General features: G+C 40.1%; 3 protein-coding genes across 3 annotated transcripts; all 3 read right to left on the minus strand.

The window, feature by feature from the left end:
* Positions 1-3449: 3449 nt before the first annotated feature.
* Positions 3450-36618, minus strand: chsy1 (chondroitin sulfate synthase 1). The gene is made up of 2 exons (XM_007907379.2): positions 35755-36618; positions 3450-7772 (listed from the first exon to the last, which is right to left on the minus strand). The coding sequence occupies exons 1-2, from the start codon at positions 36592-36594 to the stop codon at positions 6183-6185; spliced, it is 2430 nt and encodes an 809-aa protein (XP_007905570.1). The 5' UTR covers positions 36595-36618; the 3' UTR covers positions 3450-6182.
* Positions 36619-42253: 5635 nt separating this feature from the next.
* Positions 42254-46431, minus strand: selenos (selenoprotein S). The gene is made up of 6 exons (XM_042344074.1): positions 46260-46431; positions 44794-44919; positions 44212-44318; positions 43956-44045; positions 43781-43850; positions 42254-42811 (listed from the first exon to the last, which is right to left on the minus strand). The coding sequence occupies exons 1-6, from the start codon at positions 46414-46416 to the stop codon at positions 42732-42734; spliced, it is 630 nt and encodes a 209-aa protein (XP_042200008.1). The 5' UTR covers positions 46417-46431; the 3' UTR covers positions 42254-42731.
* A 1828-nt stretch (positions 46432-48259) lies between these two features.
* snrpa1 (small nuclear ribonucleoprotein polypeptide A') lies at positions 48260-55781 on the minus strand. The gene is given in 9 exon segments (NM_001292286.1): positions 48260-48392; positions 48718-48811; positions 49193-49268; positions 49620-49699; positions 51775-51877; positions 53165-53211; positions 53701-53779; positions 54726-54873; positions 55605-55781. Coding segments are annotated over 9 exon segments (771 nt in total). The 5' UTR covers positions 55687-55781; the 3' UTR covers positions 48260-48330.
* Between the last annotated feature and the right edge of the window lie 277 nt (positions 55782-56058).

The raw sequence follows: 56058 nt of genomic DNA on the forward strand, positions 1-56058 counted from the left end.
AGAGACGATAAGAATGCTTTTTGGATGCATTACCCTTCCACTAAAAATCTTATTTGGAGTTGAGGTACATGATCTAATAGAATGGTGGAACAGACTCAAGGGGTAGAATGGCCTATTTCTGTGCCTATGTTCCTATTAAGATTTCTGAAAATGTAGTATCAAACATTAGTTACTCCTTCCATGCCCCTTACAATACGTGTACACAGATTTATCAAAGAACACACTATTATGCCCATCCATATGAAAGAGTTTTTCTCACCGCAGACTGATGAGTGAATACAGCTGGATAGACCAAAGCCAGCAGAACGTAGCTGGAGACTTTTTCCTGTATCCTCGCGAGAATTTGGATTTCTTTAGAAAGCAACCACAGGGATCATGGAGTGAACGCTGCCAATTCATACTGCAGTAAAACAGCTGTAAAATTCTGAAATCTACACAGAAGATTATTAAAAATGTATTTCCAACTAAGAACCACGGACAAATATTATTTTGCTTCCTTGTAAACTTTTATTGTTTTTTTGCAAGTAAAAATTTTTTTCTCTGGCATTCAATATCCCTTTATTGGCAGGAGGTCACAATATTGTACCACTTTTATCAAAATTGTTTATAGTCTATTTCTCAGAAATGAAACTGCTGATATTAAATCGCCATGAACAAAGAAACATTTGTTAAAAACTGTACAATGACGTTTTGCAATAGGTTCCCAATAGATTCAGATTTTGAAGTTGTATTGAATCTCATCATCAGTTGAGCCTGGTTAACAACTGGAAATTTATGGCTCTTGTCATTGCCTTTTCTCCTAGATTTTTTTTCATTCCACTTATATCTTCAGGTCGTAAAAATACTTGCAATGCAGAGCTTGAATTTAATGCTGCGGCTATCCTGCACATTTACAGCTGCAAAGTTTTGAAAGGTCATCTTTTTGTACGTTAGCAACAATCTGATTGCACATATGGTTTTAACATTAACTAAACAAAATTAACAAACATCAGATCTTGAATTCTGTTCAACACCAAAAGTACATCTGCGTAGAATGCCTAAATAGAGCGTTTGGTTATATCCACTCCAATTTCAAAGCAACGTAGAACAGAAACATATAGCGGATTTCCTACTCCACATTGCTGTATTGCCAAAGCAACTTTAGAAATTCAGTATAAGGCATGAGCATTTTTATCTCAATTTATCACACCTCTTTTGCAAAAGCCACCAACAAGAAGCTGAATTTTCTCAGTCAAATACTTTTAATTTTCCTTCAATTCTCTGTATATCACCAACTCAACTTCATTGAACACTTGAATGCTACCCTCATATTTGGGGAGCGTCCCCTTGAATCTCTCTTGCTCGTTTGGATAAGATTCAATGGTGTTTCGGCGCTGACAAATTGTGGCTTTATTAATGTACTGTATTCCTCGTCACCTGGTTTAGTTTCCAAAAACCACACAGCGATCTGTTCTCAATCTACTCTACTAAAAAACAGATGCGATTGCTTAATATTGAAAACGAATCTTTCCAAAGACACAATTAAAAATGTATTTCTTGGTATTTCAGATTCAGGTCCCCCGCCTCTCCCTTTCCATTTTACTTTTCTCTATTTTTCTTTTCTCTTTCTGTCTTTGATTTTTTTTGTTCTTCATCAATTGCAATCTCACTCCCCATTCTTGATTTCCAGATTAGCATCTTGTTTTCTGTTTTACTATTTTAGGTGACCTTCATCTTCAGATTACATTGGAGGTAGCTGAAAGCATGCGACTCCGCCAGTTGCATAAATTAAAATTAAAACATGACACTTGGAAAGAGAGATGGGGAATAGGAGAGAAAATACTGTGATATGCTTTCTGCCGTGATGCTCACCAATTCATTTTTGATTCCTACTTTACTATTCTGAAATAAGCACTCCACTATCTTGGCAATGCCATAACTCTACACGACTGTTACAAACCACCAAACACCTGCAGGAGAAAGGTGGTGCTCCCAAAGTAGAATCTTACACTATTGCAAAACTGCAAAGAGTGTATGGACAAAACTGTTTGTACATTGTCCTTTTGATAAATGCAGTCATTTCATTCCAGAAGTTATATGGGAGAATGTTTCTCAAAGATGGGCCTTTCAGTTTAAATTCTGCACTTCCAAGATCACCAAAAAGGCTGCATTATTGGAGAGGCATCAAAGCTTACTTAAGAAAAGAAATCACATATAAGATACCACCACTTAGCATTCACTACTAAAAGGTACATAATGACATGTTGGAACAACCTCAAAATCAACTTGGCAGAAGAGCAACACTTTATACTGAATGCCCTCCAGATGGAATAGATCTCTGTCAACTGCTGCATCATTTTAAAGTCCATTTGCAAGACTTGGAAGAAAAAATTAAAGTCACTCCAGGACCTAATAAAATAACGATGATCCTTGTATTTGATATAGCGCCTTTCACCATGAGAGGATGCCCCAAGTCGCTTCACAGTGTAGTGACTATATTTAGGTGAATGTGGCAACCAATTTTCACCCAGTTATAAATTGAAACTACCAAATATATCTGAAGGATTGTTGGTCAGGACATCAATGATACTTACAAATAAAAAAAATGTATTTACAGCAACTTCAAATGATGTCTGCACACAAGAGGAGAGCAATGAAATTTGTGCACGGTTGTAATGCTCCTTTTATCAAAATGGTAAATAATCAATCACTTTGCTTCTTACTTGATTTAGTTACACTGAGAACCATTGATTAACAAATGTTAATCCTGTGAATAATCTAGAATGTGGCCTTTGTACCACTATCCACAGATTGTGGTGGGTCAGGCAACAACGTTCAAAGACATGAATATGGGACATTGAAACTGATCCGAGTCCTGTACCAATGCAATGTTTTTTGTAAAAAAAATCTGATCTTTTGGTATGATTGCATTGAAGCATCGTCATAAGCTTACAGTCATGTCGGCAAGACATTGACAAATCTCTCACATGAAGTTGCAGATTGGGAGAATGGGCTAATTAAAGCAAAATCAAATCGAGCTGCACATTGTGCTTTGAACAAGGAGAAACAAATACATAATGACTGCCACAGAGAGCCATATGGTGACTGATAATGAGAGTTCAGAGCCTCAAGTGCACAGGATAGGACAAACACACAAAATGACATGAACCATGATCTGGGTTAAAATACATATGCAGCAATTAGTTGTTTAGTCAGGAACAATATGGAATGTTACAGAGACTTACACAGAATCAATGAGCACATTTGGCATATCAGAACCCTCACCTTCCTCCCCTGTACAACAAACAAAGTTAATAATTTAAAAAATTAAAATCAGAAATGGTCACCATGTTAGTAGAGCAGAGACGCATCATCAGGTCACCAATAAAATGTTTAAAAAGACTCCTTTTTTAAAAAAAAACAAGAACTGTGTTCTTTGATGCAGAATTAACAAAATGCCACACAAAGGATTGTATTCAAATATTTATTAAAACATTATATACACTAATCAAGTACAGGGGGATTTTAAAAAATTTTACATGCTGATTTGCATTGAAAAAGGGACTTGAACTGAACTAGTTAAAAACACAAATTCACTAACAAAAAAAGATTAATAAATCACATCCCATTTTAGAATGTTTAACAATTGTCAAATCATTTGATTTCACCCCCAAAACAATGAGGCAAAATGAATGTGGAACATATTCTATACTATAAAAACATAGTTGATCAAAACTAGCCTGCAAGACAGCATCTGTACATGTTATGCTGGCGTCCATCAATTGCAGTTTGGGGGAGATTTTCACTCCTTCACCAAGGTAAGTGTATCAATTATTCCTTCTGAAAATAGTCAATACAACAAATTTAAAACTGTACAGTTTTAACACACAAAAAAGGAACAATGCCTACATGAGCAATTCATAAAAATCACAATCACGATCAGGTGTACGGCTTTTATTGGAATGATCTGTTCAGAGTAAGATTTTGTTTCGAAAAATGCTTGGTTCCCTTAAAATCCTTGCCAGTCTCAAATAAGGTGCATCAATCGATGAAACAGTGACTTCATTTAAAAATGTGAGAAGCTGCCATGCCTAAGGTTTGTGCTCGCCACCTAATCTGTAAACTTGAAATGACAAGAAAGTGACACGACTTCCATAGGGAATGATGTAAGAGGGTGATAAACAGGAGAAGCCTACAAAAACAAAAAAAGTACAGCAAATGACTCCTACTGCACAGTTAAAACCAGGGATTGTTCTGTTCTCTACATTAATTAGATTCTTCCAAAATAAAACAGAAAAGGTTCTGTCTCCAAAATGCAGCGTAATTTACAAAATCCTAAAGGTCAGCTTTTAGGAAGGAAAGATAGTATTGTTAGGGTTGGCTGGCATTGAAACCTAGAACAAATGGCTCTTTAGTTTGGCAATCCCTATTATTTTAGCTAAAAAACTAAGCAACAGCTTGAGATTTCCTAGGTAGAATAAAAGAGAACCTCCTACCATTATGTACCAAGGAAATCTAGGGAGCCATGCAAAGTACTTGCAGGAACTTAAAAAAGAGGGAGAAAGTGGGCAAGAGTAAATGCGTTGAGGACAATGGGTTAAGATGTGAAGAAGCATTTGATCTGTGTAGAAATGCAGATTAGTTTGTGTAAAACTTTCTCGTTTGTGATTGAAGCGTTTTATTCCTGGTGATGAACTACAGAGTTTTCTGGTCAGGCACATATCCCTGAAAGGCAGACACTGAAAGTCAATAACTGCTGCTTAAAGCTGCAGTAAGGAACCTTTCACTGCAAATGAAAATGATGAGCATATACGAAGGGAAGGAGCAGTGAAAACTTGTACTTTGTTTCCATTTCACAACTTATTTTACTTAAAGATCAATAGTATTATAAAGAGATATTAAAATTCTTAATAAATTATTCAGTAACTGCTTTTCTTTTGGTTGTAGCTCTATTTAAAAAAAAGCCTAAGAAAAGTGATTGCAAGCTAATTAGGTGCAGATTTTCAAATCCGATTTCATCTGAATGATATACATTTTCTTAAGCAAACTCAAAGGTTAAGAGGTGAGAGAAAGTGTACTAGAGAAGTTTAAGATGGATTTTATAGGGCTAAACTGTTGAAGTTAAATTACATTTGAATAACATATTCTGGTGATTTTTTGGTCCGCGCGTGAGAGAGAAAAAACAAAACTTAAAAGCAGAGAAGAGAAATTAAAAATAAAATGTGTCCTCAGTTTCATGTGCCTTCCTAAGGTCAGAATAACCACCTATTGGTTTAAAAAAAATGCAAAAAGCAAAATAGCACAAAATGCTGCACATATATAAGGAGAGAATGTCATACACCTAAAATTAACCAGCTTTAGTTGGAAGTTGGCACAAGAGAAGAGATTGCACATCATTAGAGGTGTAAACCTATGAGGGGAGGTGGGAAGGATTAATGCTGGGGAACAAGCACATTGTGTTTAAGAAAAAACACACGCACAAAGGCAATATAGTCCTCCTAAATATGCATAAAAGTGGTGAATAAGCAACTGGACATGGACAACACTTTGGAGCAAGGGTTAAAATAAATGTCAATAAATTATGAAACTGACCGAAGGAAAGAAAAATTAACAGACAAGACAATTTAAAGTACTGTACCAGAATATTGGTTCATTCTCTCAACAGATCACAAAACCTATCGAGTGCGAATGGAATGAAAATAGTATAAAAATTCAGTGTGGGGTGCTCCAGCTAGTTTAAAATAGGTACATTTCTTTTGCATGAAAAACTTATCAGTCCAACATTTATTCACATTATAAGTTAGATTTAACAACTCCAAGGGAGCTGCAGCGGCAGGTACACATTTATGGTTCCATTCGTCAAGTCTCCCACCACTGACCCATAGGGTCTGGTCCTCTAGCTCAAGCATCAGGAGTCAAATCAGACATGTTCTGCTTGGTGCATTGGCTTCTCCATCCAACCTTCTTCAAACACCAAAGTGCAGGAAATACACAGTCAGTGCAGCCAGCAAAATCATCGATGTAAATACTGGTCACATTATTTGTTCAAAGCAAAAATGTTCTCCCCCCACCCCCCACCCCATCTGTAAAACAATCATTTATTTACAAAATCTATCCTCCTGTAGTTTTAGTCAACTGCCGCATTATATAAAAAAAATAAAAAATAAATTAAAGTAGAAAGTGTTTGCCAGCCTAGCTGGACATTAGGCTGTCCTATCTGAACTCTTATTGCTGCTGTTACCAAGATTGGATTTATTTTTTTCAAGCCACAGGTCAGCCAGCTGCTGTGTGGAACCATAGGTTGAAGCTTTGGAGCCCAAGCACATTTTGTACTGTTTTGCTTCAAGGTTAGGATCACAGTAGACGGGATGATGGACGTGTATTACTCCGATTTCTTGACTCCTAAATGGTTTTAGACCAGCTTGAATCACTTTGTTGAAAAGATCCACATCCTCCATACCCCAACCTTGGATAGAGATATCAAACCCACCTGAACGCAACAGATCACTTTTGTAAACACAAGTGATCCCAAATCCATAGTTCCTCCAGAATCCTGTCTTTATAGTGAAGGCATAATTGTTGTCACTGGGAACATTCCCGGCATATACAATCTTTGGGTCATATTGGCTAAAGATAATTGGAAAGTACACTTGTTCTCCTTGGACAGTGTTGTCTCTGCAGCGTTGCAGAAATTCAGCTGTAAAAATCAAATCTACATCGCAAAAGAAAAGTAGAGAATCGTTGCTGAATTGGGAGGATCCAACTTCTAGAGCAAGTGCCCTTGAAAACTCTCCAGACACTGGCAGAATCTGTAGGTCTGCTTTGGGAAATTTGACGCGATAGTCTCGCATTAGTTCTACTTGCTTTGTTTTGTCTGGGTTTGAATCGGAATTGAAGAGCAAAATTACCAGCTTAACGTTTTGATTTGAAACGAGGCAGGTCCTTTCAAAGTTCCCCATGAACCGTGCAAACATTTCAAAGCGCCCAGAGAGCGGGACCAAAATGTTGATTTTCTTGTCTTTGGGGTCCTTGCGTTCCAGATTAGCATTTGAAAATTGGAAAGGAACAAATATCTTGAGGGGGTTGGAAAGGAAGGATAAAGACCCAGAGTTACTATTAATCTTGTTGGCCAAATCTTTGGCATCGATCTCTTCATGCTCAGCAAATTGGATCTTGCTGAAGGTTTGCTGTAAGTATGCATGCCTCCTCACGGGAACAGTCATTTTTTTGCCTTTATGTTTTTTGTAGAGAAGCAGAAGATCAAGAACATATTCAGCACCATACATAGGGTTGACTCTTCGGTAACCGTACTGAATTTCCTTGAAGTCAATGACACGTCCCCTGCTCTTGGCATTAGCATTAATCATCTCCATTACCTGCATGATAATGTCATCTAAAGCCTCTCTCTGGGAAGAGTCCATTCCTCTCCGTGGAGGCTGTCCATCAAATGCTGAATAGAGATATTTTCCAGTCAAAAACTCCCATTCGAGTACCTCTTCTCTCTGATGCGGCTGAAACCGCATGAACGAGGGAGGGATTCCCAATTGCATATCATCTTTGTGAACCTCGGAGTTGCTGTACCTGCTCATCAGTACAATCTCCCGGTGAAGCTGAACAGTACGATGACGGAGCTCTGCTATCTTGCGGCTCAACATGTAGCTGTGTAACCTATATTGATATGCTGGATTCTTATTGGGGTGCAGAGTGATTGCTCGGTGGATTTTGCTGTTGTGCAGATCTTTGATGTAGCCTTTTTTATTCTGTTCATAGTTCTCATAAAACAGCTGCTGCATCTGTAAGGGAAAAACAGAAAGGAAAATACATGATATCGTAATAAACTGCAAGCATTAACTCTTGCTAAAATAAGAAGTTGAAGCGTAATAATAATACTTGGATTTCATATAGGATCTTATCACGTCATCAGGACATCTCAAAGCGCTTCACAGATATCCTGTAACGTGAAGTGACTTGTGTATTTTATGGGCAAAACGCAGCAGCCAGTTGGGCACAGCACAGTTCCACAAACAGCCATGGGTGATTGGTCAATTTTGTTCAGGGAATTTGTTGGCCAGGACCCAGCGAAAACTCTCCTCTCTTTCAAATAGTGCCACGGGATCTTTAACAATCAACTGAACAGGCAGACAGGACCTCGGTTTAACATCTCATTTGAAGGACGGCACCTCTGATAATGCATCAGCCCCCTAGGGTGTCCACTGCATTGGAGCGTCAGCTTAGACTACACGTTTCCCGATGTGGGGCTTGAACCCACAACCCTCTGACTCAAGAGGCAAGAGTGCGTCAGACTGACACACGAGTACGAAGAGAAGCCCAAAAATAATACTGTGGTAATTTATATGCTGGTGACTTCAGTTTTAAGATTTTATAACTTTGAGCTTTGGATTTATTACCAAATTAGATACTCGTAACTAATAAAAGCAGAGACCTACTCCAAACCTGCTTTGGTAAACTTTGTTATAAACAAAGTTATTCAACTGAGGCAACTTGACTACATGAAATACTAAAATGCTATGTTGCAAGATGTGTCAATTCTTAAAGGCCACAGCTGGTATCTCAATAATACTTCACATTTAGTTCCTAATTAAGAGCTGCCAGCTTGACATAAACATCAATCTTTACTTCTTACGATGTAAGGGAAAACATGATAAAGGTTAAAAAAGAGAAGCTTTAGTCTGAAGCTAGCTGGGTACCATGGCAATAGCAAGATGCAATGATCTAAACATAATTTATCATCTCATTGGTACAGGTTTTTTTTAAAACCCTGAAGATTTGGCTTATGAAGAAAATGGACAAAGAGCCTTTTGACAGCGCCTAGATCGTTGGCTGAACATTTCTGATTATATTCTGTTCTAGGAACAGATTTGCAGTGTGAAGGGATCCGTAAGGCCAAAAGTGAGGAAGAGCAAGCCTTTGTTGAAAAATGTTTTCTTAAGAAGCTTTTAAACGTTAAAACCCAAATGTTGCCCTTGTCCTTGCAACCCCCCAGCAGCTGTACTACAGATGGACATTTAGTCTCGAAACATCGAGAGACTAAATGTTCAACTGTGGGACAGCTGCTTGGGGTTGCATTGGCTACAGTTCAAAATGGGGCTGAAAGGCAAAGCGCTGTGTTGTTCACTTTAATGAAATGAATATTTGTAAGTCAAGAATATATATGAAAAAAAATACTGGTTTCATCCAATTAAATAAAAAGTACAGCTAATTTAAACAGAAGCTGAGTTTTGGCTGCAATATCGTTGTCCCCACAGGACCACTGAACAATTCCAATACTTACCACACTGCAACTAGTGGGAATTTAATGAAATGCATTTTATATTCGGTTAATTTTTTTAAAATTCAGCAGTTTAAATGTTTAAAAATTGCATAGCTAACCCCCACCCTCCACACACACACACACACAAAAAAGCTCAGCTCAGTAAAATGAAATAACAGATGTGGTCAGTAATAAAAAAGGCATCAGAAAAATGAATGATAGCTGTAGCTTTCAATGCTGCAAGGTACAGAATGTTTCTCTAGCGCAGCCCTACCAGAAGTCAGAATGAATGGGAGTTTGTCTTCATTTAGGTCATGTTTTTCATACACATGCAGGTTAATTATGCCAAGAAACCAGCAAGAGGAGTGCCAAGTATAGGCTGAAATCTGTACAGGTCAACTGTCAGACCTTTCCCATCAGGAGGATACCTTCAACACACAACAATATCCCACAAACGGACATTAAATTAAACCTCCAATTCCAACCCCCACCCCCCCCCCCCCCCGGGATTGTTGGCCACAACACTAGGAGAAACTCCCTTCTCTTATCAAATTGTACCACAGGATTTTTTCACCTGAACAGGCAAAAAGAACCTTGGTATAAAATCTCATCCGAACGATGGCAACTCTCACAATGCAACGCACGTTTTTTGTGTTTCTCAAAAAACGTACGCCCCCAGCACTACAATAAAGCAGCAGCCTGGACTCCGAGTGTTCAGAGTTCCATCCTGGGGCTTGTACCCACAACCTTCTGACTGAGCCAGGCTGACACCATTTTCTTTGGATTAAGAGGCAAAAGTGCTGCCTCACCTGCACCTCACTTCAGCAGCAGGTAACGTGCAATCTCACGGCAAAATAAAACAAGAATTTTGCAGCACGCTTTCGACTCGGGCACGAGCACAGTTGCCAATGGTCAGGGTTGCTTTTTCAAAGGAGAAAAAGCAAAACATTGAATTCCTTGGTGGTTTATAAAACAAACTGCTGATTACAGCCACAAAAAGCTCCAGGCAACAATAAGGTTCCAGAATTTTGTGTTTTGCAAACCACTTTGACATTATGCTTGCCTACAGTGAAAAATACATAGTTCTTAAGTGTCAATTATGCGGGATCTTAGATCATTAAAACTGAGACCCCAGAATGTCCTACCTAGAGGCTTCATTATCAGGCTGGTAATGTAGCCAACAACCAACAGCGTTGCACATTTGCAAGGGGGCAGGAACGACAGGCTATGTTGGGGAGCCTTGACAAAAATCTATTTAAAAAAGGCGGCTTAGAGATTTTATATTGTGCATTGTTATTTGTAACCCAACATGCAGCAAAATGATCACACAATGCAGTCAGGCTGGTTTGTGTTTTGATGACCCTTTAGTTCTGGACCATTTTGCGAAAGCCATGATTTGAGTGACCAATTTTATTTTGGGGGCACTGTTGACCAGGACGCAGAGAGAACCTCCCTTTTCTTTTCAAATAGTGCCATGGGATCTTTCACATCCACCCGAACAGCAGCCTGGACCTCAATTTAACATCTCATCTGAAAGACCTCAAACAATGCAACATTGCTTTGGAGTGTAAACTCAAGACTACATGAATTCAAGTCCTGACGCGGGGCTAAAACAACAAGATTTCATTTATATATTCATTTATAAAAACCCATAACACTCAGACTCAAGAGGTGAGAGTGCTACCAACTGAGCCAGGCTGACACACCTAAAGGCGAGAACACATGATTTGCTTGATGGAACGTTAATCTGAAGTAATAAGGAGACACACATTACAAACTGAGCTGGACTCCAAAGAGCAGAAAGCCTGAGTGAAGAAATCAAAAATGATGGACTACAACCTGGGGCACATTTGTAATTGCGAGAAAGGATCTCTCACAAAACCCCAGTCTAATCAAATCATTTGCGCCTCAAAGGCTTTGACGGGTTTAATTATTTCAACGGTTTCCACTTGAAAGGGGACTGAAATCAGACAGGATGACCCATGTTACTTCACTATTGATTTATACTGACCAGTCATCTGCCAGTGTTTAGCCCCCAAAGCTATGTTTAATTGGCTTGATCTGAGGCAACAGCAATGCAGATTACAGGAAGCAACAGACAGAGAGAGAAGTGGGAAAGAATAGTCTTGGCTGAGAAGTCCAAGAGCTCTATGTGCCACACATTACATCTGTCCATCTGTGTTATTTGGATAAAACATCCCATACACATGCCAAGGCCAGAATAAGAAGAGAGGGAAAGTGAAAATGATGAAAAACCCCAATCAAGCAACAATTTCACATTAGCTTTTATTGTAACAGAAAGTCACCCTCCTCACAGAACAAATTGCATTTTATTAGCCAAATACACATGCCAAGGCCAGAATAAGAAGAGGGGGAAAGTGAAAATGATGAAAAACCCCAATCAAGCAACAATTTCAACATTAGCTTTTATTGTAACAGAAAGTCACCCTCCTCATAGAACAAATTGCATTTTATTAGCCAAGATAATGGAAAGTATTTTATATATAACAAAAACAATAAGGTTTCATGTGTATGCAACCCTGAAAAAAACTTGGAAGCATAAACTATTTTCTAAGGAAGGAAGTCATTGCAATTCATTTTGAGTCTGAATGGAGTCAATACTAAGTTTTTCCTGGATAGAATAATAATAATCCTTGAATTTGATATGGCACTTTCATGTCTTCTAGACGTCTCAACGTGCTTCATATACTGTGAAGTGAATTGACTGCATTTTTGTAGGCAAAAAACGGCAGCCAATTGCGCACAGCAGTGTCCCGCAAACAGTCATGACCAAATTATTATTGTTTTTTTTCTTGAGGGATTATTATCAGGCGTTTGGAGGAAGGAAACTTGCCCAACATTTCGCCCTGCCGGGAATCGAACCCAGGTATCTCGCTTATGAGGCGAGTGCTCTAACCACTGAGCTAACCTTTTATCTAAACTAGTATTGAGCCACTTTTTTTTCAAAAAATAGTTTAGTTTAAATTGAAGAGCTGCAGAAATACTTCGTTGAAAATACGCAGTTAAAAAAAGTTTCCAATGAGGTAGCGATTGCTTGAGGGATGTCATAAAAGCAGAGATTAACCGGAGTGGTCTGTCAGTGATCTGATTGCATGCCAGACACAGGTTGCTGGCCATCCAGGAAGACTTCAACAAAGCATCCAGTGGAAGCTGTATGTGAAAGGAAGCAACAATACAGAAGCTCAGCCAGTCTTTACAGAAATGGTTAGAGTAACAAAAAACCACACAAGCTCGAATGGCAGGTCTGCTTTAAACAAGGTTGCCAGTTGCCATTGAGCAAGTAATTAGTTAAATAAAAGCAAACAGAAAAGAATCAGCTACAAAATGATTGTAGGGAACTGAGTACATTATAAAAGCACTTCAATGATCTATATTTTCATCAGCAAAAATGGCAAATGGAGGTTAATGATGGCTATTCAGGTTTCAATTAGAAACTGCACCAAACAAACCAGTCCTGAAATTAGGCTTCAGCAACAGGTGACTATTCTGAAACATACAAAAAAACAGGAGAACTACATTCATAGAGAAATGGACTGAAGTGTGGTCAGATTTTAAATAGCTTGATGCCCCCTGGGTAAAGAGTAAAAGGATATTAGCAGCTTACTTGTTTCAGTATGTCCTTGTATAGATATTCCTCTTTTAAATCAAAAAAAAGTCTGAGAGAAGCCAAAAAAACATACAGCAGGATATTAAAGACGACGAGATGGTAAAGGTGAACAGGATATTAATAAAAAAAACAGCAACATCAAAAATGCTCAGTAAATGTTGTCTCATTTAAAATGGATTACGGACACACAGAAGGCCTACTTGCACATCCAAATTGATCAGAATGCATATTTTGCGGAAAGTACATTTCTACAAATACCTTGCTCATTAGATGAATTTCCCCAGCTCCTGATTGCAGCTTCATTTATTCATTCTGTCAAGACACTTGTATTTCCCCGCTATAGGGAAACAAGCTGATAAAATTCCCCAAAAGAGTAGAGAAACTGAGCAATTTGTGGATGTGGGCTGCAGATGAAAACATCTAGGTTGAAATGTCAATCTGCAGGAAAGCAATTTTCGCTCCAAAATAACCTGGGTATTGCTACACTGGTGTTTGAGGATTCTACCACCAACCGGTCCAGATTAAGGTTTTAATGATTTGAGAACAAAATAAACCACATAAACAAAACCCCAAATGATTAAAGCATTTCCTCCATGAGGACTTCCTTTACAAATTACAAAACTGCGTTCAACTCCCTCGGGATATGGTTCAATGTTTCATTATTCATTATGTTGCAAACAAATTCTACAAATGCAGATTATAATGGATCTTAACCACCAACAAATTCTAGTAATTTAAAATGCACGAGTGGCAGAGTGACAGAGTGACATAGCATAGAGGGCCACATGGTTTGTAAAATGTTCTACAATGTTTTTGTTCAGTCAGAATTCTGACATATAAGGAAGCGACTCCATCATTAGTTATCAAAAAGGTCAAGCGACTTTTTTTCTTGACACAGTTCCAACAATGTCCTTCAACCCTAAATGCCTGAAGATAGTTTACTCATGCAAATATTTCCATGCCATTCATGCTTATAATCTTGGAGACCGTCAAGTTAGATCCTTTCAGGAAGGTTTTCACAGTATGGACTCGCATATTCGCCAGAAACTGTGCTCAAACTGCTCCCAAAATATTTTGTCTGGACCTTTGAAGAGTTTGTTCAAATGCATTAGCTTGGGTTGGATTCAAAACTACAATACCACAGGCAACCTAAAGATCCATTGCATTTGTCTGTACCAATTAATTCAAATCTGTGACAAACGTTGCCTTCGATTATCAGAAATTGGTGGAGAAGAGTACAACGGGCATGCCTCCACAATGAAATTCTGCAAATATTTGTTGCCTGGAGACTTGCCTTCCAAGTTTGGTTTAGGAATCTAGAATTCCATGAATCTAAATAATAAGGAAAACGTGTTGCTACTAGTTAACATTCTAGCAAAATATCTGAATCTTCAGACCAAATCCACAGCTAGTGTGGATTTGTGTTATGTGGATTTCTGGCAAACAGGCAAACATATGCAGCTCCTTTTCATACATGGTTCCCTACTTCTGAGTAATCCTGTACCTTAGTGGTTAGAGCGCTCGCCTTGCAAGTGAGAGGACCGGGGTTTCATTCCCAGGCAGGGCAAAACAATGGGTAAGTTTCCTTTCTCCACATACCTCTGTTTACCTCACAGTATGTAGGAACCTGGTTGTTAGTTGATTGGTGGATCGCTTTTCTGGGATAATAATCACTTTTTTAAAAAAATTGGTCACTCAATCCACACTGTTTGTGAGATACTACTGTGCCGCTTTTTACCCACAAAATATGGAGTCAATTCACTTTACAGTGTATTCTGTGAAGAGCTTTAAGACGTCTCAAAGACGTGATAAGGCGCTATAACAAATACAAGATTATTATTATTAATAGTTCAAATCAAAGTAGGTCCATACAAAGTGACCATAAGTTAATTGGTGCAAGTCATTCACCAAATAATTTAAACTCGAATTCAACAAACAGTTATATTTATTCCAATTTAAGAACGCATGTTGGCACTCAACACAAGCAATCAAAATGGTTCAAAAATGTGCTACTGTAGCTTGCAACAACGCCCAATATGATGAAACACTGGTATGTTTGAGGTCAAGTCTGCAGTTATAGAGGACTCGGCTTGAAACACAGCGAGTCAACACAACTGGCAGCAGCAGCTTCGAAAGAGCCCTGGATCGGGTGATTCAGCCATGGTTATATTTCTAGTGGCTGAACGTTTGAAGGATAAATCAAAAAGGTTACGTGTAGAGATATATATTTTAGAAAAAAACTCTGGTCAAAGCTGTTGAAATTTAAAGCTATATATTTCTAACCTAACACTTGTATCATTTTCCTCTTTCAAGTTTATTCCATATTAGTTTTAGCCATCTGGCAACTTTCGCGAAGTTTCACCAACCATATGATTATTTCATTTGATGACTGCCATTATGCTCCCACCCTTGCTTTAAATAGGATGCTCCCAAACTGTACTGTCTATTCATTACTGACCCAGCCTGACCTTGCATTCAAGAAACTACACGATCAAAAGTGTCCAACTTTACTATTTTAGACTTTAAAATCACCAATCTGGGCTTTTACATTACCTAACCATTTACATTTTTGAAGCAGCCTCAAAATTCACTGTTGAAGTGAAACAAAAAAAGCATCCAGGCCTTTTATCTCAACATTTCCCAGCTGCTTTGTCATTAAAGTCAATTATTCTGCTCATTTTCCTCTCAGGTCTCATTGTTTATCTCTTACCTAGCTTTGAGCATCATTTTCCTTCAGGGCACTCACTCATCTGTTTCTCATCTACATAGCAATCATGCTTCCTTGAGAGTAAGGAGAAACTTTAAAATACTTCCAATGTAGTTTCTCTTGCTGATTCAATGCTTCCACCTAATCTGGGCATTTAACGGCAACCTCATCTTGTGCCCTTCTCTTTCAATACAAATCCAGTTGAGCAGCAATACAGATCCAGTAAATTAAGAACCATGGAATCACTGGTAAAGTGGCCCCACTGGTCTGTGGATGATGATGATAATAATCCTTGCATTTGATATAGTGCTTTATCACGTCTTCGAGACATCTCAAAGTGCTTCACAGAATATATTGTAAAATGAATTGACTGAATATTTTGTGAGTGAAACGCGGGAGCCAATTATGCACAGCAGTGTCCCACAAACAATCGTGGAATGAGTGACCAATTTATTGATTAAGATTCTGGCTAACCCAAACAGTATTGGTTCTGCTGACACAATAAAGGAAACACCTGTCAAAACAAAAAGTGCAAAATATGTCAATTGAGAAAATCCTCCACATCTTACTCAACTAACAGGTATACATTATTTGAACTAATAACATCCACATACCATTGGCTTCAGGTCTGCATGGGGAAAGGTACAAAGAAATTGGTGTATAAAAGGACACTTTCAATTTTATTGTAAATCACCCAATAATTTAGATAATGGGCCCCTGTTCTTTGTTTACAATCCCATCACGTACTGTTGAGTCAATGAAAGAGTCAATGGCCGTAACAAACTACTTCAAGAGATTCTTTCTTGTGATCATCTCGGTTCTATTTCGGTAGATGTAGAGATCATAGCCACAGGGCTTTCAACAGGACCAGTGTTGTGAAGAGTCTCACACTGGGGCTCACAAAAGCTAGCAATAGAATTGTGGGAAAGCAGCTTCCACAGTTCAGTCACAAAAGAAGTCAAAATGCCCTACAGATGCAGGAAGAGATGGGATCACACATCAAGGCAGTCAGACGTATGAATTTTGTAAATTGTATTGAACTGTACTAATCAGGAGTTTCTCTTGAAGGACAAAATAATCCAAAATGTCGCTTTGCAAACCGGATGAAAGAAAGACACTTTTCCAAATTCTTAATCATGTAGGTTCTTCAAAGTGATTGCATAAGATATAATACCGGGTGGGAGGGACCATAAATGTCCTGCCCAACTGACTAAGTTTGTATGCCTAACCTTTAAGTGAGTTTGATCTGCCAATTCAAATAATTTAAACCTTAAGTGCAATTTAGTTCTGCCTTATCACTTATTTAAAATCAGCTTTAATTTTGTGAACTTCTGCTCTGTGATTGCGAGATAAGTTATACGAGGTGACTTTTACAATAGGCGGCAGATGAATATCTCAACCCGCAATTGCTCTTTTAAAGCTGGCAATTAGGTTTGTGAAATAATCTAAGTGGCATTTTCAGGTTCCACCTAGTTTCTCATTAGTGTTGAACAGCTGAACTGCAAAATCAAAAGATGATTTTTTTTAAAAAATCAGAAATTCCACACCAAGGTGTGTGAATGATCTCAGTTGATGGCATTGTCAGATAATTGTGACACAAACTCTCATTTTAAAAGAGATCTTAGAATAAGATTTATATGGAATCAGGATGTTATTTTTCAGCATATTTGTATAGGTGCAAGCATCATAAAATACTATAACCTATAGTCTTTTGAGGATTTTACACTTTTAACCTATTTTTCTAAGCTCAACTCAGCTACACATCTATAATGACTAATATGCATCACAACACACATCAGTTTCTACAATGTCGCAATAAAACCACAACACACACTGCACACTTTCACATGAAAAATAGGTCAGCAACCAGGGATCCCTCTATCCTCATCAACCTCTGTTGCTTTCAACATGTGTTCACTATCCTCTCCACTCCCATTGTTCGAAGCCTACCAAGTCACTGCCTCAACCTATCTCCTCCCTGGTCTCTCCTCCTGCCCTCACATTGTGACCTTTAAAGTACCTCACGGCTACATGTTCGGTACCCTCCTTTCCCTTATATAAATATTTTCTCTTGGTGACATCATCTGCAAACATGGTGTTAACTGCCACATGAATAAGTGGACAAAGCTTAGATCTACCTTAGACTAACTCTCTCTCCAGTTTTGCTTGGTACCTAACAACAACAAATTATATTTGTATAGCACCTTTAACATCAGGAGGCACAAACACCATCCCTACAAAATCCTCCAAGACATTATCCTAGGTCCTATACAAATTGTTTTAAATATAGAACATGATATGGATAAACATCAATATGACCTTTAGAAGAATAAATATGGCTGGTTCAACACAGATTTTATAGCCAAAACAAGACTCAATATTTGAACCCATTATAAAAGTACATTACCTCTCCACAAAGCCATATTGAAAACAACCACACAAAATAAAACATTATACTGATCTAAAGCAGCAGTCTCAGCTCCAGCTGTGACTCATTCCAATGAAAACTGTGTACAATCAGGCTTGCTTGTCAGAATACAAACTCCCTCTTCCCCCTCTCCTTCCCCAACCCCCTTCACATTTGTCTTGGCTGCTTTATACAAATTAGGTTTAATCTTAAGAGTGTGATTACTTCCTAGGTGGAAGGCTCATCCCCAGCTCCTGGCAATTTGCTCACACACATTTACCAGCTATCTATCTAATGAGTGTCATATCTTGTGGCCATCTTTCCTAAGAGATACAAGAGTGCTTCTGCTGAAGAGGTGGTTTTATAGGGATATGTTTGGCTATGGGAAATGGGAGCAGAATGGAGGTCTTTAGTAGAATATCTGAGCCTAGCAGGTCAGTGGGTGATTGACTATGTTCATTAATAGGACTTGGGAGAGGTGGGTATAACACTGGGGAATGTGATCCTTCTCACCAAATCCCAATCACCCTACAAGTGAATCTGGCCTGAGATGGACAAACAAGCTGTGTGAAGGTTACCAGTTCCTTGTACACAAGTTGTAGAGTATTGCTTGGGTATAAATCCAACAATACTCAGTGCTGAATTCCTAAAGTCTCAGCTTTTGTACACCGATGTTCTCTGGGATTGTTTGTGCATACAAAACTTGGTAGTTAAATGGTTAAAACTATTGATGACATCTGGGGATGTAGTTTCCTCTTTCAGGTAGAAAAATACTTTTTTTAATGAAAACCCCAGAATGCCAGTTACTTCTTAATCCAAACCAATTCAATAATCTACATTGCTCTTTGTATCTTAAGATAACTCCAGGCTGTGATAAGAGGAAAGTATTGAACCTCCAAGAAAATACTTTACATAAAATCACTCAATATGGCAAGCATGGAAGAAGTGGCTTGCTATAAAATAAGAATGAATGGACAGCAGCCAATAGAAAGGGGCTATGTGAAATGTAAATTGTAGTTCAGTGGTTAGAACACTTGCCTCACAAGTGAGAGACCTGGGTTCTATTTCTGGCAGGGCAAAATATTGGGCAAATTTCCTTACTCCACACGCCTCTGATTACCTAGCAGTAAAAAGAAACCCTGTTGTTAGTCGATTGCGGATCGCTTTTCCGGGGATAATAATCCTTAAAAAAAAACAATAATTTGGTCAGGCATTCCACAACTGTTTGTGGGACACTGCTGTGCGCAATTGGCTGCCATGTTTGCCCACAAATATACAGTCAATTCACTTTACAGTATATTCTGTGAAGCGCTTTGAGACGTCTAGAAAACACGAAAAGCGCTATATCAAATGCAAGGATTATTATTTTTTATTGTTGAAAGAACAGATCAAATACTGTATGGCGGTGACTCTGACACACCTTGATGAAGAGGCTGAGCTACAAGTCTATTGTGGATCAGCTATCCAGCTTTGTACTTCCAACACTCTAGAAAGCGGGCACAACAAGATAGTTCCCATGTTCACATGCAAAACTCTCCCTGCTGGTTACAATACCACACCTATTAGATACTGAATACATCTAAAACTACACAGGTTTAAAAAAAAACTTTCTGTAGCCAAATGAGATGAGTTATATTTGTAAAAATATTCCCATAAGGTTAGATGGCAAAATTGAGGTAATGTATACTTGAGAACTTACAGGTCAGTAGTGCAAAAGGTCAAACAAGAGAGGAATCCAAATGCGGGGAGTTTTGAAAGACTCAGCTCACAGCTCATTGCCCTGAATGACACATAAGTAGACCACCCACTGCTGTGTCGAGAGATCTAAACTGAGCTCATCTTTATTAAGCCTATTACTATCCTCAGTAGGACACAAAAAGTGGCTGCTTCAGCCAGGAAGATCACCACAGAGTACAATAAATAATTGATAATTCAGATTTTCAGACCGCTCCATGGAAAAAGGGAAATATTTGGAGGGGAATAGAACCCAAAATCACAAGGCATTTAAAGGTATATGTTGTACACTGTGTGTGCTCTTAGACATTCATAAGGGTTCAAAACCAATTAAGAAATTCTAGGTCTTTTCAAAAATATATATTTTGTCTACTATTAAAATGTATTTGGTCTTAAAAAAAATTCCAATCAATACAGTTGAGACCTGGGAAGGTTTCTTATTGTGCAATTCCTTTTATAATTTTCATTTCACCTTCCTTTACATTTCTCACTTTTCATTCTTTCCTCTGCACTTCCCCCTCCCTCACTCTCACACCATCTCTCATAAAACATAGGCCAAAGGAAAGCAATGTTAGGCTACAGAAAACCAATAGAAGAGNAAAAAATATATATGGGGACTCCAAGAAGCTGTGTAATGAGCTACACAGCTCATTAGACAGAGTCAACAAGAAAAACTGTTGTCAGATTCCCAAAGAATGCTTCAAATTGTACACAGCTAACTGGCCAGCTGCTAAATGTCAGATACATGAAAGACACATCATATCTGACTGCCACTTACTGCGCTCCTAGATTTTTGACCACTATCTTCAATATGCATTACATGGAGCAACAAACAAAAATAACTTTAACACACACAAAATCATGATCTGAGAGAAGTACAACAAACATAAGTCAATATCCTTTGTGTGTAATCCAGGCCTTAAGACGTTTCCTGTTCTTTCAAGTAATATTGGTTTCATACTATCATGGTTTAACTGTTCAGTGTCTTAATAAACACAAGTGATTGTGAGTTCAAAGTTTAAAAAAATGACCAATTAAACTATTTTAGAACTAGCTTTTAGGAGTTCCCAGAAATGGAAAAGTGCCGACCACACTTCTTGTATGAATAACACAAGTTTTGGAACATGACGTAAACGATGAGAGACTAACACATGTGGAATAAAAAAAAGTACATCTAAAAATAATTTTCTCAAGAGGTGATACTTTAAAGTACTACTGGAGCATTTTTAGAGACATTCGATAACTGTTTAAAACTGAAATGTTATCATACGCAGAGTTGGGAGTTTAAATCCATTTACTGACAGTGTTGTAGATAGCATTCGCTTCCAAACAATTCTTTCTGCTTAGAAATTCCACTGGGTCGCTTGTACCCTGGAAATTATTCAGCTCCATTCTGGCTTTCTTGCAACAGGTTAAGCAATACCTTTCAAAGTTGTCTCAAATGTACATATGAACTCACATATTTTCTCTAGAGATCACGTTTCACACCTCAAAAAGTATTTAAATAGGGCCGTTGTACTGCACAGTTCGATGAGATTTTCATGTTAAATATGGTCATACATGCCGTATTACAACAAGATTTTATTTATAAAGCTCCTTTCACATTGAGAAACATCCCAAGCGCTGAAGCCCAATATGAATTTGGACAAGAGGCGTGACTACCGCTGAGATAACTACAGCTGATTTCTAAATCGTAGTGTACTGTGGACCAAAGGTTAACACTGAATGTTGGTTCTTTAATGGAAGTGTATGCAACAAGATTTTAAACATAGATATAAAGCAATTTAAGAGTCGCCCTTATCAAACGTAAATATCATTCAAGGGCCACTCTTACAAGCTTGCCATATAAAACCAGACATGATGTGAGAGACCAGAGAGAACTCAAAAAGTCCCTGCTTTGATGTATTGAAATAAGCAGCTAAAATAACAACCACGTGTAGGCCCAGATGAGTTGGCATGCCAAAATTAGCAGACACCCACTTAGATCACCATTCAGATGTTTCCTCACATCTTTCCTGTGTGTGTGTGTGCGTATAGATATATACACACACACACACACACAAACACACATATACATACATACACACACACATTCAAATTCATCAGCAATAATTATGTAAAAGCCACACACTGTGCATGTATGGATTAGAACATCACATCACTTACAAGCAGCGAATGACACCGGCAGGTAATGGGTTGCCAATACGGATTAGTGCGTGTGGCAACCATCTGGTTCAAGATGTATGATTAATAAGATTTACTACTTCCAAGAGCTGTGCGAGGTTATCAGAGTGAGAGCTCAAAGCAGTGATGAGTTTGACATGAAGTACATTTTAGTGAGAAAGATTGCTCCCAAGTTTTCAACTGGGGCCTGTGTTTGCTATGAGTGATTTGGAGTCATTCCTGTTGAAAGGTGGTTGAATTGAGTAGTTGAATTTGAAGTCAGTGCTCAATAAAGCAAAAAGCTTTTTTTGAAAAAAGTTATAAATTCAGCTGGTTAGGCGAGAAATGGTGCAGCGCCAATCATGGACTACATGTGCATGTGGTCTCCTGCCCTATCCTGTCACAGGATAGGTAGGAGGCCATGACACAACCCCACAAGAGGCCTCTGCAATGCATCTTACCAGGTGTGTTCAACCTCCACCAAGCGTCCACACCAATCACACAATAGAATGGGAGACATCTGCGATGCAAGAAGCCATCTTATAGCACAAACTATCCAATCAATTTTACGTTAGAGCGAGAGAGAGTGAGAGAAGAGAAAGAATGAGAGAGTTTTAAACCCTCATAGAAATTTACAGCAATGATTCACCTAGGAATCGTCCCACCTCACGGAAAGTTTCAATGCACATCTGTAAGAAACAGAGCTCAACCAGGCAAGAAACAGGATGCTCATCAGTGACAAATCATTCCATTAATTGAAATGAAGCTGGACTTGCTTGGTCAGATTACTACACAGACATGACGTCAAAATCTGCAGAGTTTCAAGTAAATCAGCTTTATTAGGATTTCATTACCAGATAATTGGCAAAGACATCAAACATCCTGTAGACAGCTGGTTAACTGCACTCTGAAGAAATTCTGCAGACAAGAAATTAAGCAATCTCAAACATTTTGCTATTAAAGAACACACTATAGTAAAATGGTAGAGGGTTAAATATTAAATAGATTATTTTTAAAAATACATGGTGGCATTCCTAAATGTCCGTTGAGCATCTTACCCAACACTGCAGTTACTGAATCAGTTTGTTCCAATTACTTTTAATTGAACGCATGCACGGACACAATTATGCCAACATAAGGATATTAAAATAAAAGATTTAATTTATAAAAACAAAATTCTAGATTGCTTTGGCAGAACCAAATACAGACTGAAATTATTCAGGGGTTTACTTTCATCCACTACTAAGTTTTGTTATTGACTAATTTTAGACACTTAAACATTTTTGAGAAGCATTAAGTGGATTTTATTTTCGCCAAATACCAAATTTAGAGAAGACAAAAATGTCATTGGAAAATGCACAGGGACCAAATTCCTGACTGTCCAGCATCTTGGGGCGTCCTCCCGACGTGAAAGGCGCTATACAAATGTAATTTGTTGTTGTTCTTCTGGATCCTAGGCCAGAATATTTTCCAAAGCAAGTATGAGTGAGTGTAGTAATTAGTAAAAATCCAACTGAAAAGTCTGACAGAGATCAGGGAAAGTATATAGATCTTCAGATTCAAGATCAACCACAATAATAACAAGTTAAGACTTACTCACAGTGAATAAGCCTTCCCTCAATAGCAAAATTAGTGAGAATCATCATATGGAAGTTGGGGGAAGGGAGCTGAGTAATGAAAAATGGAAGAGAAAGTTTGTTTGTTTATTTTAAGAGTTCTTGCCACTGTCCAAATAAAGTTGTGCATTGTGCTATCATTGAAAAAGAGAACATAATGTTTATAGGAAATTCACATTTGTTTTTTTTTAAAAAAGCTAAATGATTCCCATTGACAGCAAGGCCAAAGGCAGCATTCAAGTAGCCGAGGCCACTGACTTGCATGAACCATCATTTTCTAAAGGAATCATTTGCAATGCAGTGGGTAAATAGTTCCGCGCATGTATACACTCCATGAGCGAAGAATGATTGCAAATATGTCAAAAAAAAGTAGGGATCACACTCAAAACATTATATTCTCTTTCAGAAAGAACTGCTGTGTAATTGATGAATTTACATTAAAGCCCAGTTAACTCGATTTGATTTCTTTGGTTATCTGGGTGGCTTGACACGTGAGGATCATCACCAAACCGAACGCACTTCACAGTGAGCGCCTAACATATACTGAGTTTAAGTGACTTCCCTGTCATACACCGACCTTTTCCTAGAAATCAATAACTTTGAATTGTAAGCTGCTTCTCCTTCACAATCAATACAGTAATAACCAATTTAACTCATACCTTTTAAAGATGCCGCTGGATGCAACAATATATTCAAAGACCACTTGACCTTCTTCGAGCTAAGAGACTAAGCTAAGCTGGGATAGAATCCAAGCAATTTTCAAGAAGCAACCTTGGAAACCAAGCTCTTGCAATACTGGGATTTGAAATCGTCCTAAATGGTTTTTTTTTTGTACAACTTTTTTTTATAATTTGAATTCTTCAAGAATTTGTAAACTGGAGGGAAGAATGTAGGATTGAGAATCATATACAACTAACACTTTGAAATGATAAAAACCAACAGCTGCCACTTGGATTTTGCATGCAATTATATTCTTGTACAAAAAACTGACAGCACTGTGTGCCAAAACACAATAAGAAGAACAGAAAGAACAGAAAATGACAACAATCTTAAAGTCTGACTAGAATTAATCTAAAGAGATTAACATGATGCTGCAGTGTTGTAAGGAGCTATATTTCAGCACATCAAAATCTCAGAACAATGCATCTCTAAGTCAACGTTTGATTATCTTAAAGTTGATAGCAAAGAGGTCTAACCTGATAATAAGCATTGCAAGTTCCGCTACAACGGTGTTGCATGAGTGTGCCACTTAACAGTGAAACTCTTAAGTTGTTGTAAAAATCCTGTTACTACTACATCTATTGCTACATTATGCATTTTTTGCACATATTGGTGACTGAAACAAACACAACTGCAAAATAGGCAATAGATGAAATGAACCCGAAAATCTGCAGAAAAAAAATCAGAGAAATTGATTCATGGTCAGAAAGGTCGGAAGGGAACATCGTTCACATTTAGAACAATTTCCATTGGGAGGATGTCTCAAAAGTGCTTCACACAGCTGACTGGGCAGCCAAGTTGGGGGAGGAAAAAGATGACAGAAAGGACTTGAAAGCAACGCTTATGAAGAAAATGCAACAATGAGGACATTCAAGTCAAGCAAAGAAAAAAAGGGAGAAATGGAGAAAGGTTGCGATAGGAAATAATGCAATGACAGACCGGCAGTTCTTTTTCTTAAAAATCACCTTTGTTTATGAATGTTCAATGGCTTTTTCAAATAACTCAATAAGTGCTGAACACTGTAGTATCAAAAGGAAAACTTGCAAACCTTGCCACAGCATTCCCCAGTGCAGCAGCTGAACAGATTTTCCCATAGGTAGACGAGCAAGCAGAATAAAAAATTTCATAGGAGACCGAGCTGAATGTTTGCAGCCACAGATGCACAAGAAAGGAAGGAGCAGCTTGCAATAAAAGTAAGAATGAATGGACAACAGGCAATAGAAAGTAAACAGTTTGGGGAAGTCATGATGTGTGAGTATTACAATGTGGCTCTGAAAATGGAAAAATCATTTCCCGTCAAGGTGGAAATTAGAAAAAGTAGATGACATATTAATGGTCAGGGAGAAAACCAAAACTGCTCTTTGGGGGGGGGAGAAAGAAAAATCTATGGAAAGGAATTTCCCTCCCTATTTCAAGTGGGAAGGATATAAATTCTGCATGTTTTACTTTGGACAAATTCTGTATCAATGACAACTTTCCAACATTTTGTCTAGCATAGCACAGCACATCTACAACTTATCATTCTTGGCTCTGCAAGAATAAATAGGAAAAGCACTGAAGGTACTCATTGCCATAAACCAGGTTCTGCCTAGTAATGTGAAAGACGAGGGAAGGTTAAAATGGTCAATTCAGTCAGTGGTGACGCTGCACATTTTGACTCATGACAAAGCGGGTTCAGCTACATTGCAGTGGTTTGGAACTTCAGCTGAAATGGCATCAGTTCTGAATTTGGCATCAGAGGGGAGACAACATTGAGTAACTAGTCGCAGATTGCTGCGTCTTTGGAGTTCAACTGCAAATGATCTAAACCACGTTTTACGCTTCATTTTAAAGTTTCGGAAGCATCTCGGGAACTGCTTTTACGTTTTGACAGAGATACAAAGAAAAGCAATTGCATGGTCCCATTAAGAAGCCAGCTCCCAATTACTGCAATTTCATTTTGATCATTTACAGATATTTTGTATAGAAAAATCTGTTGTGCTTTTTTCGAAAGGGGACGGTGGTGGTGAACAAAGTAATAAAATTAGTTTAATACTAGTTCCCTAAGAACATTTGGCTGTCCTTCAGATTTAGTCATTGGCATTCCCATAATCATGTGTCGAAGGCTGTTTTCAGTTATGAAATTCTGAAAATCAAGAATACCACCCTGTACCACACACCCATCCCACAGTGCGTGGCTGGCTGTATTTATGAATCCATAAATAGTTTTGCATTTTCAGAAAAAAAATGTGTTGCATCATTTCAAGTTATTCCCAATTCTCTTCCGTATTGTTCAACATTTCAATAAAACTGGGCAAGATCCTAATATTATCAATAGAAATTTAGCAGTCATGGTGCATCCCCAAATGGTACAATTTTCACTTATTTGTAAACACTGTATTGAATATGAAGCAGATGATGAACAAGTGGCCGTGTTTCAGGTTTAGTCATGATGCAGAATCAGGTATTCAGCCATTTTAGAAAGAGAAAGACAGTCTGTCAGCCCAGCGCTGATTGGGAGTGTGGGGGAAAGAGTGGAAGAGGTGGTAAGACAGCCGTCACTGAGAGGACATTATTCCCGATAAAACTCTGCAATACTTTAGCACTTGCATCAAGTGCATTGTTGTAATAGACAAGACAATAAAACACAAGGATCTTGTAAGCTGTGGTACCTGACACATTATGTGTAAGCAAAAAGGTTTTATAGCATTTTACACAAAATCCAAGAATAGTTTTAATGATAATAATCCTTGCATTTGATATAGCACTTTTTCACGGTTTCTAGACATCTCAAAGCGCTTCACAGAGTATACTGTAAAGTGAGCTGACTGTCGAAACGCGGCAGCCAATTACGCACAGCAGTGTCCCACAAACAGTCGTGAATTGAAGTGAACAATTTTATTGTTTTGTTTTCCTGAGGGATTATTATTAGCCGTGTGGAAACTTGCCCAACATTGTGCCATGCCGGGAATTGAACCCAGGTCTCTCGCTTGCAAGGCGGGTGCTCTAACCACTGAGCTACAGGACTGAAAGATTTAAGTTGTGAATTCAAGTCATCTCTCAAGCTACGCTGTGAAATAAATCGCTCGTGATAGGAAAGGAGGAGTGATGGGCTTTTATTCCAAAGCATTAATACAATGTGCAATGTTTTCGAGCTTAAATCCACTTCTTTGCAAGAATTCTAGAATGTGGGTTTCTAAAATGTAGGCTTCCATATATGATAAATGCATTCTAATAATTTTCTACAATTAGTGACACTCTGTAATTCTTAAGCATTTCAGGAGTTTGGGTGGTGGTGTGTGTGTAGCAAAATGTACAATACAGCTAGAGTATGAATCAACCCATCCACCCACCAACTTTAGCAAGGACTCTCCCCCACTTCCCAATAAAAACAATTACGCTCTCATCTTACCACGTCTAATGGATGCCCATTGTAACAAGATGGACCGCAGACTGAGGGGGAATATCTACTCCGGTTTCCATTGGAAAGAACCAATCCTGGAGTTTATTATGTTTTCTATAGAAAAGTGAAGCACTCAACCAAATCTCAAAGGCTCCAGTGTAATACTTACTGTATAATAAATAGAGCTCTAGTGACAAAAACAAGACTATGATGGTTAAGTTCTATCAACTTGGACATTTACAAGCAAAAGGTATAAGTGTCCAGATATTTAGATCCCCCCTCCAGCAGAACATGAAACCCATTAACAGATTTAGGAGCAGCATGTTCAAGTTATATGGAACTCAATAGTACTTTGCAAGATATGCAACAGTTTTAAAACTATGATTTAAACCGCTTAAGACAGATATTAAAAATATTACTCAAAGTGGAATTTATTTCCATGCTGCCACTCAAGAGATCGGCTGCCAATTTGATACAGACTGTTTGTTACACTGCACTGACCAGGAGTCAGCATTTTATTTTTCAGAAAACAAAACTTATCAAAGAGTGAACAGTAAGATTTGTAAACTCGCTGGACAGAGCAAACCAAGGTGGTGATAAAGTAGAAAAATTCAGCAGGGCATTTGTCAGAGGGAAGTGATGCTGAAAGAAGCTTTAGAAAAACAGGCACTTTTTCACTAATTTAGAAAGGAGTTTTTAACTTCAAGGCAACTTTGGAAATGGAACATTAAAGAACAAAGGTTTAAAATTACTTTGGCTAAAAATCATTAGGAAGTTCTTCAGCTATTCATTGTGATTTCCTGTCCTAATTCCAATTTATTTTTAGAAAGACATTATTATATACCTACAGCTATATATCCACACAACTGAAAGCCACAAAAGTAAATATCTTTGTACTTTCAAACAATTCAAATACTGTAATTGCTATTCTGTACAAAGGACAAGATAGAGAGCATATGCAACTGAATGATCACTAAACCAAAACATCTATTACAGAAAATGCTGCATTTGCAACAACATTACTAGATACGCTAAATTTCAGAAGTCCCTGAAGCTACAGTATATACACAATGAGATAAGCAGCTTAACTAGAATGCCCTTTGAACTAGATCACATTCTCCCACTAAGTAATCTTCAGTGTTTTTCATGTTGCTGTCATGCATGGTTTAATCGTTTTATAAGCAATACAATGAAAAGGCGGTGGAGCTTTAGTACCAAACTGAATTTGGATGGAAAGCTTATTCTTGAACATTAATATAAATATCAAGGGCGTAAATATAAGAGAGCCGCAGCAATTCTGAAATGGAGGTTAAGGGGGCCTTCCTTATCCAGGGAATTGAGTGAATGTGGCTCAACATTGCTGGAAGCTGTGGTCAAGCCAAAAAGTATCAATGTATTTAAGAGGAAACTTAATGCACACATGAGGGTGTTATAGGCAAAGGGTGGAGGCATTTATGGCGTACAACCATTGGGATGTACCAGGTAGGCCAAATGTCCCATTTCTGTGCTGTAATGTTCTATATAATTAATTAAATACTGTAGAGCTGAAAATTCCCAAATGAACTGAAAAGTTAGTACATGTTCAAAGAAGGTACATTCGGATACTATATTGTGAAACTAGTTCTCTTTCCTGACACCTCTCCAAACCTAAAAATACTAATAATAATCCTTGCAATTGATATAGCGCCTTATCACGTCTTCGAGACGTCTCAAAGCGCTTCACAGAATATACTGTAAAGTTAATTGGCTATATATTGTGGGCAAAATGTGGCAGACAACTGCGCACAGTAATGCCCCGCAAACAGTCGTGGACTGAGTGACCAATTTTTTTTTGAAGGAATTATTACCTCCCGGAAAAACAATCCGATCCATGAATCGACTAACAACCAGGTTCCTACTTACTGCTTGGTAAACAGGTGCTAGTAAGGAAACTTGCCCAACTTTTCACCCTGCCTGGAAATGAACCCAGGTTGCTTGTTTGCGAGGCAAGTTAAATGCACATATTACATGCCAGTACATTTAGCAATTTGATTTCTTTAAACAGTTTGAAGCACCCAATTATGAGTTGTTTGTATGAGTTGTTGGCAATTAGCAGAACCACCACCTGAACTCATATAAAATTAGCAAAAAGCAATGACAATGTTCATATGTATAAATTTTCTATCATGGGAAATTAGGAACAGGGGAAGATCATTCAAGACCATCCCATGGCCCACCTATTAGCATAATGCCATCTCTCCCTCTTCTCTCTCTCACTCAAGATAGTTGATATATATATATTAATGTATAAAAGGTGAGTGATGGTACACGTAATGCAATTGAGTGGGTAAATGTGCACATGACAAATTCTACACCTAAAATTTACACACAAGTCACTTAGCTACTTGTGGATTTAGACCAGTCGGAGTCCACCTAACTACATAAATCCCTGATGTAACCAAAATGAATGTCCAACATTATTGAAATATACTAGATCTTACGCAATTACAACATTAACTCCAGCCCAATGCAAAACTAGTTTAAAGACAATCATATATTCTTACTTTTGTCCAATAATATCAACATTATAAATAAAAAAACTACAAAGACTCCATATCATATCATGATAAAATCATGACTAAATTGAAGTTCTACATGGTGATCTTCAAATATACTTTTTACTAGATTCTCTCAATGGTTCATTTATTTTGTCAGAGGATTTTTAATCTTTCTCTGCCAACATTTCACCTGGCAAGTTGTGGAGGGACAAATGTTGTATATAAGATCTACATTGTATGATTGTGGACATCAACTGATGCTCAGGACTGCTTTTGCAATACAGTCTACACCTATTCAACCTTTACTTTATTCCAGTTTACTCAATTAATGGGTCATTCAGAAAAGTCCCCTACATAATCATATTCCAAATTATTCTTTTTCTCTGAATTTCACTGTACTTACCGAGAAAACTGACCAGCACTGATTGAAGCGTTTGGTGCCGGAGCCTCAGCGCGGCTGAGTTAGTACAAACAAGCCTTGTACCACTCCAACAAAAAACAAGGCACTTTCTGTAAATGTGTACTCCGGACAGATCTAGCAAAGTAAACTGGGAATTCTTTGCTAATTCTGGCCCGCTCTTTCTCTCGTTCTCTCACCTGAACCCAGACTCAGTTCTCCTGTTGCTTAAGAGTCGTGCAGGACTGAGTAAATCCACGCTCTGGGGCTGTCTCTCAAAAACAAACTTAAGTATGTGAAAAGAGCCTTTATTGGAGGGGGGTGGGGGTGGGGGGAAGAAAGGGGGTTAAAAAATAAATTGCCCTACACATTCAGATCAGTAAGATCTATAACACTGAACAAAAGCAGGCATTCAAGCATTTGATAAACGCAGCAAACCCATCATACTCTCTGCGCTGTATTAAGGAGTGTATTAGTTCTTTCTAAAGGGCAGATTGAAGTGGAACTTTGTGTACTGCTGAGCAGGGTCTTCTTTCCCCTTCATTTGTGGCCTTTAGAAGTTACTTCAAGTGCATTAACAATCTCGCCAATGCTGGAAGGTTGACAAGAGTTGGGATTCAATGTTGATCCACCTTTTTTTCCAGCTGTTCAGCCGAAGCTATTGGAAGACATGGTTTTCCCAGCACCCATAAAGAGCAAGTTAAGAAAAACAACTATTAAAAATACAAGTATTTTATAGAATGACTGGTACTGAGGAATTCTGTCATCCCTCCTGCGTTGAGTGCCTAGCCTCCTGCCTACAGGATCATGAAAATTAGGAGCCGACAATGGGGGAAGGGAAGGGAAGAGAAACGGATGTTGCAGACACTATTAAGAGTAGTTGTCTGGCAGCATTATGGCTCCAGACAAAGAAATGTTCATGAGTAACAGCATGTGGTGAATTGACATATCCTGCTTAGGTGGCATGAGATGCATTAGTGTTATCAATTATTCGCACTGCGAATCACATTTACTGGAATTTAGCACTGCTGACATGATGCGTTGGTCATTCTTCTCTGCGAACTGCTTACGCCATTGCATGATCCTTACACTGAAGCTTCACTTCACGAGTAACTTTCTTTTAAGATTTCTCATTACAAAATATACAACCAGAACAGACAAAGGCAACACCCATACATATATTGGCTTTGAGTTTCTACTTGGGACAACATATTCAGTTGCACAGTTTCGCATAATACCATTGTTCTTAACGTTTGGATCTATAACGGGAAGCAACTGTGATGGAAACAGGTATTCTTGGGGAATTTCCTCCCAAAACCACCAATAGAGCTGTAAATTGGATGGCTGATAGATCAACTATGCATGTGGACAAATAATTTGTTGACACAAAGGTGGTGAGGGGTGAGGTTGAAGGAAAGAGAAAAGTGAGGAGGAAAGCTTCAGTACATACAGTCACTACAGCAATTCCATATGAAGCTCTAGAAACCTTGTGCAGGTTGTAGGTGCTACATCTAATCCAACATTATTATTAATGACATCCAAGGGCCTTCACATTCTGCACTAGTCTGAAATTGGTTTAACTAGAAACCTAATTAAGCTGCCGCTATGCAATTGATGAAGTCTGTAGCTTTATTATTTAGAATAAATCATCTCCAAACACATGAAAGTTATGCAAAACCAGTACCAATACCAGAATGGTTCTGTTGAAGTTCTGTGAGTACTGGTAATAGAAGAGAAATATAATTCAACTGAAAATCTCTTCAAATTCTCATCGAGGATACAATTCAATACAAAACTGCATTTGTATAGCACCTTTCACGTCGGGAGGATGTCCAAGTCCCCCATTACAGTACCAGTCGATACAGAATGTACTGGACCAGTAACAGAGAATGTTTGTAACAATTTATCCCTAAAGCTCCAAAAATGTACATAACGTAGTTGTCGGTTCCGATTCCGTTGAAAGAAAAACCAAGGACAAACTTTTTAAAAATTCCTTTCCTCATTCGCAGCCAGGAGACTGTCAACATTTTCAATTGCAATATTTCCCCCTCCTTTACTAAAACCATCAGAAGGGCCATTTCCAACCTCATCAGCTAAAACACATCACAAAACATCAACGCACAATTTTTTATTTTTTTTTAGCCATTTGAGATTCATTTCTAATATTTGGATTACAAGTCCTCACTGTAGTTACAAGGTAACTTTATTTAAGAATATAAAACTAGTTAAGACCAGCCTTAGTTTCTATTGTAAGCAGACATAAAACTAATTATAAATGTAATTTTGTTATTGTTGTTGATCTGGGGGCATTTTTGATGCATACAGAAAACACCATAATTTATTTGTTGTTGATCTGGGGGCATATTTTGTTGTATAATCTTTTGGCCTAACAGATATTTTCTTGCCAATGGCTTCTCAGATAGTACCATATGCTACTTGTACACAGTTAACACATACACTGCTTGTACAGAGAATTACTCTTCAAAAATAAATTTAGGTTCATGTTAATTCACAAATACAGGTACCTACTCTTATGCCAGGTCACTGTAAGTTACCTTATTCTACTACCCATTGTTAGACCATAGAGCTCAAGATTATAACTGTTACTTATTATAACACAATTCACCAGTTGGAAACACATTTACAGCCCTTTAATGCCCTATCAAATGCAAGAATAATAATAATAATATGAGTAACAGCACAATTGAGTTATGCAAAGCAGAGGCTAATGTAGCCATTGAAGTGAAAGCATTCCGATCTGCTTCTTCTGTTNAAAAATAGTACTGAAATGAACCAGCATTGAAGTTCATAACAAACCTGGTATAGCGTACCATATATGGAGTGTCATATTTAGGAAAATAGGAATGTACAGGATCAAAATTAAAGCATCACAATCCATCTGACTATCAGAAGGGAATGTTTTGTTGTATAATCTTTGGGCCTAACGGCCATTTTCTTGCCAATAGCTTCTCAGCTCGTAGCATGTCAGTCCCTAAGTTCATCAACAGACAATTCTCATTCTCTCTTGTACATTCAGGCAGTTACTTTGCCAAAAATCCATCCAACTTTATCTTAAAATATCAGAAGTAGATATCTTAGTCCACACTATTATTCAAGTCTGCAACAAAGAAAAGCACTTAGAGTACAGTACTTTGCACCTAACCCTGTAAAAATAATAAGTCTTAATAACCAAGAAAGCTTTTTAATGTTGATGATATTTAAGTACCCATGAACCAGACCAGATGTTGCCAACTTCTCACCATAGTGCAATGCAACTCACACTGTAATGTAGTTTCAGAACAAACTTTCAATTGCTGCCTCTTCAGTTTTAATGCCAAGTAAAAACTAGTAATTCAATTTGTTATTTCAGCACTAATAAATAAGTTAATTCCTTGCTGCAAGCAATCACTGCAAAACCTCTAATTTAGCTAGGCAAAATGTAGCATATCTTTGGTGTTTTTTAGGACACAATAATTAGGGTATAGAACAAGGGTGGGAATCAGCAACATTTAAAAAATCAGACCATAAAACCATTTGAAAAAGCGTGGCATATTCATGTAAGATGTGCCAACAATTTTAAGCCAGCTCCCTCAGGAAATAAGTTTAATTTTAGAAAAATAAAAAGAAACCAAATCCACATCAGGCCTTAACCACATGAAAGAGAAACATCAGATTTCACGGTTTCAGGCACAACTTTTTCTAATGAAAGGTTGTGAAAACATTAAACTCTTTCTCTCTCAGGTGAGAATGAACTGTTGTGCGCTTTTCCAGCACATTTTGTTGCAGAACAGCATCCAATCCTGGTTAGTTTACACCAGTATTTGAACAATCACTTATTGAAACTTAGATGGTCAAAAGCTGATAGCTCAGTGCATTACTGAAGTTGAAAAGTGTTCTACTAAAGTCAACAACGGCTTCGAGGACTCAAACCGAATTGGATCTATGGCCAAAGCAAGAGTAGAGGCACTGTGTTGTATTAATGGTGTGTGCATTTCTCACCTACTTGATCATTAATGGGATCCAGAATAGTTACTTCACAAAAGTCGACTTCCACATCCGTCTTGATCACTAAAAATTACCGGTAAGCATAAAGCTTTAAAAAGTTTATAAACTTCCCCACTCTGCAGCAAGCAGATTACTTTGCATAGGGAACTGAAGACGCATTTGATTTGGCTTTCTTGCAATCAGCAAAAAAAGAACACACACCTCACTTTTTAAAAGACACAAAACCGATAGGGACCCTTCTTCCTGCTGGAAACCTCTTGACCGAGAAGATCGACGATTAGCCTGTCATTCAATGTCCAGAACTAGCGGTTTCATACAATGTTTGTGTTATTGTTTGGCGTTATCGATACTGTTTGGAGTGCTTCAGTGTTTTAGACCATATCAAGTAGCTTTTACTCTTTTGTTACATTTCATGACTGAGTTAGCGATTCGCACCCATCACTACGTCTCTCCTACCGAGGAGGGAAACACAATACGAAAACGTTCATCTCGAACTTGCTTGACCACATTTTGCTGCCCACCCCCACCCTCCCCCCACCCTCCCCTCCCCACCCCCACCCTCCCCCCCCCCCCACCTCCCCTCCCCCCACCCCCTCTCACAGTAACAAAGCCAGAGAGAGACAGAGCTGCAATCCAGATCGCTCCTTTGTACGGTACACATCCGATTGCAAGTCCATGTGTTCTCCATAAGTTGGGAAGCAGAGGCAATACGCAGCAGTTAATAACCCTCCCTGTCAGACTCTGCCCCCAATCATCCCCCCCCCCCCCCCCCCCCGACACCCACACCCCCCAAAAAAAAGTGGTTACAAGGTTTCTCTAGATTTACTACTCTTATGTTAAACTTTGCGTAACTTTGAATGTTGGATCGCTTCAGAGTAAAACCAAACAAAAAAAAAGTGGGGGGAGGGAGAGGGAGGGGTAAGGGGGGGGGGGGGGAGAGGCGACATTTGGTTTCTTTCTCAACAGACAACAGAAACGTGGAAACTCTCAAGGAGTGGAGACGGTTTGTCACCAGTGAACCAGTCTTTCCAATGTGGTGGTGAAATGGGGATGGTGGGGGGGGGGGGTGGGGGGGGGAGCGCTGGGGGAAGGGAGTTTGAAGGGTTATTTGCTAAATTAAAAAAAGAGATTTAAGTTCAGAGGTGGTCCTGGGAAGAAACCCCCTCTACCCCCCCCCCCCCCCCCAACCCCCACCAACCCTCACTTACCTCGTACGACCAAACGCACTGAACGCCTGCGAACCTCCGCACACATCTGCCCACTTCCACGTCCTCGTGGGTGGTGTACATCTCCCGCAGGCACTCGCCGATGTGCGGCACCATCCGGCGCAGCACCTCCCGGCTCATGATGACGCCGGGGCCTCCCATGCAGAAGTTCTCCCCGGGCTCCAGGGCCAGTTTGCCCAGCTCGTCCGACGTGCCGAGGCCGGTCTGGCCCAGGTACAGCGGTTGGCTGCTGTTGAGCGTCCGGAGGAAAGCCTCCAGTTTGTCGCTTCGGATGTACACGTCGTCGTCGGCTCTCATGAACCACTCGTACCTGTCCAGGTAGTGGTCGTGCATGTACTTGAGCATCATGAAGGACTTCTTCTGCGGCGGGTACGAGTCGTCCACCCCGGGCAGGGCGATCAGGGGGATGGGCAAGGACGGGTCGGAGCCCTCGCTGGAGAAGAACTCCACCGTGCCCGGGATGTCCTGAGCCCAGGTCTGATGAGCCGCCACCGCCCGGTTCTCCAGGTACTTCTGAGCGCTCATCACCCCCACGTAGAGAAAGCGGGTGGACCGGGGCGCCACTGCCAGCGCGTCGCCGCCCCCCTCATCCCCCCGGCCGCCCGGCTTCGAGCTCAGGCCGCCCGCCTGGGGCTGCCAGCCCAGCGCCCCGCCCCTTGCGGAGTCCTTGCGGGCCGTGTGCGGGCACACGCTGCTGACTTTGCGCCGGTGGCCCTTGGTGAACTCGCTGGCCCGGGGCAGGATGAGCCGGGAGGCGAGGGTGAACCCGACCACCAGTCCCAGCAGCACACTGAGCCAGGAGCGCCGGCTCCTCCCGGCCATCCCGCTCCCCCCTCCCTCCCTCACTCCCTCCTCCCTCACTCCACTCCCTGTCTTCTAATGCAACTCAATGTATTCTCTCTCTGTATCCCCCCCCCCCCACCCCACCCCACACACCCACCCCTTTCCCCCCACACCACCACCACCACCTCTGTGTCTGGTCTTTCTCTCTGTGTCAATTGCTCTCCCAAGTCCGAGGCTTTCCTTTTTCTCTCCTCTCCTTTTCTTTCTTTCTTCTCTCTCTTTCCCCCCCTCCCTCCCTCCTTCCCTCCCCAAACACCCCCAACCCCCACCCCCCCCCACACACACACCCACACACACACACACACACACACCCTTCTTCCTTACACCATAACTACTTCGGGACCAGGCGAAGAAGGCGCTTCTCCCTTTCTCTTACCGCCTCCTCCTCCTCCTCCTCCTGTCTGAAGTGAAAGGAAGGGCTTCATATCACGGCGCGGCCTCGGTCCGCGACGCCCCGTCTCTTCGCTGCGCTCTTCCCCCGCCCCGAGCCTCGCTCGCCCCGCGAACCCGCCGCATCCTCCCTCTGTCTCTCCCTCTCCCTCCCTCCCTCTCTCTGTCTCTCTCTCTCTATCTCTCACCAAACCCCCCCCACACTTTTTTCTCTCTCTCTCTCTCTCTCACACTCACTCCCCCCTCTCTCTCGCTCTCTCTCTCTGTGCAGCTCTGACTCGCTCACTTCGCCATTGTGTGGCTCCGAGAGACGTCACCGAGCGCGTTCTTTAAAGCGTTTTGTGGCCGCGCGCGGCACCCGTAGCCCGACCCTGATTGGCTCCGGGAGCGAAGTGAAGTGTGTGCCGTCTCCTTAAAGCAACACTGTAGCCCCGACCCCCGGCCCTCCCCTCCTCCTCTCCCTCTCTCCTCCCCTCCTCTTCCTCCTCTCCCTCTCTCCTCCCCTCTTCCTCTCCTCTTCCTCCTCTCCCTCTCTTCTCCTCCTCTCCTCCCCCTCTCCTCTTCTCCCTCTCTCCTCCCCTCCCTCTCTCCCCCCCTCCTCTTTCTTTGCTCCCCTCCTCTTCTCCTTCTCCTTCTCTCCCCTCCTCCTCTCTCCCTTCCTCCCCTTCTTCCTCTCTCCTCCCTTCCTCCCCTCCTCCTCTTCTCTCTCTTCTCCTCCTCTTCCTCTTCTCCCTCTCTCTTCTCCTTCTCCCCTTCTCTCTTCTCCTCCTCCCTCCATTTCCATCTGCTGTCTCCACCGAGTCAGGGCCACCTGATGTAAAGCGATCCACCCACCATCCATCTCTAACCATCCTCCGCATCATTCCCCTTTGCATCGGTGATTCAAAGTTTTTGCTCTCCTCACTAAGGAGAAACAAAGTCATTTGCAGAATTCATCCCCTGCAACGGTCCACGCTTTCCAGCAATAATTGGGTGTCTTCTTGACTCCAACTGGGACAGTTATTATGATTCTCTACCCCCCCCCCCACCGACACACACACATAACATTCACAATATGTGACACGTTAATTGATAACTGCGGTGTTGTATGTTTTGTTTCTGTACTAACAATATTTGAGACTGTCTTTTCTGATGGATTTTGCTTTTTGCAGTTCTGCTGTTCGCGTAGTTGTTCTTCCTGTAACCTTTTTTTTTCCTGCATTTGTGACGATCTGAATGGAAATGAACATTGGGTTCATTTTTTTTTAATCAAAGTGCATTGATCACTTAATGTCAGACTTGTAGTGGCAATGCATGAGGCTGACGTGTCTTGCCACCCGTTCACTTGCATCTGAAAGGAGAGGGCTGTGCTGAATGCGGCCGACACGGTGCTACGTCTCCAACGCGCAAAGCCCCTGTGTAACTTGGAAAGGTTGGACCTGTTACTCTCCACGTGCAGTCTGGTCATAATGTACATACTGTAATTCTTTGCAATAAACTTAGCTCGATCTGCACGTAGCTTACCACCCCTCCTTTTTTTTTTAACTGACGTGTTACCAAATGTCTGTAAGTTTACACTTGCTTTAGCTTCCGATGCTTCAAAATATCGAATTGAGGACAAACTTGATTAATATCTTTCACTGACCTCAGTTTACACAATGAGATGGAATTAGCCATATCGGAATGTTTTTTTTTAATAATCTAAATTGAATATAAGCGTTATATCGTCCTCGGTGAAGTGGCTATTTGTATCGTGAACTTGTGAGCGACAGTTATGTCTTAACATTTTCTGCCGTTCCCAGTTCAGTTATGTTATGGCAAAGCAGCTGTTCCTGTGTGGCATTCCAGCAGTGAGGTTTTCCTGTGTAATTAGCGTTATTCGTTATTTCACTTTGAAGTATTTGGCATGAATCTACAGAGGCAACTTACAAAAACCCCCCCACTCATCCTATACTTGTAAAACAGTTCATATTGAAAGGCTGTTTTAATCAAAGCTTAGTTCTCAATAAATCCCAGGTTGCACAGATGGCAACTGAATGGAATGTGGAGTAAAGTACTCCTGTAAACCTTATTGTGCTGCACTCTGCAGGTACAATTAGGATAATTAAACATTTATGTTTAATAACATGTTTGCAACCTCAGGGGGAAAAATTACAATCACGACGTTTACTGCATATGAAAACAACCAACAGGTGAGGATAACAATAGATGCCCTGTTCAGCTGTTATAACATCAGAACAAGCATCCTCACCAAGCTTGCTCATTCTGGAAACAATGAGCTTTTTTCATACAACAAAGTACATATAGAGGAGATCTGCAAGGTCATGGAGGGGTCTGAAAGCAAGGATAAGGATTTTGAACTCTATCCTCTGGAGGATGGGGAGGTAGTGGAGCTGGGCGAGGTTGGGCGATGATAGGGACACAGGGCTTGGTGCCGGAGAGCACTTGAGCTGCAGAGTTCTGGTTGTAGCAGCTTGTAGAGGGAAGAGCTGGGAAGACCGAGAAGCAAGGTGTTAGCATAATCGAGCCTGGATGTAATGAATGTGCGGGTGAGGCTCTCGGCGGCCTAAGGAGAGCGGTAGTGGCAGACCTGAGCAATGCAGTGGAGGTGGGGGAAGGCAGAACAGTTCGTGGCGTGAATGTAGGCTATAAAGAACAGTTGAGGGTCAAACAAGACACAAAGGTTCTGTACTGTTTGCTTTTACAATCCCTAATTTATTCTTTTACGATCTAATTGGAACTCATTATAGAATATAAAAACTAGAAGAGATACTTATGACTCTTGTCAAAGAAAGATTCCACACCTCTGTCAGGGATTTGTATCTCTCCAATGTATTGCAACATCAAAGTTCCACATTAAACAAATTGTACATACAATGTAAACTGAATTGCATCAGCTACTGTGTTGCCTCTCTAACAATAACAATCATTGCATTTGATACAGCACCCTTCCATGTCGGGAGGACGTCTCAAAATGCTTCACAGGGTTTGCTGTGAGGTGTAGTGACTCTAGATTTTGTAAGCGAACACAGCAGATAATTTGCACAACAGCACTCAATCTTGTTTCATACATTTCAAAAAGTGTCCCAACTAAAAGAACAAGTTTAAATCAAACTCCATCAAACCAAGTCTTAAAGTATAAGGTGTTCCGTAGTCTGTGCAAGTTAGATAAACTCTGAAACAATTCATCACATTTTGTGCTCTTCCTTCTTTCTACCCCTTTATTGACTTCTGGATCATTTTAACAATGTAAACACTATTATATTTAGTTAAAAAGTTGCAATGCCATTTTTAAATTGGTTTCATTGCAACAATGTAAAGGTTTGCATCATTCTGCAATGCGTTACAAACTCACTAGAAATCCAGTCTCACAGCCAGATAGTAGTCTTACAGGCAATGAATCAAGAGACGTCAAGAAAATGCCTTAATAACTCCATACACATAGAGCATTTTACTACAGAGTACAGTACACTTCTGTTTATCTGACTCCCAGTAATCTGAACTGCTTAATTTTACGAATCATGTTTATATTCCCAGCGCAACTTTGCTTTAGATTCCAGTTACTTGAACTCTTGTTTATCTAATATAGTCTCTGCAGTGGTTTGGATAAAGTGCACAGTCAGTTACTTTGACGTCACTGTAAAATCACCAGGGTATCTGTAAATGCTTCCAAAGTCTGAATTCTGCTTTCAATTCAACCTTCAACCTCAAAATTACATGATCACTTCACTCCAAATAGTAGTACCAGTGTAAAAAGGGTACAATATCTCCTAATCCCCAAGGTAATTTTTCTAAGTAACAAGCATCCAACACAGCAACACTAAGAATAAAGTTAATCCCTTGGTGTTTATCATTGAACATTCTGTAATTGGAACGGGGTGACCCCTTTGACACCCCCTTTCATAAAAAAACGTTGTGATGTGCACTAATATACATCAACAGTTACAATGTGCATTTATAAAAGACCTTTCACATAGAAAGTGCTTGATGATCACTGCATTTGATAAGGCAAAGCACCTTATGTTGGTAGGAAGTCTCAAAGCACTTCACAGGACTTACTGTCAAGCGTAGTGACTGCTTATTTTGTAGGTGAACGTGGCAGCCAATTTGCGCACAATGTACCACACACCGACACAAGGTGAACTAACAATTTTATTGGCCAGATTGTTGGCCAGATAATAATAAATAACAATCCTCACATTTGATAGAGCACCTCATTACATCATTAAAACATCCCCAAGCACTTCACAGGATGTACTGTAAAGTGAATTGACTGTGTAGTTTGTGGGGGAAAAAATAAAAATCAGTATCTGTTAAATAAAGACCAGGAGAAACTCCCTTCTTTTTGAATAGTGCCATGGGATCTTTAATGTCCACCTGAACAGGTAGATGGGGCCTTGGTTTAACATCTCCTCAACATCTCTGACCATGCACTGAATTGCTGGCGTATCAGCCTGCATTGTGAACTCAAATCCTCGGTGTGGGGTTTGAATCCACAATCTTCTGACTCGAGAGGAAAGAGTGCTAACAACTGAGGCAGGTTGACAGCTGGATACACCAATGAAGATGGAATGACATAAGCTACAGGAGGATCACCAAAAGCTTGGTAGGTTTTTACCTGAAGTTTGAAGTCAGGGAGAGGGGTGTGAGATGGAATGGATTTTAGTAGCGTTTTGAAAGCGGGGAAAGAGGATGAGGGAGACTTTGAGGAATAAAATTGTCTATGGGGTGAAAGTAGCATTGATCCGTGCAAATTGGAGGGAAAATATCAGAGACAATTCAGAAAATTCCCGTTACGTCCAAAGAAATACTCCATGGGACGCAATGATTTCTGTTCTTCTGGGGCCGGTAGAGGGATATTGTGAGCGGAGGGAAGGAGACCAGGGTTGAATATTGGGAGAGAGTTTTCTGTTTGCAGTTTACAAATGCAATCAATCACTTAAAAAGCTTTCAGAGCTGAGCAACAAGAGTACTCAGATGCCCTCTTGTGGCTAATGGGAAAATCTCATCACCTCAAGTGACATTTGTGACAAATGCTAAATCAGCTTGTTTTAATGTAAATGGTACTCACAGGCAAACTACAGACCATAACAGTTTAGAAGAGTTAGACAGCAGACATCCATGGATATTAGAGTAGAATTATGTTATACATTACTAAATCACAGAATTATGTTAACAGATAAATATGCATTTGAAATTAATTCCTCCAGTCTACTTGCAATATTTATGATGAAACATCTATAAAAAAGAAAAATCAACACAACTGGAATTTTAGATAGAGGATTTTTAATAGATAATGCAAACAAAACGTTTTGATGCTTTTAGTCATCAGTTAAAACACAACTACTCATTTTGATATTCACTACGCACATTTATGTTCCCTTAGTAGAAAAAATACATCTCGCACTATCCCTGTCCAATTTCAGACATCCTCATTGGTTGGGGAACCATTTACAAGGATGGCGTCATTCATAGCTGTCAATTTCATCTTGCTTCAGTTCAATAAAGTTTGAAATTCTAAACATAGTTACTTCAACGGGATGGGGTGGGGGGGGGGGGGGGATTAAAAAGAAGGCAGCTTCTATATTTTAGTAAAAACAAATGTAAAAGTAATTTTGCTATTTGCCACGCAAGTTAAAACTAAAGACTGAAATTTTTGAAATTAACGAGCATTGGTTTCAAGATAGTGCATCCAGGATTTCCTGTCAGTGCAAACTGGTGCAATCAGCACTGACTGTACTTTAACCTCATCCACCAGAAGATGGTCCTCTACGATTTGGTCTCCAAGTGCACGACCCACCACCATCTCCCGTGAGAGCATTAAAACCTAGAAATACAAGTATTTAAGGTTTGAAACATCAGTTTTATGCATTCCACGTCACATTTACCTTGTGTAAAAGAACACAGTTTCACACTCTTGACACATGCAACATGCTCTTGAGGGCTGGTAAACTCACTACCCCATTTATTTTCCAATCTAAGCTAGGAGGGTAACAGGATGTACAATTTTGACGATCATACAATGTTTGGCTACAATTCACAAAAATCATAACCAGTACACCTATACCTCAGCAATGGAAAATTTAGTGCAGCAAAAAGCAAACGTATGACACAAAGCTATACAAGGCATTCTGACTCTTAACCTCAAGTCTCAGTAATGACATTGGGTTGTTTTGTAATTATCATTGTTTTGTGTTGCAATTTTTTTGATAAATAATTCCTAGCAAAAGATTGACAAACTATTTTAAAATTGATCAAAATATGATAAAACAATTACTGTATTATCATGACTCCTATCCTGTAAACGTGCCTTATTGGCTGCTTTACTGGAATAGTGCAACACGTCAAGTCTCTTGCTCATATGAAACTGAATCAGTAAGAGTCCTTCTGATATCTTTTTCTATCCAACGAAATGCCTCAATGTGATATCTTGCTATGCCCAGGCAAATTGCTGTCAAATTTTAGTTTAGCTACAGCAAGTTAGCATCTCAACACACATCGATCAGTCCAGCTTCGAAAGAGGCAGCCCATTTTCGAGCAGCTTCAATGGTGCTTTGTGAAGGCCCACCATGTTTCCAGTATAGTGAAGACAATAGTAATGATCCTTGCATTTAATATAGCGTCTTATCACTTATCACTTCAAGAAGTCTCAAAGCACTTCACAGAATATACTGTGAAGTGAATTTACTGTATATTTTGTGGGCGATATTCTGACATTAAAAAAAATTAGTGTATTAATTGAACAAACAAAGAAACGGTCAATGATAATAACAGAGAGAAAGAATTCTGTACTTACCAGTCGCCAGGGATTTTTTGCCAGACTTTGGCTTTGTAAGGTTAGATGAACTAGGCTGTCCTGGTTCCTGCTAATAAAGATAAATTTAACAGGTTGTTTAATTTTTAGAACATCAACACTCCAATAGTACAAAATAGAAAAAAATATCTATTGTAAATAGCTAAAAGCAAATTACTTGGTTGAATCTTGTATTTGCTCTGTAGCTTCTTCCTTCCTGTATGCTCTCCCATGCTTCTATTTTCTGTCTTCTCTTCGCTTCTTCGAGCTGTGTAAAGATAACAATAGTGTTACTTGAAATTTTAAAAAATAAAACAATTTATACCCAAAGAAACCAGGCCCTGTATGATGATAAACCAAAGTAGCATCTCACACACTTGCTACCAGGCTGTAACTTGACATCAGTATCCTGCTCGTATTTATTAAGCACTCACTAGATTTTGTTTTTCTTTGTATTTCACTGCTTGGGTATCCAGCTCTGCCTGCATTTTGCGCCGTGCAGCTTCCATCGCTTCTTGTTGTTTCACAATTAAAAGCGGTTCTAGTTTAGAAACAGAAAAATAGGTTATAAGAGAAAAACTAGTGGTCAAAAGATCTTCATTTTGTAATGTCACTTTCTTGAAATGTCATCTAGAACTGACCTGATTATTTGAGAAAAAGATTCTGTGACTTTTATTGAAAAATAGAACCATACTATTTTAATAATAAACATTAAGAAACACTTCTTAAAAAATCATGAATCATGTGACTGTTGACATAAGCACTTGAATCATTAAGAAACTTTAAATGGAATAAAGAATTAAAGACAAATCAACTTCAAACGCATTCAGGCAAGACACCAAGATGAGGAGGCAATGCTTCATTCAAGGCTGTCACTTTTTCCCCACAAAATATACAGTCAATTATTTTACAGTATATTCTGTGAAGTGCTTTGAGATGTCTCGACGATGAGATAAAATGCTACATCAAATGTTATTATTTGTTATTGAAAATGACCATATAAGATTTTACAGTACCCAGATCAGTATGTGTTTGATGTGGTCTCCTGGACTGCATCATGTCACTCAGCTTTTGAAGGAGTAAGTAAATGGCAATGCAGCCAAAGAAGATGTACCATCCATAACTGGAAATAATCAGTGTCCCTGGAAGGAATAGCAAACTTCAGATCAGTGAAAATATATATATTTTAAATAACTCAAGTCTGCTCGCTCTCTCTTATTCACAAGGCTCTCCATCCCTTGCTGTTTCTCCTACAACCCACCAGCTCCATATGGCTTCTCTTATGAAAAAATGACCTCTTCAATCAAGCCTGTGGTCATCTCCCTCTTACCCCTACCCTCACCCTCCATGTCTTATGGTCTCTGTGAAGTGCTGCTTCGAGCCATTATTGTACGTGACAATCTCTATATAAATGTATTGTGTTTTCACTGCACTCACACCAGTGTTCCCTCACCTCCCTCTCCAAGGGCTGTCCCTCATCACTGTCACCTCCCCACCCCCTCTCCCTCATCACTGTCACCTCCCCACCCCCTCTCCCTCATCACTGTCACCTCCCCACCCCCTCCCTCATCACTGTCACCTCCCCACCCCCTCCCTCATCACTGTCAACCCCCCATCCCCTCTCCCTCATCACTGTCACCTCCCCACCCCTCCCTCATCACTGTCACCTCCCCACCCCTCTCCCTCATCACTGTCACCTCCCCACCCCCTCTCCCTCATCACTGTCACCTCCCCACCCCCTCCCTCATCACTGTCACCTCCCCACCCCCTCCCTCATCACTGTCACCCCCCACCCCCTCCCTCATCACTGTCACCCCCATCCCCTCCCTCATCACTGTCACCCCCCACCCCCTCTCCCTCATCACTGTCACCTCCCCACCCCCTCTCCCTCATCACTGTCACCCCCCATCCCCTCTCCCTCATCACTGTCACCCCCCCATCCCCTCTCCCACATCACTGTCACCTCCCCACCCCCTCTCCCTCATCACTGTCACCTCCCCACCCCCTCCCTCATCACTGTCACCTCCCCACCCCCTCTCCCTCATCACTGTCACCTCCCCACCCCCTCCCTCATCACTGTCACCTCCCCACCCCCTCTCCCTCATCACTGTCACCTCCCCACCCCCTCCCTCATCACTGTCACCTCCCCACCCTCTCCCTCATCACTGTCAACCCCCCATCCCCTCTCCCTCATCACTGTCAACCCCCACCCCCTCATCACTGTCACCCCCCCACCCCTCATCACTGTCACCCCCCCCCACCCCCTCATCACTGTCAACCCCACCCCATCACCTCCCCACCCCCTCTCCCTCATCACTGTCACCTCCCACCCCCCAATCAGGGGTTCTCCCTCATCACTGCCCCCAACCCACCGGGGCCACTTCATCACTGCCCGCCCCCCCCCACCGCCCCCCCAGGCCATCTCTCTCTCTCTCTCCCCTCTCTCCGTCCCTCATCACTGCCCCCCACCCCCGGGCTCTACCTTCTGTGTACAGGTACAGGAGGACGCTGGGGACCGGGGTGGGGGCGCCGAGGGGGTCTCGCTGCTCGGGCGGGGGATTGGCCATCACGAGCTCCGCGCTGCACCAGGTGACGCCACAAATACAAACGGCGCTTCCGGTTTCCGCCTCGTGACCCATTGCGCTGACGTGTCACCCGAGCGGCGCATGCGCAGCGACTCCTGCCAGTGACTCCTTACCCCCTCTCCCCCCCCCCACCACTCCCCCTCCCCACCACTCAGCACCTTGTCTTGCATTGGTGCATTAAGTGCAGCGGCCGTGCATTTGCACAAATGCAAACTGCAGCCGAGGCACCGGGAGTATTGGTTCCTACCTCGTCCCTCACTAACCCCTATCCTCGCGCCTCTCTTTTTTTTCTCCCCATTACGCGCAGTCACTCCACTTGGCGGCGCGTTCCCCCCCCCCGAAGCGCTTCCGAGACGTACTCAACCTCAGGGGCTGCTGTCAAGTGCGAGGATTGTTATCACATCCACGGTTTTGTTCCCTAGATTTCTAATTCACGTCATTCCGTAGCGCAGGTGGGGCTGGTGGGTTTGCCCCACACACACACACACATAAAGTCACTGCACTTTATAGCACGTGGTGCGAAGCTCTTTGGGGATCCTCCTGAGCGGGAAGGCGCTTACATCAAATATAAGGATTCTTATTATACTTTTGCTTGATCTTTAAACCGCCAAATGTTCAAATGTTCATTGTCACATAGTCAACCTCTCCCGTTTCCCCTCTTCTCTTCCCGTACTATTTACTTTTACCTTTTGGGGTAATTTTTTAATACGACAACAGAATTTAATAATAATAATCCTTGCATTTGATATTACACCTTTTCATGTCTTCTATATGTCTCAAAGCACCTCTCAGAATACACAGCAAAATGAATTGACTGTATATTTTGTGGGCAAAATGTGGCAGCTAATTGTGATTGGCAGTGCCCCACAAACAGTCGTGGATTGAGTGACCAAATTAGTGTTTTTTTTAAAAAAAGGGATTATTACCCCCAGAAAAACGATCTGCCAATCGACTAACAATCAGGTTCCTACTCACTGTTAGGTAAACAGAAGTGTGTGGAGTAAGGAAACTTGCCCAACATTTCGCCCTGGAATCGAACGCAGGTCCTCCTCCTTGCTTGAGGTGAGTGCTCTAACCACTAAGCTGCAAAATTTCACAAGATCTTCACATCACACATATTTAATGCTAGAAATAGCAAGCTAGGTCTGTCTTTCCGCAAACACCTATGCTTCGCAGGCCCACAGTAGCTTCAATAGGGAGAAGATTGTTTTCAGTCAAAGCCATATAGCAATAATTATTTTTAAATGGATCAAATAACAGAGATACAAGTGTTCATAGGGGATAACCAACATAATTTCCCTCAAATATGGTGTGCACATGATAATGCTAATTATGATTCCCTAAAAGTTGGGAATCAAATGGCCACTCTAACTTAGTACTTGGTTGAAAACCTTATCCCCCATCCCCCCCTACCCTTCACTCCCTCCAAAAACCCTTGATCACCCAGCGCCCAGGACAAGTATAATTTGTTCTTGTTGAAAACATCTAAAATCATTTTGTAACCAATTACAATTAGAAATATTACAATGTAAACAGTTTACAAAATTAGATACATATTACATGAAAATGGTTTAATGAATTGTCAAACGAGCAGCACACTATTCACACCAATCACGTTTAGAAAAGTCAGTGCATGCCAAATATATGAAGGCGGTCGATTGTGCTTACTTGGAAAAAAAAACATGAAATTGCTCTTTGTGTAAATCTGAAGACAATCTAAACATACTCCATTTAGTATTTTCTGGTGCAGGTATTGTCAATATCACCAACCGGTCAGGCGTTTGTAAGAGATTAACAGCTGACAGTGCATTGTCAAAAACACAAATGCATCACTGTTTTACAGAACAGCCAACGAGGGTCAAGTATGGGAATAATCACTTCATACAAAATATCTTTTAAGTTCTAGCTGTATTGAAGCTGGTGAAACAAAGGGCTCTCGAACTTTAAAACTGATACAAAGTTTGGACATTAAGAGCCATTGACAACAGGATCTTCCTCCATTTCCTCCTCTTCAACCTCATCTGAAGGACCTGCAAATTCACAAAGGAAAAGATTATTTTCCCAAATCATTTCATAGCTACATTTTTCCAGCGAGTCCAACAAATCAAGTTTCAAACAAACATTTTTCCTTGATTGTAAAAACTACTTGGCTTGAAAATTTATACAAGTAGATTCATTGACGTTACAGCATGGGAGCAGAGTCATTGAAACAAGTCAGATATTCTAGAATTGTTCAGTAACTCAACTGGGGTCTTTATGATTAACAGCTAGTAATGGAATTTTTGCAAGACATCCATTCATTTGACCATTTGCATTCCGCTGAACTCAGTTCTTTCACAAACCTAGGCCACTTACCAGCTTTCTTTTCCCTGCCTGGGATCTGTCCAGCTTGCAGCATGCCCTTTAATCTTTCCACCTCAGCCAGGGTTGAAGCATTAGCAATAGCAGTCTGTAATTTAAAAATATTACATTTACATTATCAAAAATACTTGCATTCATTGCGTCGCCCACTGCACTATTCAACAGTCTCCAGCAACCATTTGACTCCTCTTCCAATCTCCCATCTTGATCTCCACATCAAGGTCAAACAGCAAACCATTATTAATAGTATAGTTTCCTGCCATTACTTCCGATCTGAAAGTGCGCCAATACCCCATGGACCAACAGTTCTCTCCCCCCCAAGGTTGAGAAACAAAGCCATTCTGGAAGACCAAATGAACCAAACACTTTTCTCAAATTCATTCTCTCTCCTCCCTTATCCAACCTCCGTCCACTATGAGAAATTAAGCTTATTATTTTAGGAACTATATTCAGCAGTTATTCCTCTTACCTTAATTGCTTCCACTTCTGCTGGGGAAGGACCCGTTTTCTTTTTATCGCCGGGTAATCCTGCACCTGGAGTGAAACTTGAAACAAAAAGCAAAGAATGACTGATTCAACTTCCATACAAGCAGCTTACTCCGAACCTTTAAAGCCAGTTTAAAATCAGTGCAGTATCTGATCTTTTCATAAACTGATACATTTTACAGTACTCCCATAAGAATGGAGCAACACTTGAAATAGCTTCCCTCAGAAACACTATTAAGTGGAACCACAGCACTCAATAGTCTGTGATAAATTCAATTTGAAGTACTGACCTTTCCCAAAAGTCATATTTCTTCTCTGTTGTACTAATTAAATCTCACCTCCTTACAAGAGCCCCAATTTCAGTGTTTCTGAGGTAAAATGCCAAGCCAAGTTTAGTATCTGTATCTTACGTCTTTGTTTTCTTGGTAATATCCTTTGCAAGCTGAGCACCTCTTTTGCCTTTGAACATTCGCTCCGCTTCCTGACGTTCCTGTGGCAATACATCATATCCAGTTACAGTTAAATTGATCATTTTCCCACCAGCAAAGCAATATGCTCCCTAATCCTGCAGTAACTATAAACTTGTAACTTACTGACTAATATATTACCTATCTTTAAGAAAGGCAGCTAGAAAGACTAATCCAAGGCTTCCTGAAGCAGTTTACTAGCTGCAATAGTTGTGCTTATATCGGTTACTAAGTGTCAGGTGAAGCAACAACTGATATTTCATCCCCAATGCGACATAATGGTTGTTCATAAAGTGACACTAGTTGCAGGCAGTTCACTGCACAAAGAACAAGAAAATAACTACAAATCATTAAAAATGATTACAAATATCAGGTTTAATTCAAAAAGTATCTCTGGAATCCTTAATATATTGTAGGCCTAGCCAATACATAATTAACATGCGTATGTACATCAGGTGTTATCTTATGTAACTTAAGTTACTTTAACATTAACTTCTCATTAAAAAAACTGTCAGGAATTTACCCAAAAATAATAAAGGCTTCTCAATAATTAGATGTGAAATGTACATGTAGGCTCTTATTTTCAGCAAAACCTCTTTTCTACTCTAGCTAGTTCTTTGATTATAAAAAAAAGTTATGCTTAGAATTTGAAACCTTCATCATTAATATTTTGAGGCCTTCAATAGAAATCCTGCACACTTTTCTAAAATAAGTTTCTTTATTCCTAAAACTACAAATTAATGTTGGGCTTGTATATTCTATATTTGTAGTACTCATTTGGAGGTTTCCATAAAATCTATTTGAAAGTTTGTAAGTTACAGCAAATGAGAATACTGCCTAGTTTGAAAGGTGAAACTTTTTCAGTGCTCAAGTAACTAAACTAAAGCCCTAGCATCATATTAAATGAAATTGTAAGAATCAATCAACTGAGTATAATTCTCATTTAAATAACTGGAAACAAAGTTGGAAAATACTGAAAATTTCTGAACAATGCCACAATGAGTCCCACTCCATTCACCCGAACGGGCACATCTGAGCAGGAAGGCATTGGAGAGGAAGCCTTAGGCTCAGCTATCAAAAAGGTGGAGAAGTAAAAGTAGGGGAAAGCCAGACTCTTTGACACCTGCCAGCTATGAGGGTTCTGGTGGTGCGAGAATAGAGTGAAGGAACCACCTTCTCAACTGCAGATGATTAGTCAGAAAGCCCAACTACACAGGACAAAAATACAAAAAAAACACTTACCGAAAAACCATAGTCAACACTGAAATCTCAATCAATCCCAGCTTCATAAAGTAAAATGTGATTGTAACTTTCATCAAGAAATGGGATTATAATATTTTAAACATTGTATAACAGATTTTTTCTTCTGGTTTTCTACTAAATGTAACAATGCCAGGTACACAAAGAGGAACAGCAGATTGTGCAGAACTTCATTCAATTACCATTAAGGTCGGAGCAGAAATTTCACTCTTTTCTTGTAAATAAGTATGAGAATGGTACAAAGTGAGCATGATCAACGTGAAAGAGATTGGGCTGAACAGTTTGTTATTAGCAAACATATAGAAAACATGGACAAGTTGCTGTGGAATTTATGTACAATTGGCCATATGTGCAGGAATTATAAAAGCACTTGAATCAAAAATAATTTGTTCCACAATATTATCAAATTAATAACAATCAATCAAAAACAGCTCTATGAATCATCTTGATCCCAATAAATGTACATAATGTCTTGATGTGGTTAAAATATTATGCAATGACCCCATTTTCACATGAACCTTAAAATTTACAAGTTGCATATTACAAAATTCATGAGGAAATCTTGCCCAAAACAATAAAACTTACTGTATCATCTGAAACTAATTTTTAAAATTAGTTATTAAAACAGAACCAATTATTAATGTGATGTAACAGGTTTAGCTGTGTATCTTCAGCACTGCAAAACCATATTTAGAAGAAAAGCAATGCACACATTTTCTACAAGAAGTAGGTTAGATTGTGAATATAGGAACAAACCTTTTGAAATATTGAATTGCCTTAAATAGAACAAATGTAGAGGAACTGTAAAATACAGTGCAATCATTCCTAGAAGACATACCTTTAGTTTCACCTTTTGGAAGTCTAGGACTCGGATATGTGGAGCTTTCTGTATGACATATAACCTGTAATGTTTCTTGCTTGTAACAGGATTTCTAAGGAGACTAAAAATAAAATATACACTAATTTAATGTACTATTCCCAGGCTCATATAAAACACAAGATTACTGTAGTTCTGAAGAATTAAAGACAATCTATTGTAATTGCCTAACTCCTTTTATGTTCACAATGAAGTTTTCCAATAGAGTAAGAAACTGACCAGATAAATGACAAAAGTATTCAATGAAAGATTGGTCCAAGGAATGTGGAGCTATAACAGCTTGACCCACTTTAGCAACATTTTCTGCTGTTCAAAACAGTTTTAGTGATTTGGTAATTGGAAAACTGACAAAGTAAAACATTAAAATGAAATTTGCACCAAGTGATCAGAAAGCAAGTACAAATGAAGCAGACACTCAGCATATACAGTCTAATAACCAATGATGTACAGCCCACAAATATACAGTCTATTCCGTGAAGCGCTTTGAGACATTTAGAAGACATGAAAAGTGCAAGGATGATTATTATTATTATAGTAATTGCCAACTAGCTGCTTCCAGCAGCTGAAAGGGGTATTAGGTGCTCACATCATGCATTAGAACATAATTAGCAACTGAACAAATCCCTCCAGGTTGACAAGTTTAATCAAAGCTCTCTGCCCAAGTTAATTTTACATTATTCTTTCCGTCCAACAAAGTCTACACTCAAACATTCCGCATTAGTAATGTACAGAAACTCCTAGCAGTGACTTTCTAAAAATATTGCTACATTCATCATAATCAAATTTAAGCACCGGCCACAGTCAAAAACGATTATGGCTGAAATGCAACATTGCTACTGAAAACTGATCAATGGGAACTTCTATCCAACTCGTTCACAGCAGTTTTCAAACATTGCCCCAAACTTTGATCTTACGATAATAGGATTTGATACAGCATCTTACAACATTATCAAAACTTCTCAAAGCACTTCACAGAATTTCCTGTAAATTGCAGTGACCATGTATTTTGCAGACGAATGTGGCAGCTCATAAAGAAGTGAATGATCAATTTATCTAGAAGACGATCTTTTCAAATAGTGACATGCGATCTTTAATGTCCAACCTGAACAGGCAGATGGGACCTCGGTTTAACGTCTCATCCAAAGGAAGGTGCCTCCGACAAAGCACAGTGCCCTATTGATGTACTGTATTATATTCTTTCATTTGTATATCTTTACAGGTAAAACAAAGGGTGCACAACAAGCAAACACTACCAAACTAAAATACACCAAACTAAAATACAAACTAAAATGTGGTACACATTATCCATCAGCAACCACGTAAAAGCCAGATAGACCTAGGAAAGTGTTACCTCACGAAAGTCAAAGACTTGATTGTTCCAAGTGGGTCCAGATCACCCTGCACAGAAAAGATAAGATTTTAGAAATTCTGCTTAAAAACATCTAAATTGTTTTTTCTTCTGCTGATAATACCTCATTTATATCCGCTTATTACAGACCTGTCGATCAGCAACACTCTTTTTGCTTTATCAAAACTATTTATAAATTTTATACAAACCTGTATTAGATTTCCCTTTGACCATGTTTATTCCAGCAAAAAAGGGCAAAGATGTACATTAGGATAACCTGACCATGATCAAGATCGTAGCTTAAATAAATAACACCCTTGAGGGTTGCTTCTTTGAGATCTAGAGTGCAATGTTACATTAACAGTTGACTATTAAAAATGCTACTTTTTTAGAACACATTTTGAAAACACACAGATGAACAAGTCTCCAGTACAATACAGAATGGACAGAGGGACCATGAAAAAGGAATTATATATTTTTTTGCTTCTGGAAATGATTATTTCCTAAAGTACTGTTTTTTCTGCCTAGACACAACTTACCAGTTCTTGAAGGTTGTTGTTTGTCAATATTAACTCTTGTAGGCTTGGTAAAGATTGTTCAAGGCCTTCACCTATCCGACTGAAACAATAAAGGTTCAATTTATAAAATGAATCAAGTTACCATAATATTTACTTGTGCCCAACCCCATGTGCTTGCACCTTTGTAACCTTGTACAGAATCTTACTGCCCTCTTTGTAGAATTGATTAAAATCATTTTTAATGATACAATTAACATATCAGATGTGTATGAATCATAATTGTGTTATGGATCAAAAAATAGACCCCAAGTTACAACAGCTCTGTAACAAAAAGGTTACTGGCATCTCTTCCAGGTAATAAGGTCATTGTTGATGGCACTTCCAGCTTCCCGAGCTGACATCAAATGCCAGAAGCATACATTCAGATCCACGGGAGACATGAGCTTCTAGGAAACTTATAAATAACAACAATAATCCTTGCATTTGATATAGCGCTTTTCCAAGACTTCTAGACAACTCAAAGCGCTTCACAAAACAAGACTGTATATTTGTGGGCGAAAAGCGGCAGCCAATTGCGCACAGCAGTATTCCACAAATAGTCATGGATTGAAATGACCTATTTATTATTTTTTTTCTGGAGGGATTATTATCAAACGTGTGGAGTAAGGAAACTTGTCCATGGTTTCACTCTGCTGGGAATCGAACCCAGGTCTCTCACTTGCGAGGTGAGTGCTCTAACCACTGAGCTACAGGATTCCACTTGAGCACTTCATAATACACTACACGCATTATGTTTTTAAGACTTTCTCGCCGAACTTGTAGAATTCATCCGAATTAAAGAACTGGCTTTTGATATCAGCAAAGGTACCAAATAAAATCAGTGTCCCAGTGTGCACATCAGTCCTTGCAATTGGTACAGCACCTATAACATCAAAACATCTCAAAGTTTATCATATGTAATTGCTGTCAAGTGTAGGGGTTGTGTATTAATTAAGGAAAGATATTAATTACAAATATGTTAAAAACAAGCGCACAAATGAACTTACCATAATCGATTATTATTCACCAACAGTGTTTTAAGCCTTTTCAGTAAAGGAAAACCGTCTAACTTCCGAATTTCATTGTCCGAGAAATCAATTGTATCAAATTGGTCCAAGGTTGCTCCCAAGTTTTCAATAACAGGTATTTTGTATCCTAAAAAAGAGATTATATACATATATACATATACACACACACATACACGTATATAATATATATAAAAATTATCTTCAGGAAAAAAAATACTATGCACAACAAAGTTAAAAGACCACAGTCTGCAAAACACAGGGCTTCTGAAAATCACTTTGACTGCAGCTGAGTGTGTGAGATGGTTTGGAAGCAGATCAGGTTTGCACAAACCAATGACTTTTGGTCGTTGATGTGCTGAGCGGCATTAAAACATTCGGGTAACACAGAACAGTGCAACCGATGCGCATTCACTCTTCCTCGTAAAATGGCACCTCGGAGGAGCCCCGCGGGTTTAGTTATTAGACCGAAACTATTCTGCCTTTTCTGTTTTCCCCCCATCAACAGCCATCGCAGAGCTCATGGTGGCAAAGCAATTGCTTTGAGGTTTAATTTCTTCTGCTGCCGAAGGTGGTGGTGGTGGTGGTGAGGGGGGAGAGAGAGAGAGAGAGACTGGACTCGTGGCTATGGCTTGTGCAGTGACCAGCGGTCGGCCAGGCCGAGAGCGGGACGCTCGAGTGTCGGCAGGAACAGGAGGCCGAGGAGGTGGTGAGGGAGGGGAGGAGGGAGGGAGGGAGAAGGGTTGTAGTCGGGGCCCATGCGGCGAGAGGCCCCACTGTCTCAGCGACCGCTTTCTAGGCCAAGGCGGCGGGCGGGAGTTTAACCCAGGCCCAGGGAGGCCTCGCCTCGCCGGGCCTCACCTCTCAGGTCCAGCTCCCGGTCCCGCACGGGGTTCGTGTACTGCGCCACCTGCTCGATCAGCTCGGCCGTGAGCTTCACCATCTTCACCCGCCAGTCACTCCCCCGCCTCGCTCCCAAGACCAGACCAGACCAGAGCAGAGCAGCCCGCGCGCGCGACCCGCCGCCCGCCGTCAACTGCCAATCACCAGCGACCGACCCGGCGCAGCACACACAGTGGCCGCCGGAGCGATTCAACCCTTTTAAACCCAGGCGCGCAGAGTGGCCGCCGGAGCGATTCAACCAGCTCCCTCTTTCAGCCCCTCCCACTTTCAGCCCCGCCCCCCCCCTACACGCCCTCCCACCCCATGTTTGTATTTGTTTTCTGTTTTAGAAATTGGTAACAACAACAACAACAAGATTACGTTTGCATAGCGCCTTTCACGTCGGGAGGACGTCCCAAGGCGCTGGACAGTG

The sequence above is a fragment of the Callorhinchus milii genome, unplaced genomic scaffold, assembly GCF_018977255.1.
Source record: "Callorhinchus milii isolate IMCB2004 unplaced genomic scaffold, IMCB_Cmil_1.0 Scaffold26, whole genome shotgun sequence".
Lineage (NCBI taxonomy): Eukaryota > Metazoa > Chordata > Chondrichthyes > Chimaeriformes > Callorhinchidae > Callorhinchus > Callorhinchus milii.

Excerpts from the sequence above, each read along its gene's own strand:
- chsy1 (XM_007907379.2), bottom strand. The coding sequence starts at position 36,594 with ATGGCCGGGAGGAGCCGGCGCTCCTGGCTCAGTGTGCTGCTGGGACTG. Across the intron at positions 7,773-35,754 it reads AGTGCGTTTGGTCGTACGAG|ATGCAGCAGCTGTTTTATGA; the intron begins GTAAGTGAGGGT and ends TTTCCCTTACAG.
- selenos (XM_042344074.1), bottom strand. The coding sequence starts at position 46,416 with ATGGGTCACGAGGCGGAAACCGGAAGCGCCGTTTGTATTTGTGGCGTC. Across the intron at positions 44,319-44,793 it reads TCAAACACATACTGATCTGG|AACCGCTTTTAATTGTGAAA; the intron begins GTACTGTAAAAT and ends TTTCTAAACTAG. Across the intron at positions 42,812-43,780 it reads CAAAAAATCCCTGGCGACTG|GTTTTAATGCTCTCACGGGA; the intron begins GTAAGTACAGAA and ends TTGTATTTCTAG.